General features: G+C 34.2%; 4 protein-coding genes across 4 annotated transcripts; all 4 read left to right on the top strand.

The window, feature by feature from the left end:
- The first annotated feature begins 14,256 nt into the window (after positions 1–14,256).
- Positions 14,257–15,210, top strand: LOC124104713 (olfactory receptor 4K2). Its single transcript, XM_046461802.1, has one exon. The coding sequence runs from the start codon at positions 14,257–14,259 to the stop codon at positions 15,208–15,210; it is 954 nt and encodes a 317-aa protein (XP_046317758.1).
- A 24,355-nt stretch (positions 15,211–39,565) lies between these two features.
- On the top strand, positions 39,566–40,534 carry LOC124104618 (olfactory receptor 4K15-like). The gene has a single exon (XM_046461646.1). The coding sequence runs from the start codon at positions 39,569–39,571 to the stop codon at positions 40,532–40,534; it is 966 nt and encodes a 321-aa protein (XP_046317602.1). The 5' UTR covers positions 39,566–39,568.
- Positions 40,535–55,650: 15,116 nt separating this feature from the next.
- On the top strand, positions 55,651–56,577 carry LOC124104547 (olfactory receptor 4K15-like). The gene has a single exon (XM_046461541.1). The coding sequence runs from the start codon at positions 55,651–55,653 to the stop codon at positions 56,575–56,577; it is 927 nt and encodes a 308-aa protein (XP_046317497.1).
- An 11,192-nt stretch (positions 56,578–67,769) lies between these two features.
- On the top strand, positions 67,770–68,741 carry LOC124104591 (olfactory receptor 4K5). Its single transcript, XM_046461611.1, has one exon. The coding sequence runs from the start codon at positions 67,770–67,772 to the stop codon at positions 68,739–68,741; it is 972 nt and encodes a 323-aa protein (XP_046317567.1).
- The last annotated feature ends 3,348 nt before the right edge of the window (positions 68,742–72,089 follow it).

The following is a 72,089-nucleotide window of genomic DNA, read 5'->3' as shown; positions in this document are numbered from 1 at the left end:
ACATAAACAAATCCAAGAAGCAAAAGATCAACTATACAGGGAAATAGAGGTTATAAAAAACAAACAAACAGAAATCCTAGAAATGCAGGAAGCAATAAGCCAACTTAAAAACTCAATTGAGAATACCAGCAGAGTAGAACACTTAGAAGACAGAACATCAGACAATGAAGATAAAGTATTTCAACTTGAAAAGAACATAGACAGCTCAGCAAGACTGTTAAGAAACCATGAGCAGAACATCCAAGAAATATGGGATAACATCAAGAGACCAAATTTAAGAGTCATTGGGATACAGGAAGGGACAGAGTTTCAAACCAAAGGAATGAGCAATCTATTCAATGAAATAATACGAGAAAACTTCCCAGACTTGAAGAATGAGACAGAACCCCAAATCCTAGAAGCCTACAGGACGCCGAATGTGCAAAATCATAAGAGACCCACACCTAGACACATTATAATGAAGATGCCCAACATACAGAATAAGGAGAGAATTTTAAAAGCTACAAGAGAAAGGAAGCAGATCACATTTAGGGGTAAGCCAATCAGGATAACAGCTGATCTTTCAACACAGACTCTGAAAGCTAGAAGATCCTGGAATAACATATTTCAAACACTGAAAGAAAATGGGTTCCAACCAAGAATTGTGTTTGCAGCGAAATTAAGCTTCAGGATGGAAGATGAAATTAAAACCTTCCACGATAAACAAAAGTTAAAAGAATTTGCAGCTAGAAAACCATCTCTTCAAAACATCCTCGGCAAAACATTACAGGAAGAGGAAATGGAAAATAACAATGAAAACCAACAGTGGGAGGTAGGACACTAAAGGGGGGAAAATAATCAAAGAGGAAAACAAACCATGTTTAGTAACATAAATAAACAAATATGACTGGAAGAACAACCCATATCTCAATAATAACCCTAAATGTTAATGGCTTAAACTCACCAATCAAGAGACACAGGCTAGTAGAATGGACCACAAAACAAGACCCAACAATATGCTGCCTACAGGAGACGCATTTGATAGGAAAAGACATACATAGGCTGAAGGTGAAAGGTTGGGAAAAATCATATCACTCATATGGACTTCGGAAACAAGCAGGAGTATCCATACTCATATCAAATAAAATAGATTTCAAGCCAAAATTAATCAAAAGGGATAAAGAGGGACACTACATACTGCTCAAGGGAACCATACACCAACAAGACATAACAATCATAAATATATATGCCCCAAACAATGGTGCAGCTATGTTCATCAAACAAACTCTTCTCAAGTTCAAGAGTCTAATAGACCACCATACAATAATCATGGGAGACTTCAACACACCTCTATCACCACTGGACAGATCTTCCAAACAAAAGTTGAATAAGGAAACTATAGAACTCAATAACACAATTAATAACCTAGACTTAATTGACATATATAGAATATACCACCCAACATCAAGCAGTTACACTTTTTTCTCAGCAGCACATGGATCCTTCTCAAAAATAGATCATATATTATGTCACAGGGAAACTCTTAGACAATATAAAGGAGTAGAGATAATACCATGCATCCTATCTGATCATAATGGAATGGAACTGAAAATCAACGATAAAAGAAGGAAGGGAAAAGAATACATCACTTGGAGAATGAACAATAGGTTACTGAATGATCAATGGGTTATAGAAGACATCAAGGAAGAAATTAAAAAATTCTTAGAGATTAATGAAAACACAGACACAACATATCGGAATCTATGGGACACACTGAAAGCAGTTCTAAGAGGAAAATTCATTGCTTGGAGTTCATTCCTTAAAAAAAGAAAAAACCAACAAATAAATGATCTCATACTTCATCTCAAAATCCTAGAAAAAGAAGAGCAAAACAACAGCAAAAGAAGTAGAAGGCAAGAAATAATTAAAATCAGAGCTGAAATTAATGAAATCGAAACAAAAGAAACAATTGAAAAAATTGACAAAACTAAAAGTTGGTTCTTTGAAAAAATAAACAAAATTGACAGACCCTTAGCCATGCTAGCGAAGAGAAGAAGAGAGAGAACTCAAATTACTAACATACGGGATGAAAGAGGCAATATCACAACAGACACTTCAGAAATACAGATGATAATCAAAAATTATTTTGAATCCTTATACTCCAATAAATTAGAAGATAGTGAAGGCATAGATAAATTTCTTAAGTCATATGATCTGCCCAGATTGAGTCAGGAGGATATAGACAACCTAAACAGACCAATATCAATTGAGGAAATAGAAGAAACCATCAAAAGACTACCAACTAAGAAAAGCCCAGGACCAGATGGGTATACAGCAGAGTTTTACAAAACCTTTAATGAGGAACTAATACCAATACTTTTCAAGCTACTTCGGGAAATAGAAAAAGAGGGAGAACTTCCAAATTCATTCTACGAGGCCAACATCACCCTGATACCTAAACCAGACAAAGACACTTCAAAGAAAGAAAACTACAGACCAATATCTCTAATGAACCTAGATGCAAAAATCCTCAATAAAATTCTGGCCACTCGGATACAAAAACTTATCAAAAAAATTGTGCACCATGATCAAGTAGGATTCATCCCTGGGATGCAAGGCTGGTTCAATATACGGAAATCAATAAATGTTATTCACCACATCAATAGACTTAAAAATAAGAATCATATGATCATCTCGATAGATGCGGAAAAAGCATTTGACAAAGTACAGCATCCCTTTTTGTTCAAAACTCTAGAAAAACTAGGGATAACAGGAACATACCTCAATATTGTAAAAGCAATCTATGCTAAGCCTCAGGCTAGCATCATTCTGAATGGAGAAAAATTGAAGGCATTCCCTCTAAAATCTGGAACAAGACAGGGATGCCCTCTCTCACCACTTCTGTTCAACATAGTTCTCGAAACACTGGCCAGAGCAATTAGACAGACGAAAGAAATTAAAGGCATCAAAATAGGAAAAGAAGAAGTTAAATTATCACTATTTGCAGATGACATGATTCTATACCTAGCAGACCCAAAAGGGTCTACAAAGAAACTATTAGAGCTAATAAATGAATTCAGCAAAGTGGCAGGATATAAAATCAACACGCATAAATCAAAGGCATTCCTGTATATCAGCGACAAATCCTCTGAAATGGAAATGAGGACAACCACTCCATTCACAATATCTTCAAAAAAAATAAAATACTTGGGAATCAACCTAACAAAAGAGGTGAAAGACTTATACAATGAAAACTACAGAACCCTAAAGAGAGAAATAGAAGAAGATCTTAGAAGATGGAAAAATACACCCTGTTCATGGATAGGCAGAACTAACATCATCAAAATGGCGATATTACCAAAAGTTCTCTATAGGTTTAATGCAATGCCAATCAAAATCCCAACAGCATTTCTTGTAGAAATAGAGAAAGCAATCATGAAATTCATATGGAAAAACAAAAGACCCAGAATAGCAAAAACAATGCTAAGCAGGAAGTGTGAATCAGGCGGTATAGCGATACCAGACTTCAAACTATACTACAGAGCAATAGTAACAAAAACAGCATGGTACTGGTACCAAAACAGGCGGTGGACCAATGGTACAGAATAGAGGACACAGAAACCAATCCACAAAACTACAACTACCTTATATTTGATAAAGGGGCTAAAAGCATGCAATGGAGGAAGGATAGCATCTTCAACAAATGGTGCTGGGAAAACTGGAAATCCATATGCAACAAAATGAAACTGAATCCCTTTCTCTCGCCATGCACAAAAGTTAATTCAAAATGGATCAAGGAGCTTGATATGAAATCAGAGACACGCCGTCTGATAGAAGAAAAAGTTGGCTACGATCTACATACTGTGGGGTCGGGCTCCAAATTCCTCAATAGGACACCCATAGCACAAAAGTTAATAACTAGAATCAACAAATGGGACTTACTCAAACTAAAAAGTTTTTTCTCAGCAAAAGATACAATAAGAGAGGTAAATAGAGAGCCTACATCCTGGGAACAAATCTTTACTCCTCACACTTCAGATAGAGCCCTAATATCCAGAGTATACAAAGAACTCAAAAAATTAGACAATAAGAGAACAAACAACCCAATCAACAAATGGGCCAAGGACCTGAACAGACACTTCTCAGAGGAGGACATACAATCAATCAACAAGTACATGAAAAAATGCTCACCATCTCTAGCAGTCAGAGAAATGCAAATCAAAACCACCCTAAGATACAATCTCACTCCAGTTAGATTGGCAGCCATTATGAAGTCAAACAACAACAAGTGCTGGCGAGGATGTGGGGAAAAGGGTACACTTGTACATTGCTGGTGGGACTGCAAATTGGTGTAGCCTATTTGGAAAGCAGTATGGAGATTTCTTGGAAAGCTGGGAATGGAGCCACCATTTGACCCAGCTATTCCCCTTCTCGGTCTATTCCCTAAAGACCTAAAAAGAGCATGCTACAGGGACACTGCTACATCGATGCTCATAGCAGCACAATTCACAATAGCTAGACTGTGGAACCAACCTAGATGCCCTTCAATGGATGAATGGATAAAAAAAAATGTGGCATTTATACACAATGGAGTATTACTCTGCATTAAAAAATGACAAAATCATAGAATTTACAGGGAAATGGATGGCATTAGAGCAGATTATGCTAAGTGAAGCTAGCCAATCCCTAAAAAACAAATGCCAAATGTCTTCTTTGATATAAGGAGAGTAACTAAGAACAGAGTAGGGTCGAAGAGCATGAGAAGAAGATTAACATTAAACAGGGATGAGAGGTGGGAGGGAAAGGGAGAGAGAAGGGAAAATGCATGGAAATGGAAGGAGACCCTCAGAGTTATACAAAAGTGCATACAAGAGGAAGTGAGGGGAAGGGGAAAAATAATATAAGGGGGACAAACGAATGTCAGTAGAGGGAGCAGAGAGAGAAGAGGGGAGGGGAGGGGAGGGGAGGGGAGGGGATGGGGGATAGTAGAGGATAGGAAAGGCAGCAGAATACAACAGACACTAGTATGGCAATATGTAAATCAATGGATGTGTAACTGATGTGATTCTGCAATCTGTATATGGGGTAAAAATGGGAGCTCATAACCCACTTGAATCAAATTGTGAAATATGATATATCAAGAACTATGTAATGTTTTGAACAGCCAACAATAAAAAATTTAAAAAAAAAAAAAAGAAATAGGGTCACCGCTATGACTAACCTGATCAAGTGGCTCAGAAGCCTTTGGAGCTGGTTTGCAGGAGGAATTTTGAAATGTTTAGAGATGCAGTCTGGAATAGTTTTAGAATGTTCTAAGTGCAGCTTAATGGGGGATCTGGTAGTAGTTCAGAAAACCAGACTGCTGATAGTAACGTGGACTCTGCTCATGAGTTTTCGGAGGTAAATGAGAATTGGGAATTGGACTAGAGGCCACTCTTGTTATATTCTGGCAAAGAAGTGTACATTTTGCCCATGTCCTGAGACTGTATGAGACAGAATTTAAAAGTGATGGACTAATTAATCTTGTGGAGGATATTTCAAGGCAGCACACATATTCAGTAAATGGCAAGGATCTTTCTGGCAGCACTTAGCAAAATTTACTGTGAGAGTCAAAAGCATAAAGCAGAGCTTGAGGATTTTAAAAACTTGAAGTTTGGCCAGAAAAATGCTCCCTAAACTTGGGCCAATGAAAGTGTGTTTGTTAAAGAGATTATAGTCACTAAAGAGATGGTAAATACTTTAAACAGCGACATTAAGAAAAATGCTTTGAGGACATCCAGGAAGTTGCAAGACCAATCCCACTGAAGACTCAAGCATATAGAAGGGAAAATTCCGTTGAGAATAGATTGTGGGGACACCTGATAGCACATGGGTGTCTAGGAAGGTTTTTCATAATGCTGAGCCATGCAGGCACTCAGAGACCACTGCAATCACTATTCCAGGAAACTCAGATTCTGCACAAGCTTATGGCAGAACTTGGCATGATCCATGTGGTGCTAGTTCATCAGGAATGCAGGATGCTTGAGTTAAGGGGTAAGGAGTCTTCCACTGAAATTTGAAGGGAATATCTGGGAGACCAGGCAAAGTGTAGCAGGGTCAGCAGGCTTCCCCTGAGATGATGATGCATGAAGTTGTAAAGATGAAGCCAAATCTGGAATGAAGACCCCCAGGAATTAAGAGATGCCAGTGACATGGACAGTCTACCAGGAAAAACAGCTGGCTGTGTAGACTGCCAGGCTAAAATAGAGTGTATGTGAACTGCAAGATGGCTAAGGGTTAGGGCTGCTCAAGCCCCTTAGAGAGCACATTTTGCAGCATTGTATCCTAGGTTCTGTATGCAGTTTTAGGGGACTTGTTTTCCTAGCTAAGTTTTGGTATTTTTTTCCCCATCCCTTATTCTATGCCCCATTTTCTCTTGTGGAATGGGGATGTTTACTCTGTGCTACTTTATATTGTATATTTGTAATTTGCTTTTTATTCTTATAGGGGCTCCCAGCCAAGAGTGTTCCTTGAGTCTCAGAGGAGAATTTGAACTTGGACTGTAAGGCAATGCTGGAACTGTTAAGACTATGGGATTCTTGAAGATTAACTAACTGCATTTTTTCATTGTGAGAAACACAAGAGCTTTGGAAGACTAGGGGAAGAATGTTGTGGTTTGGACATTCCTATTACTATAGAAATTTTCTTAGGTAAAATAATTGGATTGTGATACTTATAACCTAACCAGTCCATCTTGGCTTGAATGGACTGACTGGGTAATAACTTTAAACAAGTGGGGCATGGCTGGAGAAGGTGGGTCATTGGGAGGTGTGCTTTACAAAAGGGTATCTTCTCCGTGGCCTTTCCTCTCTTTCTGCTTCTTGAGCACACCATAAGCTGAGCAGCTTCCCTTGGCTGGACTCTTACCCCATGATGTGCTGCCTCCGCTTGGGCCCAGAGAGATGGAGTTAGTCATCCATGGACAAGACGTCTGAAACCATGAACCCTAAATAAACTTTTCCCTCTCACAGTTGTTCTTGTCAGATATTTTGGTTATAGCAATGAAAAGCTAACTAAAACAAAAAAAAGATAAACAACAAGAGAGAAAGAAAGGAACAAAGGATATACAAAACAGCCAGAAAAAAATGAACAAAATGGTAGGAGTATGTATTTATCGATAATAACCTTCAATGCAAACTGGTTATAGATTTCAAATGAACAATTTAGACAGTACAAATTGGTAAAAAATGATCCAATGATATGCTACCTATAAGAAGCTGACTTACCCAGTAAAGACACACAAAGCAAAGGAATAGGAAAAGATATATCATGGAGATAGAAGCCAAAGTAAGAAGTTATACCTGGAGCACATAAAATAGACTTTAAGTAAAAATTACAAAAGAAAGAAATTAACTATATAATGATAAAGGAAACAATTCAACAATAAAAATAAAATTGTAAATGCTAAAGCAATCAATTGTGTGAAGCAAACATTATTAGATTTAAAGTGAGATGAATTACAATATTTCAACACTTCATTTTCAGCAATGGACATATCATCTAGATAAAAAATAACAAATAACTAATTGAATTAGACTATCCATAGACCAAATGGACTTAACAGATATTTACAGACTATTTCATCCAATGACTGAGCACAAACATCCTCCAGAATTCTTTTTATTACAAAACAGGTCTCAACAATTTTTAAAAATTGAAATTATATATACCATGTATCTTCTCTGACCACAATGGAAAATCATGGCAAGAAGGACTTAGAAATTGGGCTGGGGATGTGGCTCAAGCGGCAGCGTGCTTGCCTGGCATGCGTGCGGCCCAGGTTTGATCCTCAGCACCACATACAAACAAAGATGTTGTGTCCACCGATAACTAAAAAATAAATATTAAAAATTTCTCTCTCTCTCTCAAAAATATTTAAAAAAAGAAGGACTTAGAAATTATGCAAATATGTGGAATTCAAACAAGCTGCTCTTGAACAATCAATGGGATCAATGAAGAAAGCAAAGGGATATTTGAAAAATTCTTGGAACAAGTGAAGATTGAACCATCAAATGCCAAAACATAATAGATACAGAAAAAGCAGCAATAAGGGAAGTTTGTGGCAATAGTGGCCTATGTAAAAAAAAAAAGTTTTTATACCAATAACCCATGAAGTGACCAAAGGAACTAGAAATTCAAGAAAAGACCAAACTTAAAATTAGTAGAAGGAAAAAAGTAGAATGATCAGAGAAAAAAATAAATAGTACAGAGACAAAAATACTAGAAAAATTAAATGAAATGAAGAGTTGGGTCTTTGAAATAAAATCTGAGATTAAAAAAGAGACATTGCAACAGACACAACATAAATATACAAAATTCCTAGCGACAATTATGAACAACTAACAATACGTCAACGAACTGCAAAATCTAAAAGGAATACATAAATTTATGGATATATTTGAACTAGTCATACTGAACCATGAAAACATGAAAAACCCGAACAGACCAATGATGAGTAGTAATATTGAATCAGTTATTTAAACATTTCTTAACAAAGAAAAACCTAGGGCTTCACTGATGAATGATACCAATTTATGAGAACCAATATCTCAAAATATTTTTTAAAATTAAAAGGGTGGGAATTTCTTCAAACTCTTTTTGCAACTTCAGCATAACTGCAATACCAAAACCAGATAAGGACATAACCAAAAAAAAGAAAACTACAAATCAATTTTTGCATCAATATTTCTATAGATGCAGAAAATCTCAACAAATGCTAATAACCCAATCCGAAACACATCAGAAGCTATAACACCATGATCAAGTAGAATTTATCTTAGGGACACAAGGATTGTTCATTATGTGCAAATCAACAAGTGAACATCTCAAAAAACTAAAAATAAAACTGCCATGTGATCTCCCTATCCCAAAACTGTGTGTATATACAAAGAAAATGAAACCAGTATTCCAAATACCCCCTAATATTTATCACATCACTTATTCATAATAGCCCAGATATGAAAGCAACTGAGATATCCACTGAAATAAATGGGCAAATAATGAAAATGTGGTATAAATGCAGAATAGAATATTCTTCAACCATAAATAGAAATAAATCCTATCATTTGCAGCAGAATGGAGGGATCTGTGTACATTTATGTACAAGGCTAGTCATAGAAAGACAAATATGGGATGTTTTTACTCATGTGATAGCTAAAATAGTTGTTCCCAAAGTAGAAACTATTAGAATTCCTATATGCTAGGAAGTACATTGGGGGTAGTGGGAGGACTGATGACAGTTGAAAACTAGTTACATAGGAAAGATAAGTTTTAGTGTTCTACAGTACACCAGGGTGACTGTAGGCCACATCAATTTATTACATATTTTATAAAGAAACTAGTGAGAGCAGTCTGTAGATTGCCAGCACAGAGAAACAATAAAAGCTTAGGAAGATAGAAATGTTACTCTCACTTAATTGTTACATTGTATGTATATGTCAAGTTATCACACTGTATCCCATAAATATTATAATTATGATATTAATAAAAATATTTCTTCACACAAGAGAAAAATTTATGAGTTAAATGATACCAAGAAAATGTAGTTTTAAAATTTTAACAGCTATCACCAAGTTTTGAGATTTGTTTTTAATTATCAAGAAAATTTGTTTTTATGGATTTATTTATTTCCATTAGATATTAGTTTATTCTAGGTTGTTTTGTAATTTCCCCAGCTTATTGAACTTTTCTCATCAATTTAGAGGAATTCTTTATGGGTATGAAAATTTTTTGTCATATATATTACAAATATTTTCTTATCCATATTTACTTTGATTTGGCATGTGATTTCTTTATAAATAACATTAAACAACTTATGTGTCAACTTTATTGCTGAATAGCTTACATTTATGTAAAATATATAATTTAAATAATTTTGACATATATACAAGGTTGTGTGTTCATTACCACCATCATATTATCATGTGTTTGTATTTCCCCAAAAGGTTTCTCATGTTCCTTTACCATAATCCCCTCACCATCTCCTGCTACCTTAAACCTGGAAAACTACTGCTCTCCTTTGGTAATTGTAGCTTTTCCTTTCCAAAAAATTCAAATAAATTTAATTACAAAGTATACAATCTTTTTTGTCCGGCTACTTTCATTTTGCCCAATATGTCTCAAGTAGAAGTGAATTTTGCCTTCCAGGGAACATTTGGCAACATTTGGAAACTTTTTTGATTATTAATGTTACCTCCTAGAGCTACACTCAGGCTAGACTCTACAGCAAACACTTGAAGTCCACTTAGCAGGGATATAGGTTTGATTCAGAGTCATCTTTGAAGGAAGATACAAGAAAGTTTTATGTTTCAAATTTCCATCTTTGGAAAAGTGGACCCGCAAAACTTTTATAAGACAGCAAAGTGAAGCAAAAGTTATGAAATATACGTACAGAGATTTAGTTAGCCTGTGGTAGACAGAGATCACGTCAGTAGTTCAGACCAGGGCATGGGTATAGTTTCTATTATCAGTTTCCTTGCCATCCCTCAGGCAAGATGAGTAGGCTGCTTTCAGTAGGAGGGAGTAATTCTTAACTTTAGAGGTGCCCTTAATTTCATAGGGAGTTTGCTTCATCATGACTTAGGTTGTTGTTTTTTTTTTTTTTTTCCGGGGGGAGGGGGTGATGTTGTTGGCATCTGATGAGTAGTGGCCAAGTGTGATCCTGTCATTTTACAATGCAGAAGATAATCCTATAGAATAAGCATTTTTTTTTTGCTTCAAAATGGCAGTAGTGAGAATGAGAAACCTTGATTAGCATACAACTTTTGAGTTTTTATCATATTCTGGTTCATATATTTTTACCAGCTCAGTAATATTTTATCATATGAGTATATGACAATCTAACCATGAGCTGATGGTCATTTTTATTGTTTCTTCTACTTTGGGATTATTAAGGACAAAATTCATGTGTTTATTTTCTTTGGTTAAATGCCCAAGAGAGCTTTTACTGTGTTATATGGTGGTTGTATGGTTCACTTTATGTAAGTTGCCAAGTCAAATTTCAAAAATGACTGTTCCATTTTGATTTCTGCCAACAGTGCATGATTTTTTGTTGCATTCTTGATACAAGTATTTTCTTCCCATCAGTGACATACTTTGTTCATTTACTTAACAGTATCTTTAAAAGAGCAGAAATTTTAACTTTTGATTCAGCACATTTTTAATTTTTTAATGCTTTATCTTTTAGAAACTTTTGCCTAACTTTAGGCAACAGAGATCTTTCTCCTGTTTCATTCTAGGGCTTTTGTGGTTTTATCTCTAATATTTAGATCTATATCCATCTGACATTGATTTTTATATAAGATCTAGGTGAAGACTGAGGGGTTTATTTTTGTTTACAGTTATCTAATTATTCCTACATTATTTGTTGAGAGGCCACGCCTCACTGGCAGCTTTGCTAAAAATCTGACCATTTGTGTATATTTTCTTCTGACCATTCTGTTCCATTTATCTACTTTTCTCTTGGGCAAATGCCAGGCTATATTGATGACTACTGCTTTATATTAAATGTTGAAGTAGACAGCAAAAGTCTAACAGATTTGTTCTTCTAACAAATTGCTTTGGTGATTTTAGGTCTTTTATAATTTCTTGTAGACATTATTCAGAAAGATATAGTATTATATCTTTATAACTATATCTTTATCTTTATATCTTTATCTTTACTTCTATAAAGTGCCTGTAAGGAAATGGATGGACATGAAGTTCACTGTGTAGAACAACAAGGAAGTAACTGAAATCTTAACAATATTCTTTCTTACTTTTCTTTTTTGGTGATGAGGGTGGAGAATGGTACGGGGATTAAAATCAGGGGCACTCAACCACTGAGTCACATCCCCAGCCCTATTTTGTATTGTATTTAGAGACAGTTGCTTAGGACCTGGCTTCTGCTGAGGCTGGCTTTGAACTCATGATTCTCATGTTGCAGCCTCCCGAGCCACTGGGATTACAGGTGTGCACCACTGTACCCCACTAATATTATATCTTTCTAATCACAAACCTACCCTCCCCTATCCCCAATTTCTCTGTGCATTGATTCTGTCTATCCTGGGATCTGGCAGGTGGAGGAGAACAATGCTAGAGCTTCACATAAACTCTGAAGATCTCTGCTTGGGTGTGGCATGTAATGCTTCTCTTCACATTGTGCTCAATAAAGTCCTATGTCCAGGGCCCTCTAAATAAAGTGGGAGCTATGCTCTTCCCTCAGAGCAGGAGTATCCATGAAGGAATGGACTATAAACAAAAAGGTAGCCAGTTTTGATTTTAAAATATGCAGTGTACCACATTGACAATAATGTGACAATAATTTGATTGGTACTAGTTTGTAAGTAAAATTTATTCATAATGGTAATAACTTATAATTCTCATTTTATTAGTCAAAATCTAATTTGTATTACTAATACTTTAGTCAAATTTAACTTCTATTTTATTTAATAATCCTCTGCCTTTAATTTCTTCTTTCTCAGAACTATCTGGATTAATCCTTACAAATTGTTATAACTGCCTAAGTTTTTATGGTGACTGCTTCTTGTCTTTTATATCAAGTTATAAATTATAATGGTGTTATTGTTCTTCCCCTCCTCTAACTACATGTCTTGCTTCACTACAAATAAGTTGCACTACTTTTCTCCTCATGCATGTTTTTATTCCGCTAATCACAAGTTTAGGTTTCATTCTAGGCCATGTTCATGACAACTCTTCTGCAAGGACACTTATCTTGATTTATTCAGCACTTTGTGAGTTTCAGTTAAAGTCCAGTTCACACATGATCCCTGAGAACTGGTGGCATGTGAGATTTGTTTAACTGTACCTCAATTGTTTTATTTATGAGTATTAAATATCTCCAAAGAATTAAGTTGCTTAAGCAGAGGTGAATGCTTTGGGAATTTATTCTTTATTGTGTATAGTACAGGGCTAGATAACCAAGGTCTCTACTTAAATTAGTCAATTTGGTATTTACGACTGCCTTTTGAAATGATGCCTTTACCAATTTCCTTTCCTGGAATCTCTCAGGTCCAGGTGAAAAAAATTATTGTAAATTCCCACGAGATTCTTGAAGTATCTTTCTATTGTGAAATCACTAATACCATCTTTGTTGTTTAATAAATCCCTTTGCAAGATGATTTCTTGGTCAAATCCCAAGTCCCTGCAACATGCATTTTATCTACAGCTGCTACATGATGAGTGATTCTAATAGGTCACTTATTCATGCTTAAAAACACCTCCTATGGTCTCTGTTAGAAGCCTACTTAGCATTGAATAATCTGAAGTTCTGATACTATAGACCTGGTAAGTAAAAGTGTTTTGTAAGTGAGACTAAATGCTTTACATTTCCAATTATGTCAACTAACTCCCATTCTGTGGAGCTGAGATCAATAAAATATTTTGCATGTGTTTGCACATACCACAATTCAAGCAGGGATGAGACAATAGAGATTGATGCTTAAGCTCTATCTTCTAAAAGTAATGTGATATATACTTTAGAAGATAAGGGTAAAGATTTAAGTAATGGAATTGCAAATATTTGTAGGAAGAACAGACTCATACTTTAGGAAAAAGAAATTGTGACTAAAAGAAGTTAAATGTCTTTTCTTTGGCTGTATGACTATATTGTAGTAAACTTGGTAGTCCATTTTCTTCCATGAGTTTGAGCAAAACTAATTTTCTTTGTGTTTCTCCTGGTACCAAGCAAGAAACTTTTATCTGTAAATGTGTTAACAATTCTCATAAAATTTACCACTGTGTTGCTTAAGAGTTTCTACATATATTCTAACTTTTATATGTTTTTTTTTAATCAAGGACATATTTATGGATGAATTATATATAATGAAACATTGTGTAATGTGTGTATCTCTCTGTGTTTTAAATACATTGTCAGCATACAGTAGATGTTTACAAAATGTTAACTATTATTATTAGGATTATATGGATGAATAGATGGAAAAATACATGGAGAGATTTGTTCATAATGATATTTCCATTTGATTGCTATGTAGTACCAAAAAAGAGAATGTCATTTTCAATATATATGATTTAAGAGGTATTTTACTATATCTCTAGTATTCTATAATTTTCTTGTAAACCAATTTACCAAATGAGAGAGATGAAAAGAATAGTAAGGATAAGTTTTCATAGAGGAAAGATCTGTGAAAGTAGATGCTTAGAAATGAAGCTTTTGCTTCAATTAAATCACACTTTCTTTTTAAAATTTTTTTAATAGGCTTCTACCTATCCATCAAGACAATGGATGCGGTCAATAAGTCCACTGTGTCTGAATTTGTTTTGCTAGGGCTGTCTAATTCCTTGGCACTACAGATGTTTTTCTTTATGGCATTTTCATTGCTTTACGTGGCAACAATGGTGGGTAACAGCCTTCTAGTCATCACAGTTATTGCTGACTCTCACCTGCACTCACCCATGTATTTCCTGCTTACCAATCTTTCCATCATCGATATGTCTCTTGCTTCCTTTGCCACCCCCAAGATGATTACAGACTACCTCACTGGCCACAAAACCATCTCATTTGATGGCTGTATTACCCAAATATTCTTCCTACATCTTTTCACTGGTACTGAGATTATTTTATTAATGGCTATGTCCTTTGACAGATATATTGCGATTTGTAAGCCCCTGCATTATGCTTCAATTGTTAGTCCCCAGGTGTGTGTTGCCCTTGTGGTAGCTTCTTGGATTGTGGGAATCATGCATTCCATGAGCCAGGTCATATTTGCCCTCACGTTACCATTCTGTGGTCCCAATGAGGTGGACAGCTTTTTCTGTGACCTCCCAGTGGTATTCCAGCTGGCTTGTGTGGACACTTATGTTTTGGGCCTTTTCATGATCTCAACAAGTGGCATCATTGCTCTGTCCTGCTTTATTCTTTTATTTAATTCCTATGTCATTGTCCTGGTTACTATCAAGCAGCATTCTTCCAGAGGATCATCTAAGGCTCTTTCTACCTGTACAGCTCACTTCATTGTTGTCTTCATGTTCTTTGGGCCATGCATTTTTATCTATATGTGGCCACAAAACAGTTTTCTGATAGAGAAGGTCCTGTCTGTGTTTTATACCATCTTTACTCCCATTATGAACCCAGTGATCTATTCTTTGAGGAATCAAGAAGTAAAGACAGCCCTGAAGAAACTGAAGAACAGATTTCTGAATTCCAACAAGGCAACTCCTTCCTGTCATTTTTAGTTTTAACACCCTAGGCATTAAATGCCCTTGTTTTTGTGACACATGGCACTGGTAACAATGCAGTGCTAGGCTCTTGTTTCGGCATTTCTTGGCACATTTGAAGTTGCCAAGAACATTTGAGATCAGAGCAATTTTAAAACTGTAATCCTATGTATGTTCAAAATACATTTGAAAATTCAGAAAAGCAAGTTAATGGAAATAATTAGCTCCAGGAAAAAAAAAAGACTATAAAAATATTAGGAGTGACTTCTTTAGTCAAGACATTCCATATTAATAATCAATTCACTGGAAAAGAGGAACAAACATATGAAAGGGAAATAGAGATTGAAGGCAAAATAGAAGGTAATGAAAATTACGTATAATTAGCAACTGAGTTACTAAGAGTTGCCCCTTAAGAATGACACATTAACAAGATTTAACAAGATTTCTGTAATCCTTAAGTATTCTTAATTGCTGGAAATGAGTTTCTTCCTGAAAAGCAATAATTTCACACACACACACACACACACACACACACACACACACACACACACACACATATATATATATATATATATATATATATATATATATATATATATTAGAGAGAGAGAAAAACAGTGACTCAGGAATATATCTATAGCGACACATAGTATATATCTATATTTATATATGATATATACTAAAGTGACTCAGGGATCTATATATCTATATATCTATATATCACATTCAAACTAATTGTGATCTTTTTTCATTAAAGAAAACTTTGGATACATTTTATTATAGATACTGATGAGATGAAAATAAATATGACACAAGTGTAAAGTCTCCAGTAACCATATTTAGCTAATAAAAAATGTGGTATTGCCATGATACCTCCTTCTGATCCTGCAGAATGTATAGGGAAGTTAAAGCATTCTGCAAATCAGAAAACATTATGAAATGAGTTGCAAAACTGTATACTTTGTTTCATATAGGAACCATGGAAATAATGCATTGGAAGTTAAAATTATAATGATATTTAAAAATATATGTTTTGATAATAATTCAATTTATGGAGAATATATGTTTTAATTTTAAAGTATTATATTGTTTACATTGTGGCCAAAGTACATTTTTGTTTTAATATTTGTATAAAATTAATTTATACTTAGTAAAACACTATCAATGTAATAAGTATGGTTTTGTATAAAATAGGTTTTGTTACTGTTTTAAATAATAGCTTTCAGGTACACAAAGTATCACTATCACCTGCTGATAGTTACTCAAATTGCAAGTATTGAAATACATGGTAAATACTGTGATTCTCCTTTATGTTTTGTTCTGCAAATTATTTTATTTAATCGATGGTAAATCCACTATTGTTTAGAAGTTATTTAACAAAATTTATTAAAAACAGTGTCAAATATATTATCCAACTTGTATTCATAAAAAGAAAGATATGTGGTTACCATAGTATTTGATACATATCAACTTGTTTTTCTTTTCCTGTAATGATTGATTAAATGGAAATAACCAAGAATTATGTGATTCTTATTATATTAATTATAGTAATTACTATTTTGAGAGATAAATTAAGAAAAGTAAGTTCCTAACTTATCATTTTAAGCCAGATTATAAGTGGAATGTGTTCTGCTTTCATTCATGTGTTTTTTCATTAATGTATTAAACAAATAAGAAAACAAATTTAGTTTAAAAGTGTATGTTATTGTGCTTAAGACAAGCGATTTTGAAGTAACTGGTCAAAAATATCTACAGTACTAACATGAGTATAAAACATATTTATACCAGCAAAATAATAACATCACTCCATTTGAAATGGGAATGTGAATGGATCAGTTTAGACTGTGTATGTAACTTACTTTTGTAGTTGTATGTACAAATACACTCATATGCTCTTATTTACATAGAACAGTTTAGCTGGTGTTTTAGCAATATCCCTAATAATTCTTTCATATAACATACTAATCTGTCCAGGGAATGTCTTTTAAAGCCTGTTTTCTACAATATAAAACTGCGGAATCTTTTGAAAGGATGCTATCAAGATTTGGTGCTTATGTGAGAATTCTAAAACTCCAGAATATTTGCCAAAACCCTAAAAGGTGTAATTGATCAGCAGACAACTCTAGAAGGCAAATCAATAATGAGGTTGAACAGCTGGATTGCTAATAAGACTCTAGCTGAGAATGAAAAGCACTGCAGGCAGTCTATGGATCTCTTCCATGTGTAAAAGGAATTACCTACCAACTTCCCTGGAGGATCAGCATGAGGAGTAGCATCAACGATATTGCTGCATATTACATAAATGCACAGAATCATAAATAGGACCTATGGTACTGGTACTCCTTTACAAATGGTAAGCACTGTGACATGGATATAGACTCCTTAAGCAATGGTAAGAATGGTACCATTTGCTGCAGTAGTATCCAAAGTCAGAAATGATGCTTTGCAGAGCATGCTAGATGAACAGAAACCATCCAACCTAAACATGTCAGGTCAAGAATAATTGTAAATGCACAATTTCCAATAACACAATCAAGGGTGTGTGGTGATGTAGAGGATACGTAAGAATATAAACAGGAAACCAGTAGGTAGAGGAAGAGAATCAGGGGAAGGAAGACAGGGAGGGAAAGGGGAGGCAATGAAAATTAAGTTGACAAAATTATGTTATGTGCAGATGTGAATACATCATGATGGATCCCAGTACTATGCATAATAGTTATATACCAAATGTTTTAAAAATAATATTATGTTGATAACCAACTTTATCTCCTTTTACATGTTTGCAGAGACATGAAACTTGGTGATTCTGAACTTATGAGTTTTCTTAAAAAATTAAAAAGCCAATTATAAAAGTCTTATAAAAGTCTTATGAACAGAATAACGAAATGCAAGTGGAAAAAAATCTATTAGAAGTGAGGTATAGGTGAAAACCAATAACATATAAATTGTAATATGTGAGGGAATTGGCTATATGTAGTGATAATAAAACAGTAAATTATGTTAATTTCTAAAAACATTTAAGGATAATTTTAGAAAACTATATAGTTCAATATGAGGTTATGTGAAGCTGAAATTTTATACGTCTTTTTTTTTTTTTTGAATGAGTTTCTCCAAGACCCTGGAATGGGTTTAACAATGTTCTATTAACAATTTGGATTTTCTTTATTTGAGGAGCTCTCATCAAATTGTGTAAGATTTATGTTCTCCAGAATCTGAATTCACCCTGATGCAGGTGTAAAAACTTTAGACTTTGGTGTCTTTTTTACCAGTGTTTTTACCAGTTGTATTGTTTATGGTATAAACTTAGGCAAGATTCTTCTCTTTTTTTGTTTGTTTTAAATTAATTTTTTAAAATTTATATGTGACAGTGGAATGCATTACAATTCTTATTACACATATAGAGTACAATTTTTCATATCTCTGGTTGTATATAAAGTATATTCATACCAACTCATATCTTCATACATGTACTTTCTATAATAATGTCCATCACATTCCACTATCATTTATAAACCCATACCCCCTCCTTCCCTTCCAACCCCTCTGCACTATCTAGAGTTTGTCTATTCTTCCCATGCTCCTTCTCCCTACCCCACTATGAATCAGCCTCCTTATATCAGAGAAAACATTTGGCATTTGGGTTTTTGGGATTGGCTAATTTCACTTAGCATTATCTTCTTTAACTCCATTCATTTACCTGCAAATGCAATGATTTTATTCTCTTTTATTGCAGAGTAATATTCCATTGTGTATATATGCCACATTTTTTTATCCATTCATCTATTGAAGGGCATCTAGGTTAGTTCCACAGTTTATCTATTCTGAATTGTTTCTACATCTGTACAAGGCAATTATAATGGTACCAACATTGTAGAGTTGTTTTGGGAAAAAAGGAGGTAAATCATATAAATCATACAGTTGAGTTTTCATTATATCATTCTGGTGATTAAGGTTAGTCACAACCTTTACTTAACTTTTGATATTTTCTTGAACTAATAATTGACTTTAATTGCAAGGTTAAAATATTTATCTATGTGTACTTAAAATTAATGTGCAAGTAATTTAATTTGGAAAACTAAAGTGACTTTTGGAAAATTTCATTGATTCTTTTTTAATATTTTAGAAACATCTTTCTCTCTTCACAATTTTTGTGACTCAAGGGATACTTTAAAATGTTGTCTAATCATGTTATTGCTGCTTTACAATGAAAAATTACTGAATTTATACATTGGTTTACATTGGATTTTCATTATAATTTTTTGAAGAATAAAAATAATATTTAACATTCATATTATTAATCTGAAGAGACAGACAGATGGATAAATTAGATAGGTAGAATCTTGAGTGATATGAATTGTCTCAGATTAAGACTTTTTCTTCATTAGCAAAGGCTTAGCATAGTGTGATCTCTGAACTCTATTGCCAAAAGAAAATTCTTAGAAAGATGCTATTATTTGAGCATGTTCAGACTCCTTATAGTGGTGTTTTCAAAGATGATTTTTTAAAAAAGTGAAACCTTACTTTTTAAATGACTTTTTAAAAAATGAAGTTGAAAAGAGGGTTTCGAATAACTTCATTCTTTGTTTTTTTTCTAACACTATTTTGCATGATAATTTTTAGATTAACATATCTATATTGAAAAACAGGGAGAAGAAATTAGTCACAGAAAACAAAAATGTGAACTTCTTGCAGATACTCTCAGACACAGTATATGAAGCAGATTTAATCTAGTACAATAAATATTTTCAAGATCACTGGAGGAGTTACAATCTCCTAAGCAATTTGCAAATCTTTCAGTTTTCATACTTCTGTTGTGATGATTAATTTTGTAAAGATCACAGTCATTTTTGTTGTGCATTGTTTTTTAATGCTCTCAGTTATACTTGTGAAGTAAATAAACACAAGTTGTCCTGAAGTTAGTAAGACCAACACCCAAATAAGATTGGAAATGTGACTTGGAGCATGGGTTAATGTATTCTTTCTGTACTGTTAACTTTTTAAAATTCTTATTGTTTGTAAAACAAACCAAAATTCAAATAAATCTCAACACCTAACATATACTAGAATATTTTGTTTGCCTTTTTATTTCCTTCATATTGCCAACACAGGGAGAAGATGTGTACCATTTACATTTATAACCATCTTTAAAATTTATTTTTTATTAAAGAATATATTTTAGGCCTAGCACTTTCAGTTTATCTCCACATTGACATTTTTATGACTGCTAATTTAGAGTCTGTTGTTAATTTACCTTTGTTCTTTACCTTATAATTTTACTAGGTCTCTGAAGACATTCTGAATTCATGGTGGGGCCTATAATTGGTGAAACCTGGTTTGCATAGAGAATGTTGGCTGAAAAAAGCAGTTTTGCAGATCTCAAGATTTTTATGAAATAGGAAACTTACTAAAGTGTTGAGGGCCACAGCTGAGTCTGCATGACACATGGCATTTTTGCCAGAAGTAGTGGTTGAGAGGTGACGCCAGCGAGCCATTAAGATGATGACTTTTGAGTTCCTGTTGAGCTCTCCTGGGGATTCCTGAAGAATTCGTGTTGGTTGGTGAAGTTCCGGTGGTGGGAGTTCCGGTTGGTGTGTGGTGTTCCTGGAGGAGCCGCATGGGTGGCATTCGGGAGAGTTCCCGGGGAGTGTGCTGGTGGAGTTTGGAAATAAAGTTTGTTCCTGCTTGAGTGGCTCGTGATTTGTGCCCAGCCAGACTGCGGCACTAAAGGACAGTGGATGGGAAATTGAATCAATCAATAGCCATCACGATATTTATTTTTCATTTATATGATTTTTATTGTGGAGCAAATCCAAGGTAAAGAAAAACACACAGAAATTTGTAGCTTAATCAAATGTTGTAAGGTGAACATCTTTATACTTACATCTCAGGTCATAAAATAAGATTTTTCCTTCCACTCCTTGTATTTGTCCTTCTCAATAACAACTTTGTGTTTCATTTCAAAATTATCCACTACTCTGACTTAGTAATAACTTCTTTGCATTTTATAAGTTTTTTTAATTAATATTTATTTTTTAGTTTTCAGCGGACACAATGTCTTTGTTTGCATGTGGTGCTGAGGAGCGAACCCGGGCCGCACGCATGCTAGGCGAGCGCGCTACCGCTTCAGCCACATCCCCAGCCCCATTTTATAAGTTTTATAAATGCATATATATTCAAGTCTACATTCTGAGATACTCTAATCTCAACCACTTCTTATTTTAATCTATAACTTTCCTATTACCTTCTCTTTTTTTTCTGTAAATACATCTTTTGAAAAAAAACTGAAGTAGTAGGGACTGAATTGGAGCAAATTATATGTCATGCTTGTACAATTATATGAAAATGAATGCCAATATTATGTTTCATAATACATTAATAACTTTTATAAAGCTGATTCATTCACCCTTCAGTGTCTCCCATGGTCTGGAATATACTGATTGCATGTTCAAGTATAATTTGACATGTACTTCTTTCATCTATGTTTTCTGAAAATTGAAAATCCAGGACTTAATCATACTCAGTTGGAAGTTGGAACTTTTAAAGATCTTGGTATCTTGCTGTCTCTTTTGGAATGACAATGGTGGCTAAAGCTTATGGTTGATAGTAATTTTTGTTGTCTGAAATCTGTACTCTAATCCCCATAAATGCTTATTGAGCATATTCTCTGGATTTTGGCATGCTGATAACACTTTTTCTAGTTCTTTATGATTGAAAGTCAGTTTTGCTGTAAATTTCTTGGCTATCATTTTCTTTCTTGGCTTTCATTTTATTTTTGTTATCTTGAATTTAAATTATAATTCTATATGAGAATTTTTCTGAAGCCAGCAAAGCTCATAATTTTCCTTATTGATGCTAGACCACTAAAATATTAGAATTTTGGTACTGATATTTACTTCTTGGAGGAGGGCATTAATACCCTCTTCTGGTATTTATATGGTTAGTATCTCTGATGTGTTTAGATATGATTTTATTGCATCCATGTGGTTTTGAAAACTTTACATTTCTGAATTTCCTTTAAAAATTTTAAATTCTACTTAAATGAAATTATTCTTCAAGAATAAAACCCACTAGAACATTGTCAATATGCCTATTTAACTTTTATAATTTTTTTTTGAGAAAGGTACAGCTTTTGCATCTCTGGTTATCAAATGAATTAGAATCCCTACTTACATCCTGCAGTACTTTAGGTTCTGACCTCTTCATCTCTCATTTAACATATGGTGATAAAGAATTCTGCACTGAGAAAGCAAAGAACAACTATGGCCCTCTAAAGTGAAATGGCTTCTCCTTGCCTCAAGAGAAAAGAAAGACAAGGTACAAATATTACTGGGAACAATTATAAAATGAAAGATCAAAATTGACTTTTCTGTTGGTCTGTTTCACCTAAAACTCATTAGTAAATTACATAACCAAAAAGAAAACAAAAACAAAAACCCTGAACTAGATAATCTCTCCCTTGCCTGTTGCTATTATTGATCTATTAGATAAGAGTCTGCTCACAGCACAGGTCTCTTGGACTGATGGTTCAGATCCTAGCTCATTAGCAGTAAAAATATTTCACAATGAAAGTAACTTTTAAATATTGAATCTGATGAATGTTCTAACCTAATTGATTTTCACTCCTAAAAATGCTTGCTTCATGAGGGAAAAATTGATTCTCTTCTTTTGACTCTGTAGTCAACACTTGGTTATGCCACAAGGACTTCAACTTTTCTATGGTACTTTAAAAAAATATTCTAAGGTCTGTAATAGATTCTTTCAGGACAAGGTGCTGTTTAATTCACGTTCTCAGTTACTTACAGATCAGCTAGACCTCCAAAAATTGTTATAGAAGAAGAGTGCTGCCGCAGTCTGGCTGGGCACAATCAGGAGCCACTTGTCAAAAAAAACTAACTTTATTTTTAGAACCACACACGACAAACAAAATAGTCTCTCAGGAAAAACCCTCAGAGCCTCAACTGCCACCACTGGCTTTCCACAAGCCTCTCTCTCCCACACAAGCTTCTCCCCACCTCCCACAATCCTCCTGCTCTTGAGGCCGATTGGCTGGGTCACGTGGGCGGAGCCAAAAAAGTCCCCCAATGAGCAGCTCCGTGGTCTGAAAGGGCAGGGAAACAGTCCAATGAGCATCACCGCAGAGGAGCCAATCAGCTAGATGTTGCTGGGGCCGAGGAGCCAATCAGCTAGATGTTGCTGGGGCCGCTGTGAGCCAATCATCAGCCAGCAGCTGGAAGTTTGCTGGCAGCTGGAAGTTTGCTGGGGCCCCTTTGGCTGTGGCTCTCAACATCTCCCCCTCTCTGTTTAAACAACAAGCATGTGGCTTAGGGACCGTGCCTGTTAGGCAGTCCAATTCAACATATGGTCCTTACCCGTCATCAGATGAACTGACCTCTAGGCGTCAGCCTCCTGTCTTAGGTTGGTACCACTGCAATTGGATCATACCCGTCACTGACTACCGGTCCAGCATACAGCCATACTTGTGGATAGGCCTTTGCACCTGTGGGGGGGTGAGGTTCTTTGCCTCACCTCTGTTGGCCCCCAAATTTTAGACCATCACTAGTAGAGGAGGATGCAAAATGCCATGACATTAAGCCAATTGAGGGCTCCTTTGAAAAATTGTACCACCGGTGACATCATCAGCAAAAATACCCCAACACTACCACAAGTCGCTGCACCAACAGATAGTTCACAATGCATACAGGTGAGCTCACAATGTGTCCAGGCAAGTTCTGCAAGCAGTTCAGTGATGGCTATTGTAGAAGCTGTAGATTGGTTTTATCTTTGACTTCACCAGCACTGGGATGAAGATAGGAATTCTGGCAATAATGGCTAAAGAAAAAATTATGTAACATTCCAGAAGGCACTAAAAGAAAACAATTTTCTTAACAATTTACATTGTCTTCACCGGCACTGGGATGAAGATAGGAATTCTGGCAATAATGGCTAAAGAAAAAATTATGTAACACTACAGAAGGCACTAAAAGAAAACAATTTTCTTAACAATTTACATTATCTTTAAGAGAATTATTAAATATAATGAAAAGGAAAGGTGAAAGTAAACAAACAGATCTGTTAACCTTCTTTTTTGTTTACATATTAAAACAATCCTCAACAGTTGTTTACCCAATTTAAATTAAACCATATAAATCACGTGAAAAAAAAATATTTGGATCCATTTTATCATGAGCGCTCATCATATATGATATATGGACATACGAACATTCAAACATATAACACAAAACACAAGTGTGCACACATAATATAATACATACAACACATAACATTATAGTAAAGGCCTTATAACTTTTTACAGGTGAAATCTCCATTGCAATGTTTAAAAACTCTATAGTCAAAAAGTAGAACTGATCAGCAAAACATTAACCTAGGTCTGTATGAGCTCAAAAAACAAAATAGAACTTCATGATATGGCAAAGGGCAATAATAAAATAGATATTGAAAAAAGCATCCTGGTTCTGTTGCAGATGTAAGAATAGCCAAACTGGAGTTTTGGATATCAGTTGTTATGGATTTGAGCCAAATCATCTTCTTTTTGGTCCGTAGAAATCGCTTTAGTTAATCTTTCTGGAATCCAAATCGGCTGCTGTTCTCCCTGTGGAAACACATAAACAGACCCCCGACTCCAGACAATCACTGGGTCAGGACCTTGGTTAATCTCTCTGGAATCCAAATCGGCTGCTGTTCTCCCTGTGGAAACACACAAACAGACCCTCGACTCCAGACAATTACTGGGTCAGGACCTTTCCATTGTCCTGTTAGAATATCCTTCCAAAGTACCTTGGGCTTATGTACATTTTTTGGACACATATGCCTTTCCGCAGCACTAAGTCCTGATGAATCCAAATTTAAAAAGTTTAGAGTAAAAAGGGTTATTTTAAGTTTATCTTTGGGGAATATATACCCCTTCCCAATTCCTTCTTTTTGCTTTAATAAGTACATTTTAATAGTTTGATGAGCTCTTTCAACTATGCCTTGTCCCTGTGGATTGTATGGGATTCCTGTTATATGAGTAATGCCAAATGTTGAGCAAAATTGTTTAAAAGAGGTAGAAGTATAACCAGGGGCATTATCTGTTTTTAACTGTTTTGGAACACCCACAGTGGCAAAATTTTGTAAGCAATGAGCTATAACATCTTTAGTTTTTTCTCCGGCATGAAGGGAGCCCATCAAAAATCCAGAAGAAGTATCAACTGTAACATGCAAATATTTTAATTTTCCAAATTCTGGCAAGTGTGTGACGTCCATCTGCCAAATATGGTTAGGTATCAATCCTCTAGGATTGACTCCAAGATTAACTTGTGGTAAAAAGGTCACACAATTTTGACATTGTTTTATTATTTGTCTAGCTTGTTCCTTAGTCATTTTAAAACGCTTTTGTAAAGTATTAGCATTGACATGGAACTTTTTATGAAAATTTATAGCTTCTTCTAGTGTAGAGAAAATATGTATGACATGTGTAGTTTTATCTGCTAAATCATTGCCCAAACTAAGGGCTCCAGGCAATCCTGTATGTGCCCTGATATGTCCTATAAAGAATGGATCTTTTCTGTCCCAGATTAGACTTTGTATAGTGGAAAGCAAAGAGAAAACAGTAGAAGAAGGGGAAATCCTACCAGCATCTTCAAGAGATACTATAGCATTAACTACATACTGACTATCAGAAAATAAATTAAATACAGAATCTTTAAACATCACAAAAGCTTGTAAAACTGCATTAAGCTCTACCTTTTGAGCTGATTGTTTGGGTACTAAAAATGTAAAAGTTTGATCAGGGGTAACTACTGCTGCTGTACCATTATTTGACCCATCAGTGAATATATTTGGAGCATTCATGATAGGTGTTTTTCTTGTCATTTTTGGAAAAATTACAGGATGCAATGACCAAAAAGACAATAAAGGATTAGATGGTAAGTGGTTATCAAACGAAACATTAGATTTGCACATGATTATTGCCCAAGTATTTAACTCATTAGCTAACTCATCAATTTGATTCATAGTATATGGAGTAATAATTTTATTGGGAGAAATTCCAAACACTCCCTTTGCTGCTTTTATTCCTTTGAGTATTAATTGTCCTACAGCCTCAGGATACCTAGTAAGAATAGTGTTAGGAGAATAAGATAAATGTATCCATAATAATGGACCTTCTTGCCAAAATACTCCTGTAGGAATATTTTTTGTTGGTAGTACAATAAATAATAAAGGCAAACTTATATCAATTCTATCCAAATGCATATTTTCCATATATGTTTCAATGATTTTTAATGCCTTTCTTGCTTCAGGCGTTAACATTCGGGGTGAATTTGGATCTGATGGACCTTTTAGGATATCAAATAAAGGTCCCAACTCTCCTGTTGGTATACCTAAATAAGGCCTTATCCAATTTATGTCTCCTAATAACTTTTGAAAGTCATTAAGTGATTTGAGTTGATCTACTCGTATTTGAATTTTTGGTGGACGGACCATGGTTGAGGATAATAGAACTCCTAAATAATTAATTGGAAAATTTAATTGTACTTTATCTATTGCTATCTCTAGATTATAATTTTTTAATAAGTTTGTAAGTGTGGCATAACATTCTAGCAATGTGTTTTTATCTTTGTGTGCTAATAATACATCATCCATATAGTGAAATATTTGTAGTTCAGGATTTTGATTTCTAAGTGGCTGGATTACTTTGTTAACATAAATTTGACACATAGTTGGGCTGTTAGCCATCCCTTGAGGGAGTACTTTCCATTCATATCTCTGATCAGGACCTTCATGATTCAGTGCAGGGATAGTAAATGCAAAACGTGGACTATCCTCAGGATGAATTGGAATTGAAAAAAAACAATCTTTAATATCTATAACTAAAACATACCAGGTTTTTGGCAAAGCAGACAACTGAGGAATCCCTGATTGAGCAGGTCCCATAATAACCATCTCATTATTAATGGCTCTTAAATCTTGCAGTAATCTCCATTTACCAGATTTCTTTTTGATGACAAAAATGGGAGTATTATGGGGAGATACAGAAGGTTGTATATGTCCTTCTGCTAATTGTTGTTTGACCAGGTCATGGGCTGCTTGTATCTTTTCTTTAGTCAGGGGCCACTGAGGAACCCATACTGGTCTTTCTGATTACCAAGTAATTTTTATTGTCTCAGTGGCCCTTTCTGAAAATCCAACCCATGTCTGTCTGTTCCTTGATCTATTTGTATTGGTGCTGCTATACCTTGTTCTTGTTTTTCTAATCTTTTTCCTTTCCTAAAACCTTGTCTAGTCATAATAGTGGGTGCATTTTGGTTGATGTTATTTGTTAATGTCAAACCTAATTGATCTAGGACATCTCGTCCCCATAAATTTACGGGAAGATGATCCAATACATATGGCTGTATAGTTCCTTCACATCCTTCAGGATCCTTCCAATCTAATACCATTGCACTTCTATGGGGATTAGTCGCCACTCCTAGGCCTCGAAGCGTTTGAGTGGCTTGTTGTAATGGCCAATGTTTTGGCCATTCTTGACGAGAGATGATGCTAAGGTCTGCACCTGTATCCAGTAGCCCATTAAATTCATGTCCTTGAATATTTAGTTTTAGCATGGGGCGAGAATCTAAATTTAAAGAAAGCATAGCCCAATCTACACCTGTGGAGCCTAATCCCTTGGAACCTCTTTCTACAGTACGACTGGAAAATTTATCATGTAGGCTGGGTATTATTAGTAACTGTGCTATTCTATCTCCTGGTGAAATTACTGATATACCCTTTGGAGAACTGGCTATAATTTTTATTTCACCTTCATGATCGGGATCAATTACCCCAGGACTTATCATAAGTCCTTTTAGAGTAGAAGAGCTGCGTCCCAATAATAAGCCTACTGTTCCTTTGGGAAGAGGTCCTTTCACCCCTGTGGGAATGATTTGAACTCCCATCTCTGGAGTTAGTACTGCTCTGGCGGAGGCGCAGATGTCCAACCCTGCGCTCCCTCTGGTTTGTCTGATGAGGGATCTGATGGACAATGTGTCCTGGGCACTACCCTGATGGGGTTGCTGGGTTCCTCCAGTGCTCCGTATATTTGTGGTTTTGGGCCCCGGAGCATTGGGCCCTCCTGTCCGTTTTTTGGCAATGGAGCCCGATGCCTTTCTCCACGATATCGTGGATAAACACCTGGTCCTTGTTCGTTTTTTGATAATGGAGTACCCTCTATGGTGGTTTGAGAACGGCATTCATTAGCCCAATGTCTCCCTCTACGGCATCGTGGGCAAATACCTGGTATTCTACTCCTTTGATACCTAGTTTTGTTAAACCCTCCTCCAATGGGGCAATTCCTTTTAAAATGTCCTGTTTGTTCACAATTGTAGCATGTTCTTGGCCTGGCATCTAAAGCCTGTTTTACTGCAGCTGCCACAATTTGCCCTTGTTCATTAATGTCTCTGGCATCTAAAGCCTGTTTTACTGCAGCTGCCATGACTTGCTCTTGTTCATTAATGTCTCTACATAATTTAATATATGTGTTTAAATCTTCATGTTTCCATGGTCTAATGATATCTCTGCACCAACGATTCGCTTGCTCATAAGCCAGGTGTTTTAGTAATGGCATTGCTTGTTCTGTATTCCCAAAAACTCTGGTAGCTGTTTGAATAAGCCTATCTACAAATTCAGCATAAGGTTCATTAGCTCCTTGTATTACCTTAGATAATTGACCTTGTAAACCTCCATGTCCTTGTAAAGTCTTCCATGCCTTAATTGCATCTGCAGCAATTTGTGCGTATACGCCAGGATCATATGCAATTTGTTGCTGCTGATCCTCATAAGGTCCCTTTCCTAACAACATATCTAGATTTCTCTGAGGATAACCAGCTGCTGCATTTCGCCTAGCCGTCTCCTTGCAAAATTCCTCATTGGCAACCTTCCATAACAGGTATTGTCCTCCATTTAGCACAGCTTTACACATATTAGCCCAATCTGCTGGCGTCATGTTCAAGTTGTTAATGGATTCGACCAAGCTTACAGTGAAGGGTGCTTGAGGACCATAGGTTGTTACAGCCTCTTTTAGCTGCTTCACTGTTTTGAAATTTAAAACTTGGTAAAATCGCTGCCCTCCTGCCTCAAATACAGGGCATGTTAATATTTGAGACCTTGTCTCAGGATCCCAACTATCAACTGCGGGGGTTGGGGGCCTCCCAGCATATGGAGGTGGCGCTGTTGGTTGGACACTTACGCCCTCTGGTGATAGAAAGGTGTTAGTAGCAGTCTCCTGTAGAGGTGGTGCTGTTGGTTGGACACTTACACCCTCTGGTGATAGAAAGGTGTTAGTAGCAGTCTCCTGTTGTAACTTTCCCCCTGATGGCTTTTTCTGTTTTACACTTTCTTTCTCTGTCTGACTAGCTTGAGAGGCCTTCTCTTTTACTTGAATCATTATGTCTTCTCCTTCCTCTACCATTGTCTGAACTGAAGGCTTTGGACTAAGCAAACAAGATACGAATGTCCACAATGGCAATGTGCCAACTGGCAGAGTCCCTGGGCTTTTCTTTTCTATTCTTTTTAAATCTTCACCATGATGGTTCCATTGTGATATATTTAACAACTCCTCCTTAAAAAGCCATGGGCTACATTTTTGTATTGTATCAACGTATGCCCTGATTGTTCTTGATTTTACTGAGATGCCTCCTTCCTCTAACAATTTACTTAACACTCTTTCAGTTTGTTTTTTACTAATTTCTGATCCCATATTTCTACTATAATACAACCCAACAAGATGACGCCAAACAAAACCGAGACAGAATGAAATAAAAAGGGAACAACAAAAAGTCATTATAGCCTTTCTATCCTTCTGACATGGGCATCCGTCCTTTCTCCCTATCTGTTCCTCAGATGTAAATAGTTTTTCCTCAGATGTGAGCGGTTTTTCTTCCGTCTCACTCATCTCCAGGGACAGGCAACTTAAAACAAAAGTGAAGCAAAATAAAAGAGGAATCTTAAAATGGCTACCCATCCTCTCGCCCTGCCCTCAGGGGCGAGCAGTTTCACTTACCCTCAGTCGCTCCCCGTACGGGCCACCAAATGCCGCAGTCTGGCTGGGCACAATCAGGAGCCACTTGTCAAAAGAAACTAACTTTATTTTTAGAACCACACACAACAAACAAAATAGTCTCTCAGGAAAAACCCTCAGAGCCTCAACTGCCACCACTGGCTTTCCACAAGCCTCTCTCTCCCACACAAGCTTCTCCCCACCTCCCACAATCCTCCTGCTCTTGAGGCCGATTGGCTGGGTCACGTGGGCGGAGCCAAAAAAGTCCCCCAATGAGCAGCTCCGTGGTCTGAAAGGGCAGGGAAACAGTCCAATGAGCATCACCGCAGAGGAGCCAATCAGCTAGATGTTGCTGGGGCCGAGGAGCCAATCAGCTAGATGTTGCTGGGGCCGCTGTGAGCCAATCATCAGCCAGCAGCTGGAAGTTTGCTGGCAGCTGGAAGTTTGCTGGGGCCCCTTTGGCTGTGGCTCTCAACAGAGTGCAAAGATTCATGTGCATTCCCATAGTAAAGTCTGTATACCTTTTCCAGGAACTCATGCAGCATTTACAAAGACAGGATTAACATAGGTAACCTATAAAGTCTGATGAAGACTAGAAATAATTATATATTATCTAATTACATTGCTATAAAAATATAAAATTATAAATATCTTTTTATCATTTTATCCCTAAAAGTATAATTCTACATCTTTGGAAAAAAGAAAAAAAAACTTGATAATTAAACCATGAGCCAAACAAGTTAATAATGGTGATAACAGCATTTAAAACTCAGTTACACAAATATAATGCATATCAAAAGTTGTGAGGAAAATTTATAATCACAACTATCCTTGTTGACTATGAGAAAAGAACATTAAGCTTGGTGTTAAATATAAAAATTAGGAAAATGGCACTAAAGAGGATTAAAGGAGTAGAAGGATAAAAATAATAAAGAGGAGAAAATGATAAAATTTTATCCAGGCCTCTTGGATCTGTCTTAAGCTTAAGATCAAAAAGGGTGGTGTATGTACAATTTCGTTTTGAATAGAGCATATACTTAGAATTTGATGAGAAAAGCGGAACCGCCAAGAGTGACATGTGATGAGGAATGGATTGTGGGGTTAGATTTTATGCAGTAATAAGAGTTTTTAGAAAATCCTACAGAAGTCAGTTGCTTATGACTCTGCTGGAGGACCATACACTTCTGCTATATCAGCAGGGCTGGTGGCTGAGGAGAAAAACTGAATATCTAAAGTTTGCCTCCAAATAATATTATTAATGTAATATTCTAATTCCTTTTTTGGTTTTTAACAATGTTTTTTCAGTTATTTTCTTTGTTTTTTTTATTGGGATCACAATATTTATGCTAACTCATCACAACTGATTTCAGATCAATACTAACAATTACAGTAAAATAGAGATTCTTTACTCTGGATAATCTCCAGATCCTTCCCCTTCCTTGCTTGTTATTCTCAGATATATCTTCATGTTTATAAGTCAAAATACAAAGTTTTACAATTACTTGATACACTTTATTTTCCAATTAGTGTAGAGAAGAAGAAAAATAAAGAACAGATAATAACAATATTTTTACTGACATTCTCTGGTGTCCTTCTTTTCAGCCTGAAGGACTTCCTTTAGTATTTCTTTTATAGCAAATCTAGGCAAAACATTCTCTCTGCCTTATTTATTATGTATTTATTATTATTATTATTATTATTATTATTATTATTATTATTATTGGATTTTTTCTAAGTATGCATTTTTTGGTTTTTTTGTGGTTACTGTTTTTCTTTCAGAACTTTGAATAATTTATTTTGTTGTTTTTCAGCCTCCATATTTTCCAATGAAAAGTCAGTTTTCATTTTAAAGAAGTTACCTTTTTCTGACAAGTGGACGTTTTTCTTTCTAATTTTACAATTTTCCCTTTGTCTTTGACTTTCATTTGAGCATGATAGTCTGTGTTTATTCTTCTTAAGGTATGTTAAGTTTTTTGGATTTGTAGATTAATGCTTTTCATCAGATTTAGAAATTTCTTAGACATTTTAATATCATGTGTTTTTCTGCTCATTTCTTTCTTCTTTTGAGAGTTCCATTATGGGCAGGTTTGTGTCCCACAATTCTGGGAAGATCTGTTCATTCTTCTTCATCATTAGTTTTTTCTTTTCCTTTTTTCTCAGATTAAACAACTTTTTTTTATATACCAGAAATTTTTTTTATTAGATTCTCAATTATCATCCGAAAATAAAACATTCTAGAGTAACTTCATTAAAACAGCTCTGATAAAGCAAGGTCACTACTATGTATAATAAAGCAGGTAAAGAAGTTTTATGTTCATAAGAGCATGATACAGTACTGTCCTACACCTATAATGCTAGAGGATGCAATTAAAAAGGAATTAGTTGAGATTTTATACTTTTCCAGCAAATGGCCTGAAGAATGGTATGGCATAACCCTGCAAAGAAATATACTTCTTTAGGATTTCTTTGCATTGGCGGCACAGTTCCAAGTACTCACTCTTTTCAGGAATATCAACTAAAAACCATGTTAAAAAGCCAGGGGCGGGGGAAACAAGAAATGAAACAAAAAAATATTGGACTCATACAAAGTGACCAAGTGGAGGCAAGCAAGACTCAATTTAACTAATATTTTAGCAAATCTGTCTTGTTTGAATGGTGAACACTCCATAGAAGAAAGGAGATGCCAAGTAGCCCTTCGAAGCTTCAGGCACAACCAAGACACAGCATCTGTCCAAACAGAAGCTGTTGTCTAACACTGCTCATTCACTATGTAGAATGAACAATTTTGTTGATCTGTCTTTAAGTTTACTGTTTTTTTCTTTTGCCACCTCAAGTTTGCTATTGAATTCTAGTGAAGTTTATATTTTTTTCTCTGTAAAATTTCTATTATTTCTTATTTGTAATTTATATTTCATTACTATTATTTTCTACTTAGTAAATTTTTCTAATTATGCTTTACTTTAGTTTTTAAAGATATTTTTCTTTAGTTCTTCCAACATATTTTAGTGTTTGATTTGCAGTATTTGCCTTCTAAATGCAACATTCAAGACTCATCAGAGATAATTTCAGTCAGATATTTTTCTTCCCGTGTCTGAGTTATATTTGTTTTTCTTTTTTGAGGGCAGATCACATTTCTTTCTTTTAATTGTACATTTAAGTTAATACATTGCAGAAACTTTTGATTTTTATTTTTTTCCCTCCAAGGAGTCATTATTATTGCTATTAATGATGGTTGTATTACTTTTGTTTGGCCCAGATTCTGTAGAATCTGTTTTCCCTGAAATATATGGCAACTGTTTAGGTTTGTTGTTCCTATATTATTGTTTCAATTTTTAATTCTGATATGCTACATATCTGGGTGAGCATAGGTTAATGGTCATCTGCTAATTGGTTAGATGTGGTACCTCATTATCTTGACTCTTTTGGTATATTACAGGTGGTTCACAAGTTTCACTGGCGTTTAATTTCTTCCAGGTCTCCTCATGTCTTCTTTGCCTGGGTTCAAATCTATGTTCTTTCAGTACCATGTAGATATTCTCTGAAGCTCCTGAGTACACATGCAGTCTTCTGCATGTGTACAACTGCCCCAACCTCCAGGGACATGTGGAGCTCATCAAGACCCAGTAAGAATACTTCATTTCTCTAATTGCCCTATTAAATTTTTGTTACATCTGCCAGTTTCTTGCTGGTTTCAACTAATATCTCAACACTAGACTAACTGCACTGTTGGATACCATTTTTTCCTTTTGTTTTTCACCACTAAGATCATTATTATTTTAGATATCCACCTCACTTGCCCAGGCATGAAATTTTTCATTTTCTGTTCCAAATTAAGCCAGCCAACTCTGGCAGCAAAGGAGCTGGTTTCCATTTGTCCTATTCTGATAGAACTCTCATACTTTTTTGAGTCTCTTCTATAAAAATACTTTTCTATAAAGAGGGTTGCAGTCTCCTCTACATAGCCCTAATTTCATTCATCTACTTCCTGAAGACCCCAACTGTCTTACTGGGTGTTATTAATTCAACATAATAATTGCAGGGTGCTGTAAACATTCAGTCTATAACAGTCAATATCCAGGATTTTGAAGTAGTTGCTCCTGACAATTTTACATAATTTCTATATTGTTTTTTGGAGAAATACTTGGTCAATTTCCTCACTATTGCATTTTAGAAGTTTATTTTTGCTTTTCTGTAATCAGTTAGGCATATTCTACACACAGAGAAGCTTCTAAAATGCAAATCTGAAAAAAGCCATTACCATTAACAAAGCAATGTTTTTTTACCTGAGTGGCTTTGTATGAACATAGGAATTCAGCAACTCAAGAGCAAGGAAAGAAATACACCAGTTAAAAAACAGGAAAGATTCTGAACTGTTATGTCTCAAAGAAGACATACAAATGGCCAACAAGTATATGAAAAAAAAATGTTCTCATCACTAATTATCAGGGAAATGCAAAAAACATGATGATATGCCACTACATATCTATTTTCTATTAGAATGAGTATGATCAAAAAAGAAAAAATAAATAAATGTTTGTGAGGATGTGGAGAAAAGAGAACTATTGCATACTTTGGGTGGGAATATATGGTAATATATTAGTTATGAACAACAGTACAGAGCTTCCTAAAAAAAAAGTGAAAATATAACTACCGTATGATACAGCTGTTCAACTACCACATATCTATTCAAAGGTATCTGGATACAATGAGATATCTGTACTCCTGTGTCATTGCATCATTGTTGATAGTAGCCAAGAGATGGGTCAACCTATGTGTCGATCAATATGAATGGATAGAGAAAACCTGTTATATATGCACAATGGAATACTGTATAGTATTCCATTGAAGGAAATATGTTCATTTGCAATAGCATGAATGAACCTGGAAGATAATACAGTATAAAGTGAAATAAACCACACACAGAAGGACAAACATAGCAGGATCTTACTCTTATGTAGAGTGTAAAATTCAAATTCACAGAAATAGACATCAAAATGCTCATCAGAGAATGCTTTGAGGGGATTAAAGAGACAATCAAAGGACAAAAAAATTTCAATTAGAAAGAATAATTTCAAGAAATCTATTGTATATCATGGTAAATACAGTAATGACAATATAATGTATATTAAAATTTTCTAGGAAAATAGATTTTAAATGTTCTCACCCCCAAACAATTGGTAAGTGCATGTTGTAATACATATGGTAAATAGCTTGATTTTGGCAGTCCACAATGTGTACGTATATCAAGACATCATGTTGTTCACTGTTATGGTTCGATACCACGTGTCCCCCCAAAGTCCATGTGTGAGAAATCCAGGAAGGTTTAGAGGTGAAATGATTGGGTTATGATAGCCTTAACTCAGTGAGTTATTATTCCCTGTAGGATGGTGGGATGTGGCTGGAGGAGGTGGGTCCCTTGGGGCATGCCTTTGGGGTATATATTTTGTCCTTGAAATGAGGAGCAATATCCTGAGCCATTTTCCTCTACTACATTGTTCCACCAACATGTTGTGCCTCACCTCCAGCCCCAAGAAATGGAAACAGCCTTCTATGGACTGTAACCTGTGAAACCATGACCCCCCAAATAAACTTTTCCTCCTCTAATTATTCTTGTCAGGTGTTTTGGTCACAGCAATGACAAAACTGACTGAAACATATACCATAAATATGTATAACTTTTTTAAGCAAAAGCAGGAGTTCTTAAAGTGAATGGAACAAGTAAACTTTTATGGTTACTAGTGAAACCAAATATGACTACTGGCAAATGAAGGGTGGGGATTGATCAAAATAAAAATGAGATTATACAATTAATCATTAAAGATTAGAAAAACTGCAAAAAATTTATAAATTGAGGAGATTAAACAATTAAGGTTATGTAAAAGCAGAAATCAACAGATTCAACTAAGTGATTTTTAAAATTTCTTAAGGAAGCATACATTGACAAATTTGCTTAAGGAGGAGAAAATGAAGTTGCCAATACTATGGAATATATTAAAAAAAGATTTAACCCTCAAAAGATACATTCAGACTCATACATTCAAGTTTATTACAACTTCTTCCAAATAATCAAAAAATGTAAAATTATAGGATGTAGAAGTGCTTTTTTCAGGACTTCCACTAAGTTTGTAAGTCTATCATTGTCTAACCAACTAAATTAGAAGTGTGTACTATAGTAACTTAAACAAAAATGAATTTCACTTCTTAACTTATATGCAAAACTCCTAAATAAAAACTAACATATCAAATTAATGTTATGATATTCTCATATCTCTACCCCCAAATTATGTAGAGTTTATGCAAACTAAGAATGCAAATCTGATTACATTGAATGTTTTAATAATGATATCTAAAGTTAAGATTAAAAGAATAATTCATTATACATTGCCATTTCTGGGAATCAGATTTGCTTTGCTGCATTTTTAAATTTTTTTCCTACCTAGCTGAAAAGTATTACAAAATGCTCAGTTCAATTTGATTCCGTATGAAGTCATTCAGAAATTTCTACATGTAAAAGTTTTCTAAATTTATTGGAATCATAATGCAGGTAATTGGTTGTGGGTAAGACACAGTAGTTGGGCAAAAGTTGAAAATGATTTTGCTTTCTGGACTTATGCCATTTTTCTTATTCAACAATCCAGTAAACATCAAATGATAAGGAATCACCATGGGACACAACTCTCCTCCCTGAGTCCCTATTCTAACTCCAGTCCTGTATTTAGATGTAGAAATGATAAAATGAGAAAAGGGTGAAATAGAATGTTGTGAAGAAGAGGAAGCTCTTCTTATTTATTATAGTTACAGTGCAGCTCAGATGCACATGTACCTCTGATGCAGTTCTACTACAGGGGAACTTGACCTGAAAGAAGCCAAACCTGTTTCAACTTTCTCAAAATCTGTAGATAATTGAATCTGGTATGTTTGTTTTTTGTCAACCATTTGCTTGGCAATCCATTTGCCTGAAATTATCTTTTTTGAAAGATGATGGTAAGACCTTTAACCCAAGGATAAAAACTTGGAGAAATGGCTTGTGATATTTGGGCTTTAAGTTTTGTTCAAATTCACTTTGCTCATTCACAAAATATTTACATCCATTTTAGCCTGGGACTTTAGATTTGTCTTTGAATGCCACAGAAAGTGGCATAAAGACTGGATAAATTCCTATCATGTTTAGCTGTTTGATTTTTATGTTTGTTGTTTGGTCTTAAGGTTTTTCTTCTGTTATGCTAAATAAGGACACTCTACAAAAGCAGCATGCCAACATCATTTCTATTTATCTTGCTCCTTCCCAGCTTAGTTGACATTCAGTAGATTGGTATGGTGCTACTTTCATTCAGGATTACTGGCATTTTTCTTCTTCCCTTATTCACACCACATTCATTTCTCACTATTTTCACTAAAAGGCAGTTATCATTGAATTTTGTCATTTACTAAATGATCAGATTAAAAGATATGTTTGAGAACAGTTTATTCTCAATTTTTCCTCTTTATATTTATATGTGCCACTTTTGGGTGAAAATTTCTTCATCCAAGTGATAATTATTTATCTACATGTTCTTTATTACACTTTCCATTTTAGTTATTTTGCCAAGCATTGCTCACTCACATGATCATTTCTTTATGCTGAAGATTTTGAAAAAAACTTGGTAGGGGGAATTATAGCAATAGTCCATTTAACAAATATTACCAGGAGATAAAATTTTCCAAACTAATGAATTACAAACTAAAATTTATCCCTTTAAGTAAAATGCATCAGCCACTTGGGAAAACAAATTATAGATGAGCTTTCATAGTTTTAAGTAGAAAGGGCTAGTATTATGAAATTCATTTATAGTACATTTCGTAATATTTAGTGGGTTTTAAATCAACTTCCTGAATCCATCAATCCTCTCATTTTCTAGACTAGATGATTTTATTTGCTGTATATTCTTGAACCACACATTTAAATTTCACTGGAGGCTGTACTATTGAGTGTGATAGAAAGAGCTCTGAAGACCTGGAATGAAATTCTGGATGCTTAATTTGCTTACTATACCATACTGAACATATTAATTAACATTTTGAGCTTAAAATTTCCAATATAAAAAATGGAACAAAATTAGTGCTCACCTATGCATGTATTTAAAAAGACTTTCACACTTAGTAGTTTGGCATATTGACATATAGTATTTTTCATAATCTTTTACAGAGACTGTCACTTATAATAGCATATAAAATGAAATATTTTATGGGAGCCTCCTTTCTTAAAAAACAAAATAAAAATAAAAACCCTCTATATTATTAACTAAAAGATTTTGACACTTCAATGAATCATCAAATCATTAAATATTTCCTTGGAAGTCTTTTTCTGTATTACTTAAAAGAAGTCACACAGAAAACACAGGCAGAATGGATTACTTTATAATCTCTTTGCAACTTTATTATCTCAAATGTTCACTATTATGATTGTTATTAATTATCTTAATTTTTGCCTAATAGGAAAGCATTGTGCTGCTGAGTGTTTTTCAAAGAACATAACTTACTTTATTGGGTCAGAGAAATTCTAGTCGAAGCCTACAAATGTAATAATTACTGATTATAACTACTTATTTTGGAAGATTTCTGTACTGATGAGTGAAATGTTACTATCAACCTTCAAATGAGCTACTTGTCAATTATTAAATTCAATCATATCTTTGTGTTGACCTTGCCTATTGATATTCTATACCCAAATATTGGCCATCTCCGTATATTTAATTTCACATATTACAATGTTATTTACAAGGGACTTTACTTAAAACCAAAGCAATTGTCATAATGTCAGAGACAACATGGATTAAAAAGTCTTAATGGTATGGTTGCAGGGGTTAAGTAGCAGATAGAGACAAGAGGAGAGAGAAACAGGGCGGGGTGGAGGGGGCAAAAGATAAAATATGTAAACATTGTTTCTTGAGAATTCTTCTAAGAATTGAAACTCCTTATAGATCCTCCCAAGTAGATAATATAAAACACCAGAGTGAGAAAGACAGTGGATCCCTTAGATCTGGATCTCTTAGTATCTTGTAGTTAAGTTCTTTTCAATGTCCACAAGCTGTTTGTTTATCATCAGACTTAACCCACAAATTTATATAATGGAGCTGTTGATACATTATGTTTTACACCAAAGTTATATTTTGTTCATGAGAATACTTGAGGGGAAAACATAGTATAAAAATCACAGAGAAGGTATTTCCTAACAGGATAATTGTAGAACATTTAAAATTAATATTGAGATGAACACTTTAGGGTTGTGGTCTACTCTTCTTGTTCTTCATAATAACCCATTAATGTTTCTCTTTGTAGGGATTTCCCTTATAGCCTGAGACCATGGATCAGCAAAATTATTCTAGGGTCACTGAGTTTGTGTTGCTGGGACTCTCTAGTTCCTGGAAGCTCCAGTGTTTCTTCTTTGTGTTTTTTAACTTCTTATATATCCTCATTGTCCTTGGAAACTTTCTTATTGTTGTCACAGTGATTTCAGAACCTGCCTTGCATACACCTATGTACATTATGCTTAGTAATCTCTCTGTTCTTGATGTTCTTCTGGCCACATATGCAACCCCAAAGATGATCTATGATTTCCTTCATGAACCCAAGACTATCTCCTTTGAGTGTTGCATGGCCCAGATATTTTTGCTCCATGTCTTTGCTGGTGGTGAAATGGTCCTCCTTGTAGCCATGGCATATGACAGGTATGTAGCCATATGCAAACCTCTGCATTACACAGTCATCATGAACTTGTGCAAGTGCACAAGCTTGGTGGTAGGCTCTTGGGTCATTGGAGTTATACACTCCTTGAGTCAGTTAGCTTTCACTGTAAATTTGCCCTTCTGTGGCCCCAACATAGTGGATAGTTATTATTGTGACCTTACTTTGGTTATCAAGCTTGCCTGTACAGACACGTACATCCCTGAAGTGCTGATGCTTTTGGACAGTGGTCTTATGGGGGTGACTTCTTTCTTGCTCTTGCTAATCTCCTACGTGGTCATCCTTGTTACTGTTTGCCGCCATTCTTCAGGGGGCATGGCCAAGGCCCGCAGCACTTTGACTGCCCACATCACGGTGGTGACCCTCTTCTTTGGACCCTGCATATTCATCTATGTCTGGCCTTTCAGCAACTTTCCAGTGGATAAAGTCTTTTCTGTGTTCTCTACAGTTTTCACACCTATATTGAACCCCATCATCTACACATTGAGAAACAAAGAAGTGAAATCAGCAATGAGTAAACTCAAGACTCAGATTGTAAATTCCAGGCTGCTTTCCCTCTCTCACCTGCAGAACCTGCTCTTGTAGGATTTGATTGGTTGCCCTGAGCAGAAAGGAAGAAATTCAAGACAGAGACTACCTTTATCTTATGACCACCATTGTTTTATAGCATTACTTTGTTTAAAATGGTAAATGTAATGTGTGTTCTTTGTTAAATGTATAGAGAGAAACTTGCACATAATTATGCATTTCCTCATCATATTTTTCTTATATTTGCATTAATTTCAAAGTTAATTAGCTTATATTTGTCATTTCAAGTTAGTGACAGAATGTTTCACAAACTAATATGCAATTTAATTGTTTGAAATTAATTTCATAAAAATTTCATTGCATTTTTATATTAGCTAAACTAAGAGCTCTTTGTTTCCTTTATGGCCTAAAAAACTCCAGGTCATCTATAAGATTTAGTTCTAGAACTCAAAACCAATCCCATTACTATTATTTTTTCCATTAAAATATTGGCACTCTCTATTAAAAAAATATCCAAGGTGTAATTCAACTTGTAAGAACAAATTTCCAAAAATACAATGTAACACTTCTCAAATTTTACCTTTATTTTATTTTTTCAACATTACAGAGAAAACTTAAGGAACAACATATCAAATTTTTTGAAGCTTTATAAAATCAGGTCAGATATGACGCAGGTACTTTTATTCTCATCATTTTGTCACCCAATTTTTGACATCAAAATACACAGTTAAGCAGTTTTAAATTCCTAAAATAATTACAAAATACAGCGCTTGAAGCTTTAGACAAGCTGTAATAAAAATTCATAAAAATAGAACAAGACCCCTCACACATGCTCACAACCTGGCCCTGTGATGATATCTGGATGCTCATTTGAAGGATATCAGATGCAAAGCCAGCTATTGCAGAAAACAATGAACGTTAGGATCTGGAAGCACATTAGGATGTTGCCACAATGCTGGGCTCTGAATGTCTTATCCAGATACTGAAATCCTCACCCCTAGCATATAGTATTAGGAGATGATTAGATCCTGAGAGTGGAGCCTCCATGAATGTGCTTTACAAAAGAGACTCTGCAGAGCTCCTTTGTCCCTTCGGTCATTGTGAGGTAATTGTGAAAAGACTTAAAATATTGACATAAAATACAGACAAATATCACATCACTTACTGCATGGAGGTATCTTATTATGTTTTCACCATGTTTTTAAACATAACTCGTTCCACAAACTTGTCACCATCATTACTTTTCCCCCCTCTTTTAAACTGGATGAATTACCAATTCTATATTGTGCAGTTGCATCTTTCCTGATATCAGCATTATAGTGAAAGATTACTTGGACAGCAATAACTGTTATAGACACCCCACTTAAAGTTTTTCATCATTTTTCTATATAGTTTTCCATAGAGAAGTAGTAAATTAGTGGTCACTTAAGGATAGGAAGGGTAGGAGGAAGGGAATAAAGTGAGGTTGGACAGTTGTTACATAGGAGGAATAGTATTCTATAGCACAGCAGGTAACTGTAGTTTACAATTCATTATAATCTCATAAAGAACTAGAAAAAAAAAGTTTAAAGTTTCCAGAACATAGAAGTGATAGATATTTAAGGAAGTGGAAATGTTAATTACCCTAGTTTGATCATTATACTTTGTATACATGTATTGAATTATCATCGTATGTTCCATAAATATGAATAATTTAAAAATACAACAACAATGGGTTCTACTCATGAGAAATAACACAAATCTACACCGAGCCTTATACAGAGACATCTATAGAAAGTTTTTTTTTTCTCATATTTGCCCCAAACTGGAAAACAATTACATATTCTCCATCTGGTAAATAGATAAAGAAAACTGTGGCACAACTATAAATAGAATATTGTTTATTGATAAAGGAATAAACTATGGATGCAAACACCATCATGGATGTGTGTTTTAAATATATTTTGCTAAAATTTCAGAAAGAAGCCATGTCTAAAAAAATATATGACCAAAGTCTCCTCCAGGCTTTTTTCTTCAGTTGCCATGATGGTTCCATAAGGACATCATAGTTATAACAATCTATTTTAAGGGATAACAACTTAACTTAACCAATGCAAATACTCAATACTTCATTTTTTCTCTATCTTTTATGTTGTGATCTCAGATTTTGCCTCTTTTATATCCTGTGTATTCATTAACACATTATTGTAGCTGTAGTTACTTTGGTACTAATACCAGAGAGTTAAAATGATTTATGCAACACCCATATGGCACTAAAACATTCTATGATTATATTCTTACCTTTACAGTAAGCTTTATGTGTCTTATGTTTTCATGTTGTTGGCATTCTTGTAGTTCAACTTGAATAACTACCTTTAGCATTTTTTATATGGCAGGTGTAATGGTGATGAATTCTGCAGCTTTCTGTATCAAGGAGTATATTTATTTTTCCTTCATTTGGAAGGAGAGTCTCATCAGATGTAATATTCTTCATTGGCAATTCCCCCCCCCACCCAGTATTTTAAACATATCATGTTATGTAAACATATTTTTTTATTTTGAGTTTAGCATCCCTTTTTCTCAGGTGCTGTCACTTAATGTGATTTTGGAAATAAGTTGTTCAAATGATAGATACTCAAACCCATATATTTTTTCTTTACATGTTATTTTATATTCTTATGTATACTGCATATATTCATATCAGAAACAAATTTCATATGGTATCTTCCTTAGGTTCCTTTTGTTTAAATGTTTTCTTGTAATAATGATTCTATTTCATTTGTAATTTACTTGACATAAGATATAAGCTTTTATATTCTTTAGAATTTATGAATAGTTTACCAGTAGTTCTGGTGATCAGATGTTGAATACTTTCTCTTCACTAATTTGTGATAACTCTTTTTTATGTTAAAGACTTATCTGTTCTAAGACTTTAATCCTGGATTATTTGTTATGTTCTTCTAATTGATCTGTCAATTTTTCTGCTAAGTCTGCTGATTTAATGAAAGCCTCATATTATCCTTCAAACATGGTAAGATTGTTATACCATAATTATTATTTTTGTCATAACTAACCCTTGATTTTCTTATTTGTTTAGATAAATTTAAAAGAAATTGTCATATACTTTGCAAAAAGCATGTTATGTTTCAGTTTGGATTGCACAATTATCTGAAATCATTTTGTTAGTTTTGTATACATGTATTGAATTATCATCTTATGTTAATATTATTTCTCATTTTGTTAGTTTTGTATGCATGTATTGAATTATTATCTTATGTTAATATTTTTTTCTCCGTCTTGGAAAATTGGATGTTCTTTATTTAGTGAATTCTTCTTTTACTTCATGTAAGTGTTTTTTCCTTTTATACAGTTTTACTTTTAAAATATGATACTTCTTTTGTAAAATTTTTATCTATTTAATTATGTGATGAAATTGAAGGGTGCAGTAAAGTAAGAATTTAATAAAATTAAAAATAGTTAACTACACATTATTCTAATTTACACTTCTCAGTTTTGAAAATACTCAGTGACTTCTAAGTCCAACATCAGAGTTAAGACAATAATTTTTGCAGCCCATGCCCCAAAGAGATCTATGATTATTAAATTACATTCTCCTCATTAACTTACTCCAAAGACAGAAGATTTCATTTCAAACTATACATGTTAAACACCCACTTAGTCACTTCATGGTATTGACAATGACGAGGATACATTTTAAGTTAGTTTGAATTTCCAAATAAAAGAATAACTCTATAGCAGTTTCTCAGAATACATATTCCTTCGCTCATTATCTCTGCCTCTTAAAGCCTTTGTTTAATTCAAGGCACTTCATACGTAGTGCACAGTGGCAGTCTTCATTCCTTCATCCCTTCCAACATGGTTTTCCTTATTTATATGCTATTTCCTGATTCTTTTAACAAAATATAACCTTTCCCAATGTTAAAATTGATGGAATTTCTACTTACAATATGTATATTATTCTGTTTACATTTTGTGACATTGTTTATTTTCTTTAATTGTCTTCTAATTTGTGAACTACTTGCAGATAAGCACTTTGCATTCATTTTGCATTCTTATTCTGTGGTTTTTCATGTGATAGGTATACAATTATTATGCATGCCTGAATTAAATTTAATTGGGAGATGGAGAAAAAAGACATTGCTTTGTCTAAGTGATTATAGGTTTACCATAGTGCAATCAGTTGTTAAATCAGTTGTTATGCCTACAGATAAAAGTAATTTGAATATGGATTGAAATGATATGCAATGTGTAGAAAATAGTAGTATTTGGGACTGTATTGAACCTACAGAGACAGAATTCAGTAATAATGGTTAAAACAGAAATTTTGCCTTTGCATACATTTCCTTAGGAAATAAACTCTACACTAGTTACAAGAGGCCCTCACAATAGCTAGTATATAGATAAACTGGGAATATGATTTTAAAACCATGAATCCCTAGATAGAAATGATATTTGCTAGTCTATGATAAAAAAAAAAGAAAGCCTTGTTAGCAATAGCCCCACGGGACAATAACTCATCAATAAGAAATACATTTTTAGTTTTACCTCCTCTTAAATAAAGTATGTAGGACATAACAAAATCAGTATGAAAAGAACACACACCTGATACATTATCATACTTCAAGGTTTTTATGCGGCACTTCTAACATTAAAAGAGCTGAAAAATTCCAACTCTATCTTAGAGGCATCTCTATGGCAGCCTACCAAAGACTCATGTAAGTTTTCATACTCTGCCACTTCAAAGAGCTCTATGTGGACCACCTATTTTAATACAATGGTCCATTGCTTTTGATTGCATGTGAGATTGAATGTCCCTTTTTATATCTGAACTCCCACTTAACATTCTGAGATTTGCTGACTTGTTTTCACATGTCAATCAATTTCATGCCCTTCTGCAGACTTAGCCATTGTTCTCTGGGTTTATTCTGACAGTTACATATCACATAGTGTGGCACCACAGTAAGAGGCCAATATATTCACTTAATCTAAATCTCTTCTTTGTATGAATAGGCACACACATATATTTTCAGATGTGGCTTCCATTTTCACACACATAATTATGCCAACATACTATCTTAAAATTCTTAACCTGTAGTTTCTGCCATGAAAATGTTAGCTTTATCACTTGTTTACCATATGATTGGACAGTTATTAACCTGAGATTATATAATACATGCACAGAACTAAATTTCAAGTGTGATTGTGAGAGTTCCTTGTAGATAGGCATATTGCTCATGATTGTGCAAATGTGTGTAATCCACTTTGTAAATATAATATCCATACCTATACTCATAGAAAAATCTTATCACATAGTATATAAGAAATGGTAACTAATTTTCTCATCCCAAAGTTATAAGGGAACACATATAATCCAATTGTATTCTGTATTTAATAACTTCTAGATTTTTGCATTATTCTTTGAATATAATTGAATTAGAAATATATATTATATACATATGTAGATGTGTATATATATATATACACACAAACATACACGTTCACATGAAATCTTTCTGTTATTTCTTTCCTCCTTCTCTCTTTCTCTTTCTGTCGTCTCCCTCATTATTTCTTCTTTTAGCAAAATCATGATTCAAGATGATTAGAATGTGGATTGGCTGTTTTTATTTTTATGTCTTCACTTTTAAAAATGCAATAAATTATTTATAACTTAATTATTTATAACCTCATTTATATGGTTTCTTTCTTTATAAAAAAGAAAACAACAATGATGTAATAATATATATATATATATATATATATATATATATATATATGTATTTGTATCCATACACACAGACACACATATATATGTAGTATCAGAGAAATTAATAACTGAAAAAACCTGATTGTACTAATTTCCTTACTTCTGTAACTTTTTAAATTCTAATTAAAAATTATTGATGGACAATTTACAGATTGATGGTACTCGGTAGGATTTTTAATTTAGAATGAATTAGGTTATTTCAGATGCTATAATTTTGGAGATTTCATTATTTGTATACCGGCTTCAGTGACTAAAATACTTCGTAAGTGAAATGTCCAAAATTTAGTGCCCCCCAAAATCACCTATATAAAAATCTCACTATCACACTTTCATGAGAAGTATGAGAAGCTGTCCTGTGTTTTGCAAATGGCTTTCAGCTTGCCTTTTAATGAAGTTTGCTTTTTCTACCTTCAAGGATTTATTTATTTGTTCTTTCATTTACCTATTTAAAAAATTGTTTTTAGTTGTAGATGGACACAATGTCTATATTTATTTTTATGTGGTGCTGAGGATGGAACCCAGTGCCTCATGCACGAGAGGCAAGCACTCTACCACTAAGCTATAACCCCAGCCTTCTTCCATTTACCTTTAACATACTTTATAATGACCTCAGGACAGAAGAACCTACCCACATCCATTTCCAAAATGTTTCTATTAGGTTTGTAAGGTGCAGAATCAGTGCACCCTTTAAACTAAATTACTCAAAATCAAATGGTCGAAGGCAGATATTTAGCTAGAGATTTAGTTTTTGCTTCCTGTAGAAATTACATAAATGAGTGATCCAGAAATTTTGTTTAAATTCAAAAATTAGGGCAACCAGTTATTTGTTATTCAAAAGTATTGAGTTAAAGTGAAGTATTGTTTAAATGACTCTAGACCTTTAAATTTTCAATAAATCCACTTTTGCATTTATTTTTGTATTATTACTCAGCTACAAAAACAGAAAGAATATGCTGATGATTATTAAGACAAAATAAGGACTTTACTAACACTTAATAAATTAGAAGAATAATAAATAAGAAATATAATTAGTCTTAAAATATCCTTTCTCCCCCTGTTCTTTTCTGTCTGTCCTCTCTTTTCCTTCTTTTCTTCCTTCTATCCCTTCCTCCCTTTCTCACCTCCTTTTTTCTTTCCTCCCTCCCTCTTCTTATTTTCCCTGTCTTCTTTCAACAAACTCATGGTTCAAGATATAGATTGGGATTTTTAATTAATTCATGTTTAAAGTCAAATTAATTAATTACAACTTAATTACCTATTTGTTTATAAACAAGAGTTCAATGATGATGCAATAATTATATTTCATTAGTCATTATCCTCTCACTCAAATGGCATTGCATTAAATCATTCACACATAAAATTATTCATATTATCATTTATGACTCTGTTCATTAATTTGGCACTATTTATAAATCAGTCCTTTGTACCACTTATAAACAGGTCCTTTTGACACAGGCTTAAGTGTGATGAGAGGAAGACATGAATTTTTCATAGAGAAATAAATATATAAAAATATGAATTAATATGTAAATATAAATATATGTAAAACTTCTGAAATGCATACTTGTGATATATTCTAAGTAAATTTTATATATATATGTGTGTGTGTGTAAAATATATATAGAAACTTATCAACTTGAGGTATTATATTATTTGAGAAATGATACTTCCAATTTCTTTAGCACCTGAATATGATATAAAGAAGAATTTAATAATGTTAAGATAATTTTTGTTTTGGTTAGCTATCCTACCATAGATTATAAACAGAAACGCCATCAACTACACTCTGATGAATAGATTTTTAGTTTTCTCTGGAAACTTCTTGTAGTAAGGCTTGGATTATCTTAGGAAATTAAACACAGGGAAAATATATGTTCAATCAAAAGAAACATACAAAAGTGATCAACTTATAGTAGACTCCATAGCCTAGTATTAGAAAATGATCACAAGCCAAATGAAATAAAAATTTTGTGGAGTGATTTCAGAAGTATGCCGAAAAACCTCATTTCTTATCTTCTCAAATCTTAGGTTGTAGTCGTAATTTCCATGACAGAATTTTTATTTTCTTTAGTTAAGGTTTTTATTGCCCTAGAAATGCCATTCTTCAAAATTATCTTCAGTTAATCTTGGAGCTTCTACCTTGTCCAATAAAAAGTGGTCTTTAAAGCTGTGACCTTCAAATTACACTACTAGAAACTTACTTAATATTCTTTCTTCCGTAGCTACCACTGTTTGAAAGGCTTTGTTTAAATGCTGAATTTATTAATTAATGTTTTGGTACATTTTTTGAAGTAATGAATATAATTGATTGCACAGAAATCCTTTAGGTAAGACAATAAAGGAAAAAGCCACTCAGCAAAAATAGATTTTAATTTACTTAAATATTTTAAGCAATTTAAGTAAAAATAACATAAATAATATTAAAATGAAAAGAGTAGATTAAAATATCTATTTAATATCTGTACAAAAGATAATCCCATAGTATGGAAAATATTATAAATATATATATTAAAAAGATAAAGTTCCCAGTAGAAAAATGGGCAGCAGTCATGGACAGGCAAATGAGGAACTAAAAGAAAAAACAGTTCACACATAACTACAGATAAATGGTCATCTTTATTATTTAAGTGTATTAAAACATCAATATGAGTTTTTATGTAGAAAATAAAAATAACAAGCATAATAAAGTAACTTATTTTAAAAAAACAAATTGAGGAATGGTCATTCTCATATATAATTTTAATAAAATATTTTCATATAATGAATAAAAACATTTGAAGAACATAACTATGATCATATATTCTAAATAAATTAAGTAAACCCATAAATTATAGCTAAAATAAAAAGTAATTTATTATATATTATTTATTTGTTTATTTATTTATTCTAATTTGCTCTATATGACAGCAGATGCATTTCAATTCACAGTACATACAGAGAGCACAGTTTTTCATGTCTCTGGCTTTACACAAAGTAGAGTCACACCATTCCTGTCTTCATACATGAACTTGGGGTATTGATGTCTATCATATTCCTTTGTCATTCCTACCCCTGCCCACTCCCTTCCCTTCCTTCCCTTCCCTTCCCTTTTGTCCTATCTAGAGTTCCTGCATTCCTCACATGCTCTCCCCATCCCCAGTATGGATCAGCATCCTAATATTAGAGAAAAGCTTCAGCATTTGGTATTTTGAGATTGACTTCCTTCACTTAGCATAAGATTCTCTAACTCCAACCATTTACCTGAAATGCCATAATTTTATTCTTTTTTTATTGCTGAGTAATATTCCATAGTGTATGTATACCAGAGTTTCTTTATCTATTCATCTACTGAAGGGCATCTAGGTTGGCTCCACAATTTAGCAATTGTGAATTGTGGTGCTATAAACATTGATGTGGCCATGTTCCTGTAGTATGCTGTTTTTAAGTCCTTTGGGTATAGATCTAGGAGAGGGATAGCTGGGTCAAATGGTGTTTCCATTCCAAGTTTTTCAAGGAATCTCCATACTGCTTTCCATATTGGGTGAACCAATTTGCAGTCCCACCAGCAATGCATGAGTGTGCCATTCTCCCCACATCCTCGCCAAGAGTTATTGTTCTTTGTATTCTTAATAGCTGCCATCCTAACTGGAGCAAGATGAAATCTTAGAGGAGTTTGGATTTGCATTTCTCTAATTACTAGAGATGTTGAACATTTTTTCATGTATTTGTTGATTGATTGTATATCATCTTCTGAAAAGTGTCTGTTCAGATCTTGGCCCATTTATTGATTGGGTTATTTGTTTTTTTGGTGTGAGGATTTTTGAGTTCTTTATATATCCTAGAGATTAGTGCTCTAGCTGATGTGCTGATTTTCATTGTTGTTTTTTGTTTCCTCTTCATGGAATATTTTGCCAAGGATGCTCTGTAGTGCAGGTATTTGAGTTGTAATTTTTTTAACTTTTGTTCATCATGGAAGGGTTTTATTTCATCATCAGATCTAAAGCTTAATTTTGCTGGATATAAGATTCTTGATTGGCATCCATTTTCTTTCGGAGCTTGGTATATGTTGTTCTAGGATTTTCTAGCTTTCAGGGTCTGGGATGAAAAATCTACAAATATCCTAATTGGTTTCCCACTATACATAACCTGATTCCTTTCTCTTGTGGTTTTTAAAACTCTCTCCTTATTCTATATGCTAGGTATTTTCATTATAATGTGCTTGGTATGTATCTGTTGTGATTTTGTACATTTGTGGTCCTGTAAGCCTCTGGTATTTGATTTTCCAATTCATTGTTAATGTATGGAAAAATTTCTGTTATTATTTCATTGAATAGATTGTTAATTCCTTTAATTTGGAACTCTATGCCTTCCTCTATCTCAATAATTCTTAAATTTAGTTTTTAGCATAATTCTTGAATGTTGTGTTCATGGGTTCTTACTATCTTCACTGTGTAGTTAGCATTCTTTTCAATATTACATATTCTGTCTTCATTATCTGAGGTCCTATCTTCCAAGTGATCTAAACTATTGATGATGCTTTCTATTGATCTTTTGATTTGGTTTATTTTTTCTTTCATTTCAAGGATTTCTCTATTTTTTTCAGAATCTTTGTCTCCTTATGGAAGTAATTTTTGCTTCCTATATTTACTTATGTAGCTCTTTCTAGAAATGATCCTTTTCTTCCTGTATTTGTTCTTTTATATCACCCTTTAATTCACAGAACATTGTAATTATGTACATCCTGAACTCCTTCTCTGTCATTACTTCTGTTCTGCTGGCCATAGATTCTAATAATGCAATATCTTGGTTTGTTGGAGTCACTTTCTTCCATTGTTTTTCCATGTTGTTTGTGTGTCTTCCCTTCTAGTAATCCAAGGCATTACTGCTGTTACCCTATAGACTTATAGTGCCCCTGCAGGTTTCCAACACCTCTCCTTTAATGGGGAGAAAAATGTGAACAGATCCCAATACAAACAATATACAACCTTAAACCAAATAGCTGCTATTAACATGTTTATGGATTTGTCACAATATACAGAAATTGTAAGTTCAATTATTATCTATAATATAAAGAGTAGGTTTGTAAAAGGGGCTACAGTTTCTGATGTTGGACACAGTATCGGGGGTGAGGTGTAGGATGAGACGTTAAGCGGGAAAGAGGTGAGGATATAGTTATTAGATCTTAGAAAGTGTGAAAGGGGAATCTAAATAAGTTGTTTAGTATCAGGAGAAGAGAGAGAAATTGATTTTGGTGAGAGAAGTTAGTGGGAAGACAGTAGATTACACAAAAAAACATAATATAAAATGTAAAAAATGTAGGAATAGGACATAAAAGAATATACAACACCATTGTAATATACTATTCAGACATCCCAGTCCTCAGTATCCTTATTCATGCAAATTACTTGGTTTCACAAACTCTGGGGATGTGAAGGTGGAAGAAGAGAGAGAGTGAGAAAAAAAAATCCTAAAGAAGATACAAGGGTTGTTTTTGTTGGAGATCAATATCTTTCCAGCTTCCCTTCTCATCCAATAGGTGGGTTTGTCTGTTGTTTGCTCCTATCTCCACCCTCAAGATGGTGAATGTTATTATGGTGGGAGGGTTGGTCTTGGGGCGTGGCTCCTGGAGGTGACTTATAATACTTGCCAGTTCCTGATGGAAGACTGCATCCCAAGGATCTCCTTTGGGGCTTGCTTGTATGATATGGGTGCCTGGTCTTATCTCCATATATCGCTTATAGACTTCACAATTCCTGGTCTCTAATTTAGTCTCTAAACTGTATCTCACTCACTTCCTCCCTTTCTACTTCCCAACCAGGAACCTTTCTCTCCAGAGGTCTTGTGGGCTGCTATCTGGGGCCTGTGCACCTGTCTCAGAGAGTTTTTTTATATTAGGTAGTTCAGGACCTGGTTTTGCAACCCAGTTTTGTGAGCTATGGACCGACCACATAGCTGCAGGCATTTTGCAGGTTTAGCAGCTGCAGGGAAAGAGGGTGAATTGGGGATTTTTTGTACTTTGATATTACTTCTAAGCCCCAGCCATTGTTCCAAGTTAGAATTTGCCCAAACTAAACATGGCAATGAATGTGTTGTAAGATGGAGGCTGCTGCTTTCAGCAATGGGGAGTGGGGTCAGGTGGGGCCTGGCAGTGGTATTGAGCAGTGTGTTCAGAGATATAGCTCTGTGGTGTGCAGTATTGTGGCTGGCAGCTCTCTCTGGACCCAGTGCAGTGTCCCCAGGTGCAGGATACTGCCTGTAGGGGATGGTGGGAGTGGTGGCAGTGCTCCAAGAAGGAGGCCACCAGAGGAGCCCCACATTGGTAGATGGGGGTCCACATGGGAGTGGTGGCTAGAGTTCCTGTGTGGGCTACAACTGGGTGTCCTGCATGGGTGCTAATGCCAGTAGTCCTACCCGGGTACCTATAAGATCTGCGTGGATGAGTGGCCAGAAATCCTCTGCTGATGCTGAGGCCTGGAGACCTGCATGGCACAGAAGCTGTGATTCCTACATGGGAGCAGCCATTGTGGGTTCTTTGATGACTTGCAGAGAAACAATATTCCCACTACTGGAATCCCAGGTCCTGGAGCGACACAGAATGCAGCCTCCCCCTGACTTGCCATCTTAGATCTTCCTGATTATATGTTCATAGGGAAAATTTAAAACATCCATGTAATAAAATAACACAAATGCACAAAAAAGCTGGCATACAAAAAATATTCTATTGACATAGAAAATATTTATAATATGCTGTTGAGTAGTTGATTATAAAATAATATGTATGGTTTATTTGCATTAATATTTATTATTTATGTGTGTTCTTATTTAAAATTATTTTTATTTCATTTTGTTAACTTTTTATTTTTCTAAATTAAAATTAATAAGCAGTGGAGTAGATGAAGGGGAAGACGGAAGGGACGGAAAATACATGAATGGTGAAATAAAATTGAGCTAATTATGCTATGTTTTCATATGAGTGTACCACAGTGAATTTCACCTTTATATGTTAAAATAAACTAAATAAAAATTTAAAATTATAAATAAATTAAAGGAAAATCATCAGAGAAAGAGGAGCAGTATATAAAAATCGTATTTCTTTCATGAATGGTTATGTCAAAATGAACCCTAATGCTATGTTTAACTATAATGCATGAATGCTGATATACATATAAAACATTATGAATTAATTTTTAATTTATTTTTTTCTGAGCAAAAATATATTACATTCTCATTGCATAACAGAAATAAACTCAGGCCAGACCCAACATTGCATACCTGTAATCCTAGCAATATGGGAGACTGAGGCAGGAGGATCCCAAGTTTGAGGCCAGCCTCAGCGATGTTGACCCTCAGCAACTTAGTGAGACCCTGTCTCAAAATAAGAAAAACTAAATAAAAAGAACTGGGATGTAGTTCAGTGGTAAAGTGTCCCTGGGTCCCATCTGCAGTATCAGAACAAAGAAACAAACAACAACAACAACAAAAAAAAAACAGTAAATACAGAAATATCTAATGATGAAGTTATTGTAATCTCTCAAGCTCTCACCTGGAGACAATTACTGTTTATACTTTGGGCTAGGCCAGTCAAAACATTTTTATGTGTATGTACTCTATAGCAACAGTAGCAAGCAATTCTCCCAGAAGTGAGTTTAGCAAATGATTTCTGACCCCAATAATATTTTTTCTTCATTCTAGGTAAATAAAGTTTAGAACAATTGAAAATAATTACTTTGTCTGACTTTGGGTTTCACCAGCTCTCTGGCAAAAAGGACACAATAATCTTATGACCTTAAAACGGAACAGTCAGAAAGGAATTCCACTCAGTTAGTGACCAAAGGAAATTGGTGGAAACAGAGGGACTGAGGATAGACTTTAGCACCTTGGCTATTATATCTGCTGTTGGAAAACAATTTTCTGTCCCACAAAGAGGTCCTGGCATTTCTTCCAGAAAGGGTGCAACGTGCAATGAGTTAGCTCTGTCTACCCTCCCCAGGACCAAAGTGAGTGCACATACCCACACAGGTGAGCTCCTTCTGTGTGGAAAAAAAATATTTACAGTGATCTTTACATATTTGAAAAACTATTTTTTTCTCAAATTTCAATTCCATTTCATAGGGTATGTATATTAATGTAGAGGTATACATATGTAACTTATAGGTTATTAAATATACATTACCTTAGCCCTTTTGCTAGTAGAGGAGTGCAATGAAAAACAAAATTGTAGATCACCTTTAAAAAGGTAAGTTTCCATCTGTTGTTGCATTCAGGCATTCCTTACTATGCATCCTGTTTCTTGTAATTATTTTTAGTCAAATAATTTTCACACTTGATCCAACTTTGTGATTTGTCAAAATAGAGCCATTTTTGTAGAATAGAATCAGAAACATTTTTTAAAAGTTTTATTAAAAGTACACAGGGATAATTTGTAAAATAAAAGCAGTTATTTTTTTAGCTGACATGAAACTGAAAATGCATTTAGATTAACAAATACCATCTATGGTTTATATAGTGTGAAGGAAATAAATACAAGGACTTCTTTAGAACCATAGACCACATTTACACAAATGGACAGGGAATATAGATTGATAATAGAAAATAAAATAGTCTGTTTTGTACTTGATACTAAATGAAAATCACATTAAATTCACACAAATTCAGTCATGGGGTAAAGAAGAGTATGCATTAACAAAGAGCTTGAAGTAAGAATTGTCTGACTAAAAATGGAAAAATGGGATATTGTTATCTCAAATATTAACATTCTTCAATGTAAAACATGATACTAAAAGTACACATAATAGCTATTTTTAGGAAGAGGAAAACACATTTTGATATTTTAGGTACCACCCTAATTTCCTTCCACATGCAAATATTTTCATCATTGATGAAATAAAGGTAAGTATGTAGTATCTAACTTTAACTGAATACTTACTAGGTCAGGCATTCCACTACACATTTCAATTATTATAATTCTTTTAATCTTCACAATAATCCTAGAGGGCATATACCCTTATTTTTGTTAATTTGCACATAGAAAACCTGATGTATGGAGAGTTTAACTTGCACAAGTTCACATTTCTGGGAATTACAATTGATAGAATTGAAAACCTGTCACTATGACTAGAGTTTATCTGTCTCTTTTTATAAAGAAACTCAAAGTCCTAAAGGTAAGGTTGCACACTGGTATTTTTAGAATTTACATCTGTCATGCAACCATGAAAACCAAGGACACCCAGCCATTACGAAAGAAATGATCGCATGCAACATATGTTTTGTTTGCTTATGAGGATCTGAAGTAAATGTTGAATAGAATTTGATGCCAGTCTTGGCTTTTCTCATGTACTATTACAATCCTGTAATATTATTATTTGTAACATTATTATTTCCATTTCATGTTACAGGAAAATTTCTGATCAGATCTCTGAAATTTGAAATCATGGATCAAGGCAATATGTCAGGAGTGACTGAATTTGTACTGAACAGTCTTTCAGGTTCTCGAGAGCTACAACTTTTCTATTTTGCATTTTTTACCATTTTCTATTTATCCATTGTGCTGGGAAACCTCTTCATTTTGCTCACCATCATCTCTGAACCCATGCTGCACACACCAATGTACTTTCTACTCAGCAACCTCTCCTTCCTCGACGTGTGTCTGTCTACCTTTGCTACCCCCAAAATGATTTTCGACTTCCTTATGGAGCACAAGACCATTTCTTTTGAGGGCTGCATGGCCCAGATATTCTTTCTGCATGTCTTTGCTGGTGGTGAAATGATGCTTCTTGTGGCCATGGCATATGACAGATATGTAGCTATATGTCGACCCCTACACTATGCAACCGTTATGAATGTACACAAGTGCATTGTCCTCGTGGTGGGCTCCTGGATCACTGGGGTCCTACACTCAATAAGTCAGTTGGTCTTCACAGTAAACCTTCCATTCTGTGGTCCCAATAAGGTGGATAGTTTTTTCTGTGACCTTCCCCTGGTAATCAAACTTGCTTGCACTGACACTTATATTCTTCAGGTACTGATGCTTTCAGACAGTGGTCTAATGGCCATGATGTCCTTTTTCCTCCTGCTGATCTCATACACAGTCATCCTGGTGACTGTGCGACGTCGTTCCTCAGCAGGCATGGCCAAGGCACGGGCCACTCTGACAGCCCACATCACCGTGGTTACCCTCTTCTTTGGCCCCTGCATCTTCATTTATGCCTGGCCTTTTAGTGACTTGCCCGTGGATAAACTTCTTTCAATATTTTATACTGTTTTCACTCCTCTTTTAAACCCCCTGATCTATACCTTAAGAAACAAAGAGGTGATATCAGCAATGAGAAAACTAAGGAATCGACAGATAAGTTCCTGACTGTCTCCCTTCTTTCCCCCCGTGATAAACAATGGCACATAGTAAAGACCAGGTTGATATACTTTCCTCTGTAAATTCCTATGATGACTGAAATAGCATAGGACATGTTTTCTTCTTCATAAAAGTAAATAGTAAACAAACCATCTAGGATAACCATCTGGGAATCCCTACCTTTGGCTTTTGAAAGAATTTTTATTTGATCAGAATATAACTAATTTTAACAATAAATTTTTTCACTAAAAATATAAAGTGGTCTATAAAATTTGTTTCTTCCAATTAATTTGATAAATATGAACACATAAAAATACCAAAGTAACAGGAGATATGTAAGTAATATATATAATTCATAAAATATATTATATATAAAATATATATAATGGATATATGTAAGTAGTATAAAGAGTATAAATGTAAATCAAATTTTAAAAAATATTTCAAAATAATAATTAAGGGGCTGGGGATGTGGATCAGATTGCCTGGCATGCATGAGGCCCTGGGTTTGACCGTCAACACTGCAAAGATGAAAAATATTGAAAGAAAGAAAAAAAAAGGAAAGGAATAGACAAGGAATTAAGTTGCAGTTATTTTCCCATTTGGTATCACAAATTAGAGATATGTATTAAAAACTGTATAGAATAAGGAAAATAGTATAGCTTTCACCATTTTTAGGAGGCACAATATGTCTTCTGATAACAAATCTTTCCCATCTCTCTCTACTCTGCCTATCTACAAACACACACTGAAATCTCTTGCACTCTAAGCTATTTCTACCTAACTAAAGAGTTACATAGATTGAATTATTTTATATGTTAAAATGGTATTTCCTGCAATCTACATTCTCACTATAACTATCCAAATTTTGCAACAGAAGGTAAATACATTATGACAGACATTATTGTCTGAATTCAGAAATCAAATATCCCACATTTACATTAATCATGCTATAAATAGCAAAACCTAAGCCCCAAATTGATGTTTCTTTATATCACTGTGTTAAGTTGAACTTTAGATTTTCACTCAGCTATCTCAGTTCAATGACTACACAAAAACCGGTAGCTCTCTGCATATAGCTGGATTGTTTTCATCAACAGTTTGAATATGTATTTGTTCTGTATATTTCAGGTCTTGCCCCCTAATTTATACTATCAAATAAGATAAAATTCAGAACACATTTTTAAAATACCTCTAAGACTGATGATTTTGTTTTGACTTTTTTTTAAAAAGCCACATATTTACACTTACATTCAATACTTATTAATCTTTCATTGTCTAGCTCCCTTTTCACCAATTAGGAAAGTAAGAGTCAAGTATACCAGTTAAGTGAATTGGACACTGCTATCAACTGAAAAGTGTCTCCCCCAAAATTAGAAACTAAAACCCAATCTGTCATATAATATTTGGAAGAGGGGCCTTCTGGAAGTGATTAGGCCATGAGGGTTGGGCCCTCATGAAAGGTATTAGTGAGCTGATAACTGAGACCCCAGAGAGGAACTTCCTCTCTTCTGCCACATGAGGTGTCAGAGAAAAGATGACTGTTAATAAACCAGGAAATGAGTTCTCACCAGATACTGCATTTGCTGGTGCCTTGGTCTTGGACTTCCCAGCATCCATGATATAAGCAATAAAATTCTTTCCTCATAAACTACCAAGTCTGAGGCATTTTGTTAGAGTGACATGAATAGACTAATATGCATCTCAAGAAATTATTTTTCTACTAGTTATAGGAAATGAAAAAAAAGAAAATTGGTACATGTAATAATATGGATAAATTTCTAAGAAATAAGCCAAGTGAAAAAAGCCAATCCCAAAGGTTTTATACTGTATGATTATGATTATATAACATCCTTGAATGTTTAGTAGTTACCAAGAGATAAAGAAGGAGTGGTTGGAAGAGAAGTGGGAATGGCTAAAAAATGACAAAGTTAGTATCTTTATGTTGATGGAAACGCCTATATCTTGGATAAACTATTAATGCCAATATCTTGGTGGTGATAGTGTACTACAATTTTAGAAGATATTGCTATCGAATGAAACTAGATAAAATGAACACATGATTTCTCTATACTATTTCATACAACTTCATGTGAATTTATGTTTGTCTCATAATAAAAATTTAATTTAAAAATCAAAAATTCATAACAAACATGAAGTAAAATTTCTAAAATTTAAATGGTAGTTGCTGATAACTCAGTAATTGGGCTAATGGACATCTTCAACACATTTATTAAATAATTACTGATCTTGAAAATAGACCTAAATTATTTACATAAAAGCATTACTGATATCTAAAAGAAGAAACAACAAAGAGAAATTAAAAGACCACGGAAAAATTAAGTGTCTCCACATAAGTAATAAGTTATCAGATGGTGAGAATGGGAAGAAGCAATGCTCAAAAGATAGAAGGCTGATCATTTTCAGCTTTAAATTTCTAAATTCCAGATTAATGAAGCATGAGTAATCTAGAGCTGGATAAGTTAAAATAAATCCTTATCTAGACTCACAATAGTGAAAGGACATAAACTTACACAAAAACGAAAATAGTATAAAAGCAACCAGAAAGTGTAAAAAAATGGTGATAATTACAACACAATGATAGCAGTCAATGAGATTTATCTATAGAAACAATAGAAGTCATAAGATAATGAGACAATCTTGTCATTTAGCATACAGGAAAAGAATCAGTTCCCTGTACTGCTATGCAATCATTCAGCGTGAGAGAAACTTTACTAAATTTTTAAGTAAATGACTGAACATTAACTACTTATAGACCTTCAATTAAAGGATTTACTAAAAAACACGTTTTCTCATCAAGGAAATGGAGTCTGGGAGGAAAAGTCATTAACAGGAAAGGAATGCTGAGCAAGGACTTTGGTAATGTGGATAGGCTTAGATCATAATAATAATATGACAAATAACATGGAACATAAATTATCAAGTGAGTAGGAACAGAAAGAAATTAAGCCAGATGGCCTGCTGTCTGTTCACTACTTTTAATGTGGGACACTCAGGTTTTTGCAGGTGGGTGACTTGGTCTAATCTTATAAATATGCTGCTAACTATACCAGTTGGTAAAGACCCTAAGGGATATGCTAGGAAGATAATCCATATGTCTGGAATATAGAAATGCTCTTATAAGGATGCCTCTGTTGAATTATTTATTATGGGAAGCAAATTAAGAAATGATAGCTTTATGAGGCAACAACTCCTTAATCATAGTATAAGAAAATAGAAACATTTCATAGAATTGATACACTTCTGCTAAGTAGTTAGTTCTTCAAACCTTAAATTTGGAGAGCACATTTATTATGTTGGATCATGGAGGGCCTGTCAGATGTGGTTGGAAAGAACAAAGGATCCATTTTTGATGTTCCAGATCTCTCCCTGATTTGCTTATGACTCTTGATTGCTCATGTCTCTGAAGGTATTAAGATATGATTAGCATAATAAAGGTAAGATCTCAGATTCATTAAAGTCAGACTTGACAACACAGTCTTTTGCATGAGCAATAAAGGGAGGGATTGTGGTAAGATCTGTATGGTCTTACATTTTAGGGAGAGGATAAAAATATCCATTAATTTTGACTTACAATGTCAAGTATGCATGTTAAGATTGTGAGGGGAAAGCATGAAGTAGGAATAGAATACATGATTTTCAAGCCAATAGAAAGAATACAATGAATCAAAACTCAATCCTTTTAATGGAAGGCAAGAATGAAGGGGGAAAGGAACATTGTGAAAACAAAAGATTAAAAAAAAATAGTGAAAATAAATCTAAATACAAAATAGAATTAACAAGATATTTATTTTTTCACCAGCTTTTAATTTTGAGGGATAAACTTTTATGATTTTTAACCCCTACTAAGCAATATGGTAATCGAAGAGTGAAAAAAAAAGAACAAGACAAAACAATAAAACACAAAAAATAGCTGGTGGAATCATATAAGGTTTATTAATATCAACCAAAAGGCAATTAATGCAGAAAACATTATTAAACATAATTGAGTGAATCTGTATTGTTAAAAGGGAGGGATTTTAGTAAGAGCTGTATGGTCTTACATTTTGAGGTGGAGGATAAAAAATATCTGATTCAAATGTATGATATGTCAAGGTCATTATACTGTCATGTATAACTAATTAAAACAAATAAAATATTTAAAAAAATATAATTAATTTTGACTTATAATGTCAAAATTTTTCCGGGATTACATCACCTTCCTAAACTTGTATGACACAGGTGCTTCTTGATGTACAAGGGGGTTACATCCCAACGAATTCACCACAATTGAAAACATTGGAAGTCAAGATGTATTCAATGCATCTAACCTGCCCAACATCATAGCTTAGCTGCACATCACACTGTACAGCATCAGTGTACCTTCGTGATCTCATGGCCTGCTGGAAGCTGTGACTGGCTGCCACTGCCCAGCATGGAAACAGAGCACTGTACCACATAGCATTAGATAGAAAAAGATAAAAAAATTAAAGTACATTTTTTACTGAATGTGTATCACTTTCACATTATGGTGAAGTCCAATATCCCAAGTTTAACCATCACAAGTTTTATACAGAGGTCTGTCTGCATAAACCTAATGACTATTTCAACATATGCAAAATGCAGAACTATAAGGTCATCATTATATATATATATATATATATATATATATATCATCATTAGAGATTTCATATATATATATATAATGGTCATCATTAGAGATTTCAATAAATTACAGAAAAAAGAAAAGAGTTTGCTAAACATATAGAAGCAGAATACACTTACTAGAGGATAAGAAGATGGAAGGACAGGGTAAATAATAAGAGGGTAGATAATGTGTACCAAAACACAGTTAGAGGAGAGAGAAGTAGTCCTAATGTAATACAGCACTGTAGGGCAAGTCTAGTCTACAACAATTACTTAGAAGAGAAGAATTTAAAAGTTTTCAACACATAAGTGATAATATTTAAAGAATGGAAATGTTAATTTCCCTGATTTGATGATTATACATTGTATACATGTAAAACATTACAAAAGTGTACTCCATAAATAAGTACAAATATTTTATGTCAATTAAAAAATAAAGTAAAACATTGCTAAGTCTATAGATCAGTTGAAACATAATAACCTGGCTCTAATAAACATATAGGTAAAAGAGATTGCATAATTACTGTACTTACAGTTTATTTTCCATACATTAGCATACTTCTGCCTGAACAAAGTTAACTGGAGTACTGTGATGAGGGAGAAGGGGGATATGTTTGTTGGGTGTTTATTACTAGATTCTACCAATGCTAAAAACAGACGTTTCACAGGAAGAATTTAAATGTGTAATAAATTTCTGAGACAAATTAAAGCTCACTAATAACCAAAAAGAATCTTTAGAATATATTTACTCATGTGCTTTATTTAGTTAGTTTAAAATAGCAAGAATTTGGAACAACACAGATGTCTATTCACCAAAAATGGACAAGTAAGTAATGTATTTAAACAATGGAAAAACCTGCATAGTTAAAATGAATGAATTAAAGGTGTATTCATCACTATTAAAAACTGCTTAAAACAAATTGCTGAGTGGAAAAAATATAAATTGTAGGGATTGGGTTGTGGCTGAATGGTAGAACGCTCGCCTAGCACACGTGAGGCTCTGGATTCGATCCTCAGCACTACATAAAAGCAAATAAATAAAATAAAGGTATTGTGTTCAACTACAACTAAAAAATAAATACTAAAAATATTTTTTAAAAGTAATTTTTAAAGAAATGCAAAGAGAATAATTCCACATATATGTAGTTAAACAAGCTATTTCTTTATAGATATGTCCTATGTGGTAAAATTACAAAAAAGGTCATAGGAATTTTCAATACTAAACTTAAATTATGTATTAATTCTGGGAAACTGTTTGGGGGCATTATATAGTATGCTTCCACTAAATACATTTTTGGGGGGTACTGGAGATTGAAATCAGGGGCATTTGATCACTGAGCCACACCCCTAACCAGATTTTGTATTTTATTTAGAGACAGGTTTTCACTGAGTTACTTAGTACCTCACTTTTGCTGAGGCTGGCTTTGAACTCATGATCTTCCTCCCTCAGTCTTCAGAGCCACTGGGATTATAGGTGTGCACTATGACTCCCAGCTACATTTTATTTTTAATAACAGAAATAGGGCAAAATATTAAGATTTGGCACACTTGACCATTGTATGCAAACAATTTATTTAATAGTTCTATTTATTTTTAACATCTTTGAAATACTAGAAATCATTATATAGAAGGTGAACCAAGGTTTGAGAGTTAAAGAGATTTGCCCAATAATTTAGTTATTGGTCAAATTGAGAACAAGAACCCATTATTTTTAAATTCTAATTAATTTCCCATTCTTCTACATCATCACTTTCTAAGGTAGCAAGAACACAGTATGTCTTTTCATTCTCAAGTCAAAGTATTCATAATTTAGACAAAAGAATGTAATTTTCCACAAATTTCCCCTGAAGTAACATGTTCAAGTATATAGAATTTACATGCTGTCCAAGAACCCCATTGCCTTCCCTTTTTCTTCTATGTTCTGATGATCCTCATTGTGATTGTCAACAATATGGGATGCCATTTACTTTGTTCCAATGGGAATGTCTAGTGGAAGGTATTAATAATTCCCATTGGAAGTTGAATCTTGCCTATTGATTGCTAAATCTCAAAAGCCTCAAATGGTCACTTAGCTAAATCCATGTACTCTTCTAATTTGAAAATGCAAGAGGCACCTATATATAACACTACATGAAAAATGTTAATCTCACATTATAAAAATTGAAGAATTTAGTTTGCATTTCTGATATGCATTATAACAGGTAGGTTATGTCTGATAAGGATATACATCATAAATAGGTGTGTCAATTGCATATGCAGTTTATTTATTATCTTGTACCTTTTGGATTCATAAAAGGAAGAAAAATGTTTTTGATGTAAAAGAAAGTAAGCCACAATGAAGATGCTATGTTTCTGTGTTTTAGCATACTTGGGAGAATCAGCTAAAAATTCTATAAGATGGTGAGGTATTCTTGGGGAAATTATGAAACCCTATGATTGTACTTTGAGAAATCCATTATGACATTTTTGTCCATCATCTAAAAAAATGAAATAAGCATGCAAATCAAGATTATATATCTTTTTGTAGAGTAAGGTTATTAAAAAATAATGACAATGTTAAATACCAAGATCATGGAATAGGTTTACAGTTATAGTATATTTGATTCAATAATTTGTTTTACTTTGTATGTAAAAATGGATTAGACAGTAGTTTCAAAATCAGTATCTCCTCATTTTTAGCACTTTTTAGTAACTTGGTAATCCAAATATTTTTTACTTCTGATACAACAAACAAATGCTTTTCTCAATGCTGCAATTTAAACAGACTACTTTATTTATTTTTTATTTTCTAGTTAACTATTGGCATTGATTTTAACAATTTAAGTATGGTCTTGCATTATCAATGAGATGAAATATTTTTGTTCCATGTAAATATGGAACTTATGTAGGTTAACCAAGGATTCTGTGCATGAGAAAACTAAAAAGTATAAATATTGAGTCAATGACAGAGATAAGGTAAAATCTATTTGAGGTGACACACATTTATGGAGAATTTTCTCCTGCATACCTTTATACAAAATTCTGAGAATGACACAAAGAAACACGAAAATTCAAGGAATTCTTAATGTTGTAGGGAAATGATATGTACAAAAAATTCTCTTTTCTTGGGACAGTATATAAGCAAAGTTGTACAACAATGTTAGGAACAGAAATTTCAACTTTTAAACCTTTGGGAAGGCTCTGGAGGAGATGGCATCTGTGAAGGATGTAAGATCCTTATGACTTAAAAAATAGAAGTAATATATTAGTAAATATTGAATAGTCTGATTGTGGCTAGGGAATAGGGTATGGTATAGGCAAAACCACATTATATATGCTTGGCTGTCACAGGACTTTAGATTTAATATTGTTTGACTTTAAGAAATAATGGGATGTTACAAGTGCGAGATCAAGGAAAGCTTTTTCCTTATAGTTTCATGATTCAGCAAAAATTAAAGGAAAAAAAAGACTTAACTGAGATGGGAAAGCATAATCTGAGATCTGAAATGGCTTTTTGATACTCGCATCCACAAAATTTTCAGAAACATGTTTGAGATACTGGAGTGAGGTGAGGAATGGCGCTGTAATATTAGAGGTTGTCACATGAAGTTGGTGATTGATACCACAGAGGTGACTACAATGCCCACAGAAAAGAGAACAAGGAGAGAGAGAAAAAGAGAGAAAAAAAGTTCCAGGAGATGAATATTTCTTGCACTTAAAAGAAACACAGAAAGCAAAGGAAAAAAATGTGGAAAATCCAGGGGCTAGAACCTCAGTGGGAAACAGCTTGAGTGGAAAGAGGCAGGGACAAAGGCATGTGATTTAAATGTTCCTTGAGGAAAACCTGGAGTTGGTTCACTGGCAGGTAAAACAAACTTAGCTATTATTACCAGGTCTTAGAGGACATTTGATAAAGTAATTTCCCTGACTGAGGCAGGAAAGTCATAGTTGAGTCTGTTAAAGTTCTGAGTAATGGAAAAGAACACAAAGGAAACATGTAGTAGATATTTCTTCAAGAAATTTGTAGGAGAAATTAAGAACAAAATAAGGAGATAGACGAGTTTAAGAGAGGTTTATTTTTTTATATTGTTAACTTTTTTGATATGAGCAGCTTGTCAGTGGATAAAAAGTTTAAGTGACAGACAGAGAGACTAAAAATGCAAGATGAAGACAGCTTAATTTGGTGGTTCTTAACTGGGGGTTATTTTGCACCACATATGGACATTTGGTAATGCCTAAAGACATTTTTTTTTTCAACTTTGGAGAAAGTGTGATTGGTATCTAGTGAGCAATATGGGAGATGCTACTGGATACCTTACAGTCACAGGACAGTTCTCCATCAGAAGAAATACTCAACCCCTAACATGAGATGCCAGTGATGAGAAATCCTGACTTAACTGAAGAATCAATGTCTCATAGTAGGTGGAGAGATTATAATCAAGAGCATATATTGAAGGGCTTCCCAACTGTATTGTAGTGTAAATGGCGCCATGGATTTCATACCATTCTGATCCCAAACAATACAATGCAGTGTTGTAGTGTGGACACAAGAACAGGGGTTCAAATTCTAGTTCAATGACTTCCAGATATGTAACTTCATGAAAGTTATTACCATCTCTGTAGCTATGACTTATTACTAAGTATATTTAGTGTATAGCGTTATGGAAAGATTCAATTAATGTAGGCAAAGTGCTTAGAAGAATGACTGACATTGTGCTGCTGTGTAGAAAATGTAAGACAATGTTTTCATTATCTGACTTCAAATGCCCACCAATCTTTTAAAACCTTTACTAAGTGTTTGGAGATGACTAAACTTGTTTTTCTCCTCTGTAGTTTGGAAGTAATAATGCCTTCACAACAGATCTATTCTAAAGATCATTTGATAAAACAAACATAAACATTGAACATAGTAGATGTTGCCTGGTGAAGTCTCAACAAATCCAAAATTTCTTTTCTTTTTGCCAATTTAAAAATTATGATTTGTAATTCACTAGAAATCTGCCTCATTCTTTTAGTTTATATAAATTACATTCATATAGTAAATATTTTATTAGATAAAGTTGATCATTTTATATAATGATCATTTTATACATTCCTGTACTTTAGAAGTGGGGGAACAAAATGAGTTCCATATGGAAAAAAATGGCAAAATAATTAGCATTCTATTTCAAAATCCATCCCCTCAATTACTGCTTTTGTATAATATTATAAACACAGGTTCATTTTCACTAATATATTCATGCATATAGAGATTATTTAATTTTTTGCTCAGTTCTGGAGGTCACAATTATGTGTATTTAAAATTTGGGCTAGTGAAATCCTTCCCTCAATATTTTACATTAAAAGTACATTAAATAGTTCTTTACTTGAAATCCTACAATTGCATCTATGTCATAAGGGGCCAGAGCAGGATTCTAGAGACACAGCGGCAATTTTGGCTTCTTATATAAAATAAACAGTCAGTGGAAGATACCTGTGCTCTTACACAAGGCTAGAATTGCATCACAATTAGGTTCCTTACGATGACAGTTGTCAAGAATGTATTTCAGAGCTAGCACAATTTACTAAAATAGAGCTTGTTGAAAGTTGTTCTAGCACCTGAACTAGATTTATATAGTAGGGGTGTATCTTTACAGGGGACTAAAACAAGAGATACAAATCTGAACTAGTCATTAGTATTATTCTGACATCAAACATAAATATATTTAGGAATATAGTAGGTTTATAATCTAATTGTTTTACCTCTCAAAGCTAAAAATTAACCGTAAAAACAATACTATTCCTTTGATCATTATAAGAATGTCCTAAGATGTTCATGAAGAAAACTTAAGCATGGGGAACACAAGTGAACTTTATTTTTATAGGCAAAGAAAATGGAGTATTTAGAAAATCAAGTTAAAGTGAGTTTTAACTAATTAAAGTAAGCCATGATATGAACTAATGGAATTATTTGAATGATTAATTGACAAACTGTTGGAACTAAAAACCTGGATAATATGTCTACAACAGCATCTCTTTAGTAGGAATTGTCTAAATTGGATATATTCCTGCAACAGAAGTAAGATTAATTTTTGTTGTTATGGGATATTTAACATATTAAAAAGATCCATTAAAATATGTGTATCTCTTGGAGAGTTAAAAAGAATCTTGCACTTAAAGACTTATTAAAATGAGTCTTGGAAAATGATCATAAGGCCAACAGATCTGAATTGTCTTTGCCATTCTCCCAGGCTTATGGAGATGGGTTTTAAGTTACTGCTCTAGTCATGTTATCACAGATCAGCTCATGAATTAGCTCCTTTACTACTATGTAACACATAGAGACCATTCAGAAACTCTAGGGTTTCTGCCAAGACTGAACAAATTACTAAGCATTATTTAGACATTCTCATAAGTTCCTTTCTACTCTCCATATATATTATCATGATCTTTTCAAAATGTTTGTATTTAGCAAATACATATTATATATGAGGTCTCGGACTTCTTCACAATAAATGTTCTTAGTTCATAGTTCTAACCCCTCTTTCTTTCCCCTCCTTTAGGGTCGTTTCAGAGCAGGTCTGCCACCTGGACCCATGGACAAGGCCAATTCTTCAGGAGTCTTTGAATTTGTATTGCTGGGACTTTCTAGTTCTCAAGAACTCCAGCTTTTCTTTTTTGCTTTCTTTTCTGTGTTGTATGTAGTCATTGTGTTAGGAAACCTCCTCATTATCATCACAGTGACTTCTGATACCAGCTTGCACTCCCCCATGTACTTTCTCCTGGGAAACCTTTCCTTCGTTGACATCTGTCAGGCTTCTTTTGCTACACCTAAGATGATTGCAGATTTTCTGAGTGAACACAAGACCATCTCCTTCAATGGATGCATAGCCCAAATTTTCTTCATTCACCTTTTTACTGGAGGGGAGATGGTACTGCTGGTCTCCATGGCTTATGACAGATATGTGGCCATATGTAAACCTCTACACTACCTGGTCATCATGAGCTGGAGGACATGCACGGTCTTAGTGGTAATCTCCTGGACTGTGGGCTTGGTGCACACATTAAGTCAGTTATCATTTACAGTGAACCTGCCTTTTTGTGGGCCCAATGTGGTGGACAGCTTTTTTTGTGACCTTCCCCGTGTAACCAAGCTTGCCTGCCTGGACTCTTACATCATTGAAATTCTCATTGTGGTCAATAGTGGAATTCTTTCCCTAAGCACTTTTTCTGTCCTAGTCAGCTCTTATGTCATCATTCTTGTCACTGTCTGGTTCAAGTCCTCAGCTGCAATGGCCAAGGCATTTTCCACTCTAGCAGCCCATATCACAGTTGTAATATTATTCTTTGGGCCTTGCATCTTCATCTATGTGTGGCCCTTTACCACCTACCCTGTGGATAAAGTTCTTGCCATATTTTATACTATTTTTACTCCCATCCTAAACCCAGTTATATACACATTAAGAAATAGAGATATGAAGGCTGCCATGAAGAAAATTGTGGCTCATTACCTGAGGTCCAAAAAAGTTTCTGAAATTCCACTAGTAGTGAGGAATTCCCTTTATTAAGGCAAAACTCCCTCAACTTCTTCAAATAAATAATCTGCCAACAGATATTTTTATTGTATTCATATGGCATATCTCTGTAAAGAAACTCAAAGAAAGGAGACACAGAGACAAGGTACAGGGGCAGGAAAGGTGGCAGAGTGGCTCCTTGTCCAAGTGGCCACGTTTATTTATAACAATAAGTTACATTAGATCATTAGTACCATAACCACATTGTTGTTTAGAGTATCCATAAGGTTGCTTATTCTGCAGTTACATTTCACAGTTACAATATGCAATGTTAGGAGCTTTGTACAGTTCTCAAGAAGGTCTATTGTCTGAAAATACTGTTAGGCGGGCAGTTCCAGAAGCACTGGAGCTTGGTAAAACATTGTAGTTATCTAGCAAACAAGTTCTATTCCCAGGAGCTATGTGCCTAAGATTAAGGTTGAAGCCGTTAAGACTCTAGCATGGAGGACATTACCATAGCAACTGCTCATCCTATGCCTTTGCACAGAAACTTTCCCAGGTACCAAGCATGCCACAGCCATGAAGTCATCAGGGACCCCAATCTCAAACACAGAACCCCTATATATCTCAACAGTGGGGAAAATAATAAGGAAGATGATACAGAGAGTATTCGGTAGATGTTAACAAGTCTTTTCCCAGTATCACCTGAGCAAAAGTTGTGTATCTAAACATATGAAAACAAAACTACTCTGTATATTATTACGGGTTGTAGAAATAAAGTAAGGATATTATATGAATAGCATGTATGTATTGACTGCTTCTGTTACAAGTAGATATGAATAAAGTGTGGAAAGGGGATGGGAACCCAATTCTTTGGTGGACATAAATTTAGACATGTATTTATTTATTTTTTCTGAAAAGTTTACTAACTTATGTGCCTAAAAAAATCTACATACATGAAGACTATTTAATAATATGGACTGAATTTTCCCAAGTTGAGTGGATAGCCAATCTACTGATTTATGATATGTACATGGACTTAAGTGGAGATTCCTAGGTTATGAAATCCTTCCCCCAACATCAATTACACTTGTATGGTTTTCCAGTAGCTAACAATGCTTTAAAATATAATGTTGCTTAATTATGAGTTTCCATTTCAGACATTACAAGAAGTGGGAATTCTCTGATCAATTTTAGGGTAATTCCAATTTCCTTTGAATCCCTAACTTGTAGAAGAGAGGAGACGCTAGATAGATGAACCATTTCAACATCAACTTTTTCCATGTGTGATATGAACAGATTTACAACTTTACATGTGGACTAAATAGGGAGTATTTAATGAAAAAGAACCAGAGTTAAACATACATCTTGTTGGTGATCCACAAGTCCTGGACCACAGGACTAGCAAGAGATTTGTTAATGCTGATTAGAGATCTCTTTAACTTTACTTGCCCAAATACTTCAATTCCTAAGAAAAAAATAGACTAATGTAGATACTAATCTTTCCTTTATACAAGGAATGAAAACATCAGCTTTGTTTTTTTGATTTCTTATCCTTTCAATTCAGTTAGTTTTTTCTGAATCCATCTCTAACAAAACTGTCATAAAATAAAATATTGAGGAAACCTTAATGATCTCCTCCTCTTCTCCCACACCACTTACTTTTGCTCTCTCAGTAGCATTCTAGTTCTCCTAAGATTTGATACTTTCTTTTTCTTTAGGGTAAGGGTGGTATAAGGGTAATTAATACCTTAGTATAAATTTGCATTCATTAGATACCATTCTAACAATTTATATTTAATAATTTCTTCCTAATTTTGGAATTCCTTCAAGATCAAGAGATGAGAGTTGGCAGATTGAATATAAAACCAGGGAAGGAAGAGGAGATCTTACTGATGTCCACTGACTTTGGACCATGTAGGCTTCCTCATATTCAGTTCATGAAATGAGGCTGGACTTGTGGTTGTTCTCAAATGAAGAAGTAGATACTGTATGATTTTCTCCTTATCAGCCATTTCAATGCTAGCAGAATTACTTGCTCTAAATTGAAATTAAACCTCTTTTCTGGTGTTTCTTTGAAGGGCTACATTAAATCCATTAAATAATGAGAATCAATGTGCCAAGAAGTCCAGAAATTATGAAATCTGGTTAGCTATGCTACTATTTGTTACTCAGGCACTCATAACATTCTTTGACTTGGTGAACTTTTATTTGACTATCATAGCTGTCCTTCCTAAGAACAAGCACAAACGCACACAAGATTCTATAGCAGTATATTTATGTTATGGTTTGGATATGAGATGTCCCCTGAAAAACTCATATGACAATACATGAATGTTCAGAGGTGAAATAATTAGATTATGAGAGCTGTAACCTAATCAGTGATTAATCCATTTGACGGGATCATAATTTGAATGGACTTTTGGATGGCAACTGTGGGCAGGTGGACATAGCTGGAGGAAGTAGGTCACTGGGGTGTGCCTTTGAAGGATTTATTTTGTGCCTGGCTTCTGGTGCCTACACACTCTGTCACTGCTTCCTATCTACCATGAGCTGAGCAACTTTCCTCCACCATGCCTTTCTGCCTTGATTCTGCCTCACCTCAGGCCAAAGCAATGGAATTGGCCAACCATGGATTGAGTAATGGCCATTGCTCTAAAACTATGAATAAAAATAAACTATTCCCTCACTAAGTTTTTTTTGTGGGTATTTTGCTCACACTGACAAAGAGCTGACTAACCGTTTGTTAACTTAGAAATGTATCTATTCCTATTACTCAAATTTAAACATAGCTTCAAAAATAATAATTTATTATTACAATTTTTATGTAAAAGTAATATAATTTTAGTGAAAATAATGTTAATAAAAGTTATAGGAGCAGGGCTGGGGATGTGGCTCAAGCGGTAGCGCACTCTCCTGGCATGCGCAGGGCGCTGGGTTCGATCCTCAGCACCACATAAAAATAAAAAATAAAGATGTTGTGTCCACCGAAAACTAAAAAATAAATATTAAAAAAAATTCTCTCTATCTCTCTCTCTCTCTAAAAAAAAATATAGGAGCAATTTTAATTTTTATCATTTGTGCATTTTAATGTAAAGGCATTTTTATTCCGTTTTGAGAAAGATGACATTGTATAGAATGATCCTTGAAATGAAAATGAACATGTTACCTATGATATTAAATTAATTTCAAATTTTATTTTTATTTAATTCCTGAGATATATGGAATTATTAAGAAATAGAGTCAGCATTCCCATAGCTAACACTGACCCAGGAGGAAATGTGTGGGTTAAAAAACTCAAAAATTTCCCAGATCCTTTGAATTTTTTTCACATATCTTGACTTACATTTCTTGCACACAAATAAATTAAATTTGGAAGCTCTAATTTATTTATATGAATAA

Source organism: Marmota monax, unplaced genomic scaffold (assembly GCF_021218885.2).
Source record: "Marmota monax isolate L192 unplaced genomic scaffold, Marmota_monax_Labrador192_F-V1.1 WCK01_AAM20220418_F8-fsc00001, whole genome shotgun sequence".
NCBI classification, from domain to species: Eukaryota; Metazoa; Chordata; class Mammalia; order Rodentia; family Sciuridae; genus Marmota; species Marmota monax.
This window is presented reverse-complemented; position numbering and strand designations above follow the sequence as displayed.

What these genes read in the sequence shown, in the direction of transcription:
- LOC124104591 (XM_046461611.1), top strand. Translation starts at nt 67,770, where the DNA reads ATGGACAAGGCCAATTCTTCAGGAGTCTTTGAATTTGTATTGCTGGGA.
- LOC124104618 (XM_046461646.1), top strand. Translation starts at nt 39,569, where the DNA reads ATGGATCAGCAAAATTATTCTAGGGTCACTGAGTTTGTGTTGCTGGGA.
- LOC124104713 (XM_046461802.1), top strand. Translation starts at nt 14,257, where the DNA reads ATGGATGCGGTCAATAAGTCCACTGTGTCTGAATTTGTTTTGCTAGGG.
- LOC124104547 (XM_046461541.1), top strand. Translation starts at nt 55,651, where the DNA reads ATGGATCAAGGCAATATGTCAGGAGTGACTGAATTTGTACTGAACAGT.